Source organism: Cherax quadricarinatus, chromosome 83, assembly GCF_038502225.1.
Source record: "Cherax quadricarinatus isolate ZL_2023a chromosome 83, ASM3850222v1, whole genome shotgun sequence".
Taxonomy (NCBI): Eukaryota; Metazoa; Arthropoda; class Malacostraca; order Decapoda; family Parastacidae; genus Cherax; species Cherax quadricarinatus.
The window spans coordinates 11595920-11668008 of record NC_091374.1 but is presented as its reverse complement, the minus strand read 5'-3'; the positions used below and the strand labels follow the sequence as shown (position 1 = coordinate 11668008).

Genomic DNA, 72089 nt, shown 5'->3' with positions numbered 1-72089 from the left:
AGTTCTTACAAACTATAACTTCAAATATGCCATTTACCTATTAAGATAAATTATTACAAATTGCACCTTTTTCCTCTGCTATCTGGATCAGTATCATTGTTATTTTCTAAGTGGTGCATTTCGTCCATTACTATTCACCCCATCACTCACAATGCCTTTCCAATCCCTCATCCTTCTTTCACTATTCCTGTATCCAACCATTTCTCGTTTATTTTTAAACTTTCTTTCTCTCTCTCTCTCTCCTCCTCTCTTCCCCCCGGACCCATATCACTCCTGGCTTCACCTTCATCTCCATCCCATCCCTCGCTGGGCATCAATTTTCCATCCCTTTTTCGCTGTGTCGCTGTGAACGAAGGGTCTAGCATGTGGGACAATGAGGCGTGTTATGAGATGTGGTAGGCTAGGCCGGGCGGCCAGGGCTCCCTCACCTCCACCAAACAACTTTTACTGCAGCCACGTCCAACATCTGACTAGAATTTCCTCTGTCGTTTGTGGTGAACGACCCATGCTATTTAATACTCTTCGTATTAAATAGCATGGGAATAAGAAGTAACCAATTTTGATCCATGAAACAGGGGAAGTTATCTCAATTCCTCGAACCAAGAGTCCATCACAAGCATCAAAGTACAATTTTACTCTTCACTTTTTTAGACACTCAGCAACGCTATTACATTCATGGGGAAACGCTAATTCTGTATGTGTCACAACTCCTGGGGGAATGAAAGACAATCAGACTCGATCCAAGGAAGGGCAGGTCAAATTAAAATCCATGGATCAAGAGCCCCTCACCGGCGGCACCACAATAGGCCCTTGTGGCATTCTTCGTTTACGACATTTCAAACAAGATTTTTTTTTGGGGGGAGGGGGGGGTAAAATTATGAACAATTATTTGTCAGTTCCTGGCCAGCCGGGCTGTGGTTGGTACGTTGAGCTACGTGCGGCCAGCGGTAACAGCCTGGTTGATGAGGCCCTCATCCACCGGAGGGCACACCCCTCTATTTTCCTAGGGGGGAGGGTGACCCCTGAACTCATGGTCAGGGAAACTTCTCTTGATGGTCAAAGGGTCACTTCCTCGTGTCAATATCACGGTTATCACAAACAACTTGCAAACATAAATTATCAATTCTGAAGATGATACAAGTCAAACATAAACAAACCTTAAATTTTACCTTAACTCTAATTTGTAAGTTTTTACCGCTTAAAATTACAGGTACATTTCCCTACTAATGAGCAAAAAACTATCTGGAGAGATGTGTTGTATTAATTTCCACGTCTAACAACACTGAAGGGTGAGAAAACTATCTGGAGAGGTCAACCAAATCATTCAGTGGGCTGCAGAAAACAATACGAAGTTCAACGATGAGAAATTTCAATTACTCCGATATGGTAAACATGTGGAAATTAAAACTTCATCAGAGTACAAAACAAATTCCGGCCACAAAATAGAGCGAAAAACCAACGTCAAAGACCTGGGAGTGATCATGTCAGAGGATCTCACCTTCAAGGACCATAACATTGTATCAATCGCATCTGCTAGAAAAATGACAGGATGGATAATGAGAACCTTCAAAACTAGGGATGCCAAGCCCATGATGACACTCTTCAAGTCGCTTGTTCTATAGGCTGGAATATTGCTGCACACTAACAGCACCTTTCAAGCCAGGTGAAATTGTTGACCTAGAAAATGTACAGAGAACCTTCACGGCGCGCATAACGGAGATAAAACACCTCAATTACTGAGAGCGCTTGAAGTTCCTGAACCTGTATTCCCTGGAACGCAGGCGGGAGTAATACATGATTATATACACCTGGAAAATCCTAGAGGGATTAGTACCGAACTTGCACACGGAAATCACTCACAACGAAAGCAAAAGACTCGGCAGACGATGCAACATCCCCCCAATGAAAAGCAGGTGTGTCACTAGCACGTTAAGAGACAATACAATAAGGGGCCCGAGACTGTTCAACTGCCTCCCAGCATATATAAGGGGGATTACCAATAGACCCCTGGCTGTCTTCAAGCAGGCACTGGACAAGCACCTGAAGTCGGTACCTGACCAGCCGGGCTGTGGCTCGTACGTTGGATTGTGTGCAGCCAGCAGTAACAGCCTGGTTAATCAGGCTCTGATCCACCAGGAGGCCTGGTCACAGACCGGGCCGCGGGGGCGTTGACCCCGGGAACTCTCTCCAGGTAGTACATTAGCATTTTCATAGATTTCCATTTAGGATTTTCCTTTACTGGTTACAAAATAATTGCATAGTCCGTAGCTTTCACTCACGCCCATTTATCTCCTACCTGGACAGCTAATAAAACAAAGAATAAAGTACCTGTCTGAGAGAGGTAGGGGAGGGAAGATGAGGTGGGGAGTATAATTTGGGGAGTGGGGATAGAGTATGAGGCGTGGGGGGACAGGCAGCGCTAATGGAAGACAAATTGGTGCGATGGCACTAATGACCTGACCACTAGTCGCTGATTATGTAATTACAGCTAACACTAGACCGCTTCGTTCAGAGGGATGTAGTGCCAGCGCTTGGGTAGGGAGAGCCAGGGTGTGATGGAGTTTGATGCCAAGAACCAAGGGGGAAAATTTAGACGGAGTAATGTAACTAAGAACTGCAAAAAGATTTACTAACAGTATATGATCCTAAGAGAGTTCTTTGTTGTGGAAAAAACCGAAGGTCAATGAAGTATGTGAGAAAGTGATATTATATTTAATTATATTCTGGTGGGATGTTGAAGATTTTAGAAAGTCGATTATGTAAAGCTTAATATTGTCATCAATTCCGTGCCAAGAGAATACGATGCGAGTGTGCTATAACGCAAAGAGCATATTTTAAGTGGGAGCGGAGGCGACAACACGAATGGCGGAGGAAGAAGACACTTCAAGGAAATAGCCCAGAGAAATACAAGACATCATATTGTTCCGGTGCTCATTAGTGGCTCCGGCTTTATCCTAGATGTTTGTAGACGTATTGTGGGAGGCATGCCTTCCTTTGCGCCACAGGCAAGTTGGACAATCTAAGCCAACGCAAAAACACCAGATTTCTGAGAGCAGCGCTCATTATATCATACTCTACCGTAGTTTGTCATTCACTCACTCGCGCATATACATGCATACATAGACATACACAATATTCCCCTCAAATACAACGACATACTCATCTCTGTTCCCTTGTCAACACATACTCCGTACCGTAATGCGACATCCTGATCGTTGTTATTGAAAGAGACACCATCATTTTGTGCCTAGTATAACGAGAGGTTGTGAGGGGGCCGTAGACTCCAATTAACGACCTCATGACAGTGCTTGGTAGTCATGTCACGCATGGCTGCACCACATTTCCTCAAACATCTCCCTAATTTACACGTTTTTTTTTTCTGTATCTTCCATGTCACTGAATTTTATTCGGGGATACACACACACACACACACACACACACACACACACACGTGTGTTCTGTGTGTGTGTGTGTTCTGTGTGTGTGTGTTCTGTGTGTGTGTGTTCTGTGTGTGTGTGTTGTGTGTGTGTGTGTGTGTGTGTGTGTGTGTGTGTGTGTGTGTGTGTGTGTGTGTTCTATGTGTGTGTGTGTGTGTGTGTGTTCTATGTGTGTGTGTGTGTGTGTGTGTTCTGTGTGTGTGTGTGTGTGTGTTCTGTGTGTGTGTGTGTGTGTGTTCTGTGTGTGTGTTTTGTGTGTGTGTGTGTGTGTGTGTGTGTGTGTGTGTGTGTGTGTGTGTGTGTGTGTTGTGTGTGTGTTGTGTGTGTGTGTGTGTTCTGTGTGTGTGTGTGTGTGTGTGTTCTGTGTGTGTGTGTGTTCTGTGTGTGTGTGTGTGTGTGTTTTGTGTGTGTGTGTTCTGTGTGTGTGGTGCCAAATAGTAAAACGTGCGATTTTGGCTTAAATAGCAACCCCCCTTGCTGAAAGAGGCAAGCGAAAATTTGAGTATGCAATAATTTCGCAACAATTATTCTGAACCTAACGAAAAAAATATATTTCATCGAGTTTGTTTATTAAATTACTGTAAACTTATATAAAATATATTTAGTGGGATTAGGCTAAATTAAATTGCGCTTGTTATAATAAGGTTTGGTAAGTTTTGTAAGGTTATTTTGGTAAAAAAATTATTAATTTTTACATTAACAAAAATGAATAAAATAATACATCTTTAAACATATATGAGAAAATTTTAGAAAAGACTTAATTTTAAACGAGTTCTTGGTAACTGACTAGTTTTACCTATTCAGCACATTATATAACACTGCGACTAACCGGGGACTCGAACCCGTGTTGTTTTAGCCCGCCTCATGGTGAGCGAAAATTCACGACGCTCTAACCCACAGGACCATCCAATCCAATGTAGGATTGGATGGCGGGCTAAAACAACACGGGTTCGATCCCCCGGCTAGTCGCAGTGTTATTATATACCTTTCGTTCGTGGTTACAATGCTAATATATATATATTACATATATATATATATATATATATATATATATATATATATATATATATATATATATATATATGTCGTGCCGAATATGTAAAACTGGTCAATTAGCAAGAACTCATTTAAAATTAAGTCCTTTCTAACAAAATTTTCTTATACGTTTAAAGATATATTTTTTTCATTAATGTTTATGTAAAAATTTATAATTTTGCACCAAAAGAATCTTAGAAAACTTACCTAACCTTATTATAACAAGAACAATTTATTTTAGCCTAACCCAACTAAATATGTTTTAGATTTGTTTACAATAATTTAATACAAAACGAACACTGAAATATATTTTTTTTCGTTAGCTTCAGAATGATTTTGGCGAAATTATTGCATACACAAATTTTCACTTGTCCTATATGGCAAGATGAACGTTGCTATTTAAGCCAAGATCGCAAGTTCTGCCTATTCGGCACGACATTATATATATATATATATATATATATATATATATATATATATATATATATATATATATATATATATATATATATATATATATATATGTATGTACGAGTTTGAATATATTTGTCAGCGCGCATCCATGCATGTCCGAATTCGTGTACACTCACTGCAACAGCGTTAAATCAAAGAAATGTTTGCAAAGCAAAAATTTTAAGGAGCACCTCCTACCACCAGTTCAAAAAAAAAAATGGCGGGGTCGCTGAGCGCTTTCGTACCACACTTATGCATTTGTATGATTATCGTATACTTTGCGATTTGTTTTTATTTTACAGTAATTTATATTCATCCATTATATTTTATATTCATTATGTCCATTATATTTTATATTCATTCATTACTGTACTCTTATGCATGTGACCGTAAGCTTAAGTGCGTCTTCATTAGTATCCCTTAAACCGCACGACTCTAACCTTGTGGATTTTATCATTCAGTATTAATATTTTAAGCCTTGTACCGAATCTGTTTCCATTACAGCCTTTCCTAATGTCACGTACCTACAACACTCACCCTGAGGAAATTCTTTATTATATGCCCCTAGATTCTATGAGATTTTAGTTCCTTTTGTTCTCTTCCTGCCCCTGTCCAGTAGTTTTTCTTTGTCCTTATGTCCAACACATATTGTGTGTTCTGAGTACGTGCCACCTTAATACACGCTTCTTAAACGATAAGTCAGACTGAGATTATTTTGTTTATATGCAAACTAAGTTTAGTATAGTGCTCACTCCTCCGTACTCACACCAAGGTAAACTTGTATCTTACCTTAACATCTGTAAAATGCCTCTGAAAATGCTCGAGTCAGAGGAAAAAAGCGCTCGCGTAAAAAAAAAAAAAACCCTCTCATATCAATATTCAAAGGCTAAAGTAATTCCTCTACAAATAATAACTAATCACAGTAACATGCACTAAAGATGAATAAAATACTATCACACGATGTTTAAATAATAAGGAGTGAAAATGAGAAAAAACGCGCAAGTAACAAGTATATAGTGAATTAGGAGCAGCTCCACGTATTTTTCCTATTGCTCCAGGAGGACGAGGATACCACAGAATTACTTCAAAAATCACTGATAGGTGCCTAGGTTGCCCAATAACAATACTAATCTTATTTCAGAAGGTTAAGTTAAGTAATTCCTTTATGGTCGAAGCCTTCATTAAATAATCCACAAAGCTTTAGCGCTTCACATCACAATAATAGTAACAAACCCGAAGTGAAAGACGAACATAAAAATCACAAAATATAATGAAAAAAAGTAACATGGGGAAATATAAGTAATACGTTGGAGAAGGGAGAAAGAATTTAAATATTTGGCGGGATTTGCTGCTGAAATTAGTTAAAAATGTGAAGCTACTATGGTGTATATTCATATATCGTGAAAATGAACAGATATACATTATTGGGAAACTAGGAGAAATGAAAGCAAAGGGAAGGTACCTTGAAATATTCAGCGAATTGAATACTATACAACAGACAACTGGTTGAGAACAGAATTTAACGGACCATCATTATATTCACAAAGAAGGGCTAGGCCCGTAAAAGTTTATCCATCGCCTTGGGAATAAAATTTACTAGGTTTGATCCTGTGAAGGGAAGTTTAGTTCAAATTCCTTGTAGCAAGAACCCTTCATCAGTATCAAGGCACCCTTTGAAGGAAATATATGGTAAAGTCAGAATATAAGAAATGCAGAACATAAAACGTCAGAGATAGCATGGAGTCAAAACCAAGGTGGACAGATATCACTCTTGGAAAAGAGTGAATGTACACTTTGAACTCATTTAAATATATGGGATGCGTACTGATAAAAAAAGAATTTGTCCAGGTGGAGAGTATTTAAAAGAAGCGATTACTTCATTCTCCTAACCGGGTTTGGAGACTAGGCTATAAAACACTGCGTACCTGCCATTTTCCTTTATTTATGATTCACGAGGGCTATATTCGTACGGAAAGCGTTCTGCCTCGTGGCTTATCAGTGCTTTGCAGACATACTATCTCAATAGTGCTTCGGGCCTGCATAAACCCGTCAGCTTTTGTGAAGTAATTTTCAGAATATCTTGTTTTGTCACACGCCATCACTGAAAATACAGTTGCTGATTTTTCCCCTCAGTTAAAAAATGTTTCATTTGTTTTCACCGACAAAATAGACTATCATGGCTTATAAACCTCGGGACAGAGCGAAACTTTGTTAAAATGAAGCTTTGTTCAGGAACGTGTGTTTATAATAATTAAAATTTTGGCCAGTGTACTGCAATTTTGTATTCATTTTGTTGTTGCCCTAATTCCTTTTCTGTTTTATTCATTTTGTTAGGAGAAATTTATACAATTATACAAAGATGTAGAAAGAGTACATATACTACTGTGAACATCAGTTTTCAATTTAATAAAAAAAATTGTATACGAAAAAATTATTGCTTACCAAAGCATACTAATAATAATATATTATTATTATAAATACGTAGTAATGTATGTTTGAACGGTATAGTTAAAAAAAAGTAAGTCAGTTTTAGAAACAAGAAAAAATGGAAAGGTTAAAATATGCAATACAGGTTCTTGAATTCTAATGCCATGTTAAAAAATTAACAAGAATCTTGCATTATGTCACTCCCAAATAAGCTAGTGACGCTAGTCTTGCACGTTTTTATATTTATATTCTTTAAAATTCAACTTGTGTGACCCATTAACCTTAGATTTTGTGTCTAGGTGGCTCAAGATGTTAAACCATTCTGCTTTACGTCGTCATTGCATTCACAATTAAATTTTACATTTAGATATATACAATATGCATTTGCACAAAACTGATGAGAGTATGATGCTTTTAATACTAGTTAACATTTTTTATTGAAATTAATGGGTTACCCGCTTTCAGGGGAGGGGGGTCACGGCTACCGCAGACCGGTCCTAAACCAGGCCTAGTTGCTAGCCTGATCGATCAGGCCGATTGCAGTACAACGTATGCACGACAGCCCGGCTTATCACGAACTGACTTTATGAACTTTATGGACCCTTTGGACCTTTAACACTTATTGACTTCTCTGTGTACTCGTAGCGTGTTTGGCTGGATATAAACTGCAATGTCTGCCAAGCGTATTTGGCTGGATATATCTTGCGATGTCTGCCTTCATATGGAGAGATGTCGTTGTGCAGATCTCGGATCAATCCCTCTTAATTACGAGTACAGTTCGAGGGGCTTCAATCGCTGCCAGTAATTTAGGTGCTTGAATACGGTTATACGAGGTGTGACGGTTCTGTAATTTCTCCTGCCCTGAAGGGAGCCATCAGTATTTAGCAATTTTCCAGCCGTGAAAGAAGTTACATGAAGAGTATCAAAGGCTATCCCAATTATTTTCCTCACTGTTGCGATAACATCGTTGTGCTCCTTGAACGGGAGATCCTCTGACATTATTATATTTGAAGCTTCACATTAGAATACCAGGGTAGTTATAAAAGTATTTCTTGTAATCAGATCTGCTTAATAATCGTGTGCCATTCCAGGAATAGTTTCAATTAAATTAGATACAAGATAGCCCATATTGCAACTTGACCGATTAGGATACCACACAACCTCAAAATATATCAACTTACCTTCAATAATATATCAAATTTGCGGGGCCATGAAGATAATGACTGCTGTATTATATGGTACGTTACGCAGGTCTGTTTTATTATTACACAGACCAATACAGAATATCAGATCTATAAATGTCGTAAATGAATTTAATGAGAAGTAGGGAAATGCTGCTTCAATTCCTTGGAGCAAGAACAATCTTGCACCTTGAATGATTATTGTGGTATAGATCAATGGAGAACGCTGTCTCACGGATAAAGGTGTCTTAGATGAGAGGGAGGAAGACGCGAAGGGTTGGGAGGTATCTTTGGAGAGTTGTTTTGCGTCTACGAGAGGAATACCAAGGCGGCCATGAACAACAAACTAAATTTTTAACTGAAGTACTGATTTTCTTGGGAACATCGTACTTTTTTCTCTCTCCCTCATAAAATATTAAAAAATAAAGAGCAGCAGATCAAGGAAAACTATGTATGCAGTACTGAAAATGAAATTTATCAAGAGAAAAAATATGGTTTCTTTTGCACGAATAAGGAGGCTATAAAACTAAAAGCTGTCCTCCTGACGACCCCATTCTTCCTCGCCCCCGGCAGTATTTCCATGGTCGGGCGAGGATTGATGCTTCTCATTCGTTTAAAGTCACCCTGGAGGCCCAGCAAATTCTTGTGTAACATTGCTTTCAGTTTTCCAGCTGACACTTTATGCAATACTTAACCTCTATCGTAACCGTTGCCTTCACTAGTTCCCGAACTAGGTGTGATTTGTGTTTTGATATCAATGTTCGTAATACACCTGTTAATGCTGCCTTTATTGAGGTCATATAATCAAGACTATTCATCAGAGGCTCAAATATAGTTATCCCTCAGAAATTTCTTCTAATGCACAGACTGCCTCTCTCAATATTAATGAGTGTCATTTACTACCCTTGGCTCGTCTCCCAACATATTCCTTTGCTTCACTGTTTTCTATTTTGAAGATTTACTCTATCAAGTTCATAAGGGAGCCATCAACCAGTATGTACCATACAGGTTGATCCAAGAAAATGTAAAGCAGCTCCAATTCTTTAGATCAAGAGCCCTTCACCTTCAAGGCTTTTTGAAGTTGTCAATCTCCTAACAGTAATTCTTTGCAGCCTTAGACATTGGGCAGCAGACACTAGTCTCTAAAATAAATGTACAGATTTTGTGTACCCAACTAGTTCGTCTGATTCAATCACGGACTTTTTTACCTGTGAAGTAACCTGAATAATACAGTGTACATCTGGAAACCAGCTGCGTATCAGTAGCTAAAGCATAGCATTAAGTGATCCTGTGCAACTAAGTAGAACCCAACGTGCAAGTTAATCCTTATGTCAATAGTGCCTAAATGCTAATGGTAAATTAGTGAAAATTGGAATCAAAAGTTACTGGCAGGTAATTTCCCTGCTTGTTGACGGTTGTGTATCAGCTAATGTTTGTAAATAAGTATTTAACAATTTTTTTTTTAAATTCACTAATTCTAAATCTTCATGAGATTTTATATGATATATTATGAATATGTAAATGAACATTATTTCCAAGGATTCATATAATTATTCAAACTTATTCAGTCATTTAAATATTTGCATTTATTTATTGTGAAACTGCATAGGACTGTAAATATATACTGGACTTTATGAAGCCAAACGAAAATTTAAATGCCCTATGTAATAACAAGGATTTCAAACTCAATCTGGTGAAGGTTCTCTGTAAATCCCTCTGAAGTTGTTTTCTGGACTGTAGTAGTGGTTAGTGGAATGTTGTGTCGTCTCTGTTGTTATATGTTATTGTCGTTGTTTTGTACAATATTGCTATTTTCGTTAGTGGTACAAAGTTATTAACGATGTCTATTAATACATTTATGAGAAGAACGCTAAATTCTTAAGCCATACAGAGCCTTGGGGGAATCATGTTCGAAGGGAGTACAGGTTCAATTCATTGGATCAAGAACTCCTTACGGGAAACAAAGCACCTACCTAGAGGGTTGGTATTTTATTATTATTGCCATACGATTATGTTGTTAGTGTCACTGGTTTTATGATAATATTGTTAGTGCAGTTAATGTTGGCTCTATAACTGTTACAGTTGGTTATATAACGTTGTCGTTCCGATTTTTATTGTTGATGATATAATTGCTATTTTCGTTATCACTGTCGTAGTTTCTTATAGTCGTTGTTGTTATACTTTTAATATTGTTGGTGGTATTTTGCTTTCATTAGTATTATGGTTGTTATTGCCGTTGTTAGCATGATTACACTAACAGGTGGTATAATTGTTACTGTCGGTGGTACGATTATGATATTCCTGTCATTGTTGTTGGCGATATGCTTAACCTGCTCATGCTGTTTAGATGGTGGTGGTGACTTTAGTAAAGTGGATGTTTATAGCGGGTTATGGTAGTGTGGGTTAATAGTAGTAATGGTGGTGTGGGCGGTGGCAAGTTCATTTCGACTGTAAATGAGGGGCTGAAAGCACAAGACAAAGTTCATATAGGAGCTGTCTGCTGTGGACAATATCATGATGATGGGTTAACTACTATTTTCTCAACTCACGAAATCGTATCTCACAGAAGTCGTTTTAAGACACTCGCCATGGGTTTAAACTCCAACCGTTCCTTTTTTTTTTAATATTATCTAGATATCTGTTTGAGAAGAGCATAGTAAAGAGGTATCAGTTCGTCACAACCATTGAGAAGTGAGGACGTGCGCTGCTCATTTACCAACATGGCGCTGCAGAGCTACAGGCGCGTCAACACTGTTTGCGTTGAGTTGACCCGTGGGGCTGTCACCGGAGCCACGATGGACTTGTTACTACCGGCGATTATCCGTGATACATACGGTATCGCAAATGAAGAGATATGTGGTGTAGCACTTAATGGGACGACACGGATCTTCGTTAAAATGACGTCAGCAAATGTTTATGAAGCGGTGGTGGATAAGTATCAAGAGACCATTATAGCCGTCAATTCAGCTGTATCAGTACGTCTTAATGATGTATCACGACACTACACATGGGTTAAAATAAGGAATGTGCCTTTTGAGGCGAATGAATTTGTTATAAAAGATGAACTACGTAATTATGGTACGGTTCATATGGCCTCTGCAGGTCGGTGGGCCGCTGGACCTTATGCTGGAAGTTTGGAGGGAACATATTCAGTCAAAATGACCTTACGCCATCCCATACCGTCCTATATTATGTTGCAAGCATTTCGAACTCAAGTATATGTAACATATGCGGGGCAACGTCGTACGTGTCGGCTGTGTGGATCGTATGACCACATAGCGGCACAGTGTGGTAAGCGTCGTGGGAATCTCCAAATATCGCAACAGCAACAACCGGAAGAGGTCGAGGAAGTTGAGGGACGAGAACAGTCTTATGCTCACCCGTCTCGACAACGGACATCTTGGAGTGAAGAGGTAGAAAAAGCGCAGGAGAATGCTTTGGAGGATGCAAAACAGCGAGAAGAATCACCATCACTGGATATAAATAAAGTATTTGAAGAGACTCTGCCCACTATGGGGGACGAGGATGTTGCGGCGTCTTTAGTGAAGGCACTGGATGTATTGTTAGACGAGTCGATCGTCAACCGTGTGGAGGATCCAGGTGCAAATTTGGGATCGGTTGAGCATCATGGTGAGGCGACGGATGAAAGCATTGAGTCTGGGGTGTCGCATGGTATGATGGTGAATATAGCAGAAGTGGAGGTGCATCATGATAGTACTAAAGAAATCCCAATGCAGGTGGAGGGTAGGACGCGAAAGCGAACTGCGACCCCACCAGACTCAGACGACGTGCTTACTCCTGCCCAAAGGCCAGGGAAAAAGTCTTGGGCGGATGTACAGAGGAAAGGGAACAGTGAATCCACGAAACAAGAGTTTATCAAGGTGATTCCCAAAAAAGGGGAGAGGGATAGAGGTGTAAAATGTATAAGTGAAAAGTCTATACCTAGAACCAAAGGAAAATCCCATTAATTGACTAAGGTTTTGACAATAAATATTAACGGTTTGAGATCTGAGCGGAAGCGAAAGTGGTTTAATGAATTTTTGGTGCGTCTAGATGTGGATGTGGTATTTATCCAAGAACACAATTACAGAATTGGATATGAGTTAGAAATAGATGGTTACGATGTGTATATGGAATATGCGACGAGGTTAAAAGGAGGCGTCGCCATTCTGGTAAAGGAAAATAGCCCGTTTGTAGTACGCCATAGTGAAAGGGAGGAGGGGAGAGTGATTACGGTGGATGGTTTATGGGGTAGAGTACATATAAGTTTTGTAGGTGTATATGGGCCGGCCGAGGGAGATGTACGACTTAAAACTCATTTTGTACAAGATGTATTAGTATATCATCTACGTAGTTTACCAAATGTAGCGATAATAGGGGGAGACTGGAATTGTGTAATACGACGACAAGATGTGGAGCCTCGAGGAGCGGGTTGTTGCTTGGGGTTCCTGGGAGATTTATTGACGAGTGTGGGTTTAATGGATGTGTGTGGGGGGGGGTGGCAATGTGGAGCATACTTTCATTAGACGAAATTATGCGGCGAGATTGGATAAAATGTACGTGTCTAGTGCGGTTACAGTGCGGAGAGTGAGTGTGATAAATGTGGTTTTTTCGGATCATAGAGGAGTTGTAATGGATGTAGATATTGAGGGTGTGCCTAGAAGGGGTCCGTCATTTTGGAAATTAAATGTAAAGTTATTGAAGAGAGAGGAAAGTCGTTTGTCTTTTGGGCATATGTGGGAACGCCTTGTGGTTGAAGCACCTGGAGATGTGGCTTTGGTTAATTGGTGGGAAATGATAGCCAAAAAGCGAATTAAGGAATTTTATATTAGTCAGGGAGTGAGATATAATCAGTTACAGTATGGTTTCCAACGATATTTAGAGGGGCAGTTGCGCGACTGCTATGTACAAGCGAATGCTAATTATCCTGTTACAGAAATTGAACGAATTAAGGAGCAACTACGAAATTTACAAAACGAAAGGTTTGATGGGGAAAGGCTTAAGGGTGGAATCGAAGAGGTTTTGTGGGGAGATCGGCCGTCGGCGTGTGTGTTGAGGAATCAACACAGACGTCGCAAAGCAATGGAGTTAATGGGGTTGAATGTCCAGGTAGGTATGCAGGGGTATAGAGTGAATCAGGTGTTGACGACGACGGAGGGTATGAGTGGGTATATTGATGCTTGGGTTAAATTGAAAACGCAAAGTGTTGGAATAAGTGAAATTGCATTGCAGTCAATCGGTAGGTTTGTGCGTTGTGAGCTGGAGGAGCATGATCGTTTGATGTTGGGAGGGCCGATAACGGAGTGTGAGACTTGGGAGGCTTTATCTGGGGCGCAATTGGGTAAGGCGCCAGGAATAGATGGGCTGCCCAGCGACTTTTATCTTCAAAATTGGAACGTTTTAAAGGGGTTTTTGGTACGTTTATTCAATATCATGAAGCGGGATGGGGTTTTAGGGGAACAACAAAGGTTGGCTGTGGTCGTCCTAGTTCCTAAAGGCGAGCCATTAACGGTTAAAGATTATCGTGCAATCTCGTTATTATGTGGGGACTATAAAATTTTTGGAAGGATCTTGGCCAACAGAATAAAAAAAGTCCTGGGCAAAGTGATTGACAAGGGACAATATGGGGTGCCGGGCAGGTCTATGTATGAAGGTCACGGTATGATTAGAAGTTTTATTGAAGAAAGAGTAAGAATGGGAGGGGGGGGTATTGGCTATAGATTGGGAGGCGGCATATGATAGTGTGGAACGGGAGACGTTATGGAAGATAATGAGATGGCAGGGGTTTGGGGCGGAAATTATATCATGGGCCAAATTAATGTATCAAGAGGCATCTTTGCGTGTGCAGGTGAATGGGAGGTTGGGAGATCGGATTCAGATGGGAAGGGGTTTGCGTCAAGGTTGTCCCCTTTCACAAATTTTTTTTGCTTGTTTTCAAGATCCCTTTTATAGAGGGATAAGGGTTTTATTGGAAGCAAATGGGATGGGTAATGTAAGGGGTGGGGGAGCGGGCATTGTTGGATATGTCGACGACACGACGATTTTGGTGAGAGAAAACACGGATTTGATTCGGGTAGAAAAGTTAGTGAAAGTTTTTGAAAAGGCTACTGGCATGACGATCAACATGGGGAAAACAAAGTATATGAATCTTGGAAAAGGGTCGCGTGAGGAAGGAATGGTAGCTGAAAGGTGGGAAAGGGTGGACCAAATAAAGATATGTGGGATCGTTTATGTAAATGATATCAAGTCAGCACAACAAATAAATTCCGTGCGTATCGTTGATAAGTGTTCTGAAGCGTCTTAGTGGGTTAAGAGCTGCTAATTTAAGTTTGCAACAAAGGGTGATAATAACGAATGTGCTATTATATAGTAAACTATGGCATGTTACGGTAATATTTCCGATACTTCGTTGTGAATTAAAAAGGTTACAAAAAAGTGTTTTTAGATTCATTTGGGGAACAGGGAGCGAATGGTTAAGTAGAGCGGTTGTCACACTCCCGGTTGGCCGTGGAGGGCTGGGTCTTATAGATGTCGAAAAGAGGATAATAAGTATGTATTTAAAACATAGTTATAGGCGGGAGGGGGGGGGCGAAAGAAGACGGTCTTCATAGGATACATCAGGATATGCGACGGTGGTGGGGGGGTCGGGAGTTCATGATAGGTGAGGCAATGTTACGGGTCTTCATAAACGTGAGGGATCACTCACAAATTAAATTGAGAAATCTTGATAGGGCAGATGGTAAGGCTCTGGTAGCGGCGGTAGGAGGAGTTTATCCGATGTATGATTGGCATAATATTTGGGGGCGTTTAAATAAATTGCGTTTAAAACCTAAAGTCACAGAAGTTATGTATAGATTTTTACATGGAATCTTGCCGTCGGGAATGGTTTTATTCTATAAGAGAATACGAGAGGATGGGGAATGCAAGGATTGTGGAGGATTGGCGACTATTTATCATACGGTATATTTTTGCGATTGTATTGAACTTATAAGGGTTTGGATGGGTAAGGTTTTAAGGTTAGTGGGGGGAGGGGGTTTGCAGGTTTTGAGGGTTTTAAGTTTAGATATAACTGGGGTGAATAAAAGGGTTGAGAATGCGATTGGGTATATGATTACGGATTATATATACATGATGTGGGCTATGAGGGAGGCGGACGTGCGTGCAAGAATAAATGCATTGGCAGCAACTTTTTATAGGACACAGTGTAGAAATAAAGGGGTGTATGGAGGGAGATGGGAGAAAGATTTTAGTGAGGGTTATCGAAATTTCACATTAAGGGATTTATGGGATTTGCAAAATGGGTAAGGGGATACGACGGGCTATTTTCCTAGACTTGGGTTTGAGCATGGAGAGCTGTTTATATGGATGTATAATTGAGTTTTGATATCTAGAGGCAATAGGGTTATTACCCCGAGGGTTTCAGGAACTACACAGTTATTTAGAAAGGTGTAGCACTACGATTGCATATTTTTATCATGTATAAATCATTTCAAGGACTTTATGATGGAAATTTTCAATGAGACAAATATGTTATGGATGTCTTTACTGTTTTTGATTCAATTGTAAGTGGTAAAAAGTGTTTCCTAGCATAAGCAATTGGTGTTTATTTTATGTTATATTTATGCTGTGTTACAGTGTGCTTTTCAGTAATAATATATTACATGTAACTAGTTTGCATTATTTTTCTTTGTTTTGCTGAGATGTAAAATATCACATCGTAGTTTTGTTTTGTTATATTGGATGTTTTTATAGTGACTTTTAGTATTATCCCGTTTCCTTCTTTGAATACTAAATACCTATGTATGTTAAGATCTCGTGATAATCGCCAATATTAATGTTTTGAGTATCGTGGTGCTCTGCTAAGCACCTGAGATCTTAGAATTAGTCTTGCATACGTGTTTGACAGGCAGACACCTCACCTAGTATGTGCCTGATGTAGTCTCATGTAGTGTAATGTGTGTGCTTGTGTGTGTCATTGTGCGTGTTTGTTTTGTTTATCTCTGTTTTATTGTACAATCTTCATAATTTCCAGTGTTTGATGTTTGGTAATATGTTACCTTGTTAGAGATGTTCTTTAACAAATAAAACAATACCACTGTAATGTATAGTGTTGTGAGTGTATTACCACTGTAATATACGGTGTGTTGTGTGTGAGTGTATATTCACTGTAATATACGGTGTGTTGTGTGTGAGTGTATTACCACTGTAATATACGGTGTGTTGTGTGTGAGTGTATATTCACTAATATACGGTGTGTTGTGTGTGAGTGTAATACCAATGTAACATACGGTGTGGTGTGTGTGTGTGTGTGTATTACCACTGTAATATACATACGGTGTGGTGTGTGTGTGAGTAATATACGGTGTGTTGTGTGTGAGTGTAATACCAATGTAACATACGGTGTGGTGTGTGTGTGTGTGTATTACCATTGTAATATACGGTGTGTTGTGTGTGAGTGTAATACCAATGTAACATACGGTGTGGTGTGTGTGTGTGTGTATTACCATTGTAATATACGGTGTGTTGTGTGTGAGTGTAATACCAATGTAACATACGGTGTGGTGTGTGTGTGTGTGTATTACCATTGTAATATACGGTGTGTTGTGTGTGAGTGTAATACCAATGTAACATACGGTGTGGTGTGTGTGTGTGTGTATTACCATTGTAATATACGGTGTGTTGTGTGTGAGTGTAATACCAATGTAACATACGGTGTGGTGTGTGTATTACCACTGTACTGTATGGTGTCGTTATTAGGTCTCGGGTTAAGTGCGATTCTAGTGCAGTAATCTGTTGTCGTGTATCCTTTTAATATATTTGTCATTTGTATCGCCCTGTTTTAAATAAAATAAAAAAAAAAAAAAAAAAAATAAAGAGGTATTGCTATGCTGCTTATATTATCGCTGACTTTACGTCCTGAGAGAAAGGTAATTAAAGACATTTATGCTGCAGGCTTTGTGTACATGTATGAAACAACCCGATGCCCTTCTAACCTGGGAAAACTCCAGCGCTACGAAAGGTCCCCGAGGAAGGAAATATTTACGGTATTATCCAGTCACTTGGTAGCTAGCATTATTTCCATAAAATCCCCGCTTCCACAGATTAACAAAGAACGGGTCACACTGAAAATTACTTCCTTTGCCATTGACAACATTTGCTGTGGAGATTCTGCGAACAAAATTCAGACAGGTGGTGTAAAGGATTCAAGAACATAAGAAAGAAGGAACACTACAGCAGGCCTGTTGGCCCATTCTAGGCAGGTCCTTCACAAACCATCCCACTAACAGAATATTTGGTATCGCAGCTGGTGTAAATGGCTTTGGTTTCGCCAACTATGGGGGATTTTGTGTTATTTACGACTGGGAATATTAAAAATTAATTATATATTTAATGTATAAATCAGTGCTGCTAAAATCTTGTATCTGAAATAGTAATCAGTGTGTATACAGGGTTAAGTAGGTTGGAAAATACTGTCATGTCACACACGCAACAAAAAACTGGCATTTATAAAAGTAATTCGTGTCCTAAAACTTTCACTTTATATAAAATTCGCTAATTTTTAAACAAGCGCCGCCTCATTAAAACTAATTTAAAACTATTAGTTATTTCTCTGGCAGCCCCGTCTAAAAAAAATACAAGACTCGATTAACATCACTGAAAATAGAGTTTTCTGATAGGACAGAGTACGGACCTTGTCACTAGACATGACCCGTGACAAAAGAACATTGATAATACAAAGAATTACACAAACCTTTTAAAAAAGTAGTTTCGCTCTCCTTCAGTTAAATATAGTATGAATAAAGGTTGGTTATGATTATATTCTTTGTAATGCGAATGTATGATGACAGTCTGCCCTCCAAAGACACGGGGTACTAAACAAATCAAGGGTGTAAGCCACCAGCGAAGACAGACCACAACTCGTGGTTTCAGTGATACCACATCTTCAATACTTACATACCGTACCTATTTATGGCCCAGCTACCAGCATATGGGTCAGCATTTAGTAAGTTAATTTTTACATATTTTAAGCTTAGATATTTTCGAGCAGGAATATTAAAATATTGACGGATCTGTACTTAATTATTAGCCTTAAAAACTGCGACTGAAATTTTTTTACGTGGCTTTTCTTAAATAACAAATTTTAAAATATACACAAGGCTATAAATCCTTTTATATGACGTTTTCACCACACAATTAATTCTCTGTTTTTAATAAAAATCACAGTATATCCCTAGCTTAAATGTAAATTCACAGATATTCATTTGTATAGAATATAAAGAAATATGTGCACGAATAAAAAATTATACACCTTTTGAGTTTGCCGTTATTAGCTTTTACATTAGGAACAATGATTTACTCCAGAGATTTATGTCGTTGTAAATAACTGAACATTGGCAGTCGAAACTAGCGGCTAAATGATAAATTTTCAGATAGCTAACAATATTTTACCTAACTGTATACATTATTACTTTCATGATCGACAATGCATACAATATAAATCAAGAAAAGAAACTAGATGTGCCTCGGTCTAAGCACGTATCCCGGTCTCTTATCCAGTAATATGATACAATTATTTTTCTACAAAATAAAATTGATTTCAGTTTCCATGCGATCGGTTTGTCTATTTAATTAAGAGAGATCACATGAAAACCAGATTTTCAATTTTTACCACTGAAATAAAACTGGCTCCTTACAGACCAACAGCAATCGAAAAATGTGATTAAGTTACACGACCGTTTAAGATTTCGAGCTGATCGGAAGAACCATTCTCTAGTTACTGAATAATAAAATTGACAACATGCTCTTCTCTAAAGGAAGGAGTACCATTGTTGAAGGCTCGAAACCTATGAGGTTTTTCTTAATTTACTGTCCTGAATCCAACGATTCCAAGTTTATGAACTATGTTAGGACTGCAAATTTAAACCTACAAAGTCTAAACTTGTTGGGTAATATTCTGTCTGTGATGTGTTAACCTTAAAAGACTAAGCCGGTCAGAAGAACCGTACACAATCTATTTAGAAGAGAATACGAACAGAAAGAGTACATCATTTTGAAGTATGACATCCATACACTCCAATAACAATCTCAACCTTATCTTAAATACGATACATCAGCGTTAAAAAATTTCAGCATTATTAAACTGTCACACACAAACATAATTCAGGCATGATCTACATAAAAATAATTAGGGCTCCTACGAATGCCAATATTTCCATGATTTTTCTCATCGTTATAATACAACTGAGCTGAAAATCGGATCGGATAAGTTTCTCGGTTATAAAAGAAAAATGCAGTGGAAAAAAATCAGGCCCCACCGAGGACATGTAACTAAAACCTCCTTCCTGGCCTTCCTCAACTTTCCTTCTCCCTCACCTCAATCTTCTTCTCCACAAAGCATCCCTTCCATTTCCTGTCTGCTTCCATAACCCCCCCCCGCCCCCTCTATCTCTTAGTCATCCTACTTCCGTAAAAACTCTTCCTTCTGCAACTTACATTAGATGTACTTAAGAGAATTTGCGCTTGGATTTTTTTTAAATCTTTTATATTACAAGATAACCGTTCTAGAAGAATAATATAATAATATAATAATATAATTATATATATATTATATATATATTATATATATATATATATATATATATATAATTATATATTATATATATATATATATATATATATATATATATATATATATATATTATATAAGTAGTCATTTTTTCCACTGGGGCCCCTTCAAAGGATGCCGCCTTTTCACACCTATGTGCTAATGACCTTGACCCTATGATAATGACCCTTCCGGGCACGTGTCGCCTTTTCACACCTAGGTGTTACTTCCGGTTTGACCTTGACCTCGTGACTACCTCATCCCTTGACCCCGCCCAATACCCCCGCCCACGACCCCCCTTCACGACCCCCCGTCGCGCCGCGCGCCCGCCCGCGCCCTTCGCGACCCCCGCCCGCGCCTTCTGCTGCGCCTTCTGCAGCGTCGTCCGGATCGCCCCCGCGCCTCGAATTTTTTTCCGATTTTTTCGAATTTTTTTTGAATTTCATTTTCTTGTGCTCTCCATCTCCTCGGATCAAATTTTTAAGGTTCCCCCTATGGGGGTTTCGAAATTCTTATGATCTCCTCGGATCAAGGTTGTTTTCGATTTTCCGACTTTTTTTCTCGATATACAAGTTTTGGATTCCCCCCTATGGGGTTTTCGAAATTCTCAATCTCCTTGGATCAAGGTTTTTTGGATTCCCCCCCCCCCCTCTGGGGGTAAGCATGCTTACTACAGGTCTAAACAAGTCAAATGAACTAAGGGTGTTTACTCGGCGGTCAGTGACGTCACATATACAAGCTGAATCTTGTCGACCCTCTTAGTTCATTAAAGTTAATAAGGGGACACTTGCCTTCTGTCAGTGACGTCACACATACAAGCTGAATCTTGTCGAGTTTACCCCACATGCACATATACAACACCAATTTTTCATCATCAGAAAGACATTTCAGGATAACACTAATACACAATATTTTTTTTTTTCATTATTTATTATACAGCCATTACATTTCTGGTAATACAAACAAATACAATTTCATTGAAAAAAGCTACAATTCATTGACTAAAATCAACGTAGAGTAATTTTTCTTCTCTTGTAGAATTTCTGTGCATTTTGTTCATCATCTTCCTCATCTGTTATACACTAAACTTCTGGGGGGGAAGCTGGTGGATAATAAATGGGGGAATCCTCATCCGGGGAAGCTGGTGGATAATTTATGGGGGAAGCTGACGGATAATTTATGGGGGAATCCTCATCCATACATGAAGTAGGTTGGGAATTTGTCATAAAATATTCCATCTCGCTCCATACGCATTTATCGCAATAACAACTACTAACACATTCTCCACTCATATGAGACTGGGGAGAAGGTGCGATCTCAGCGTGGGTAGGAGTTACAATATCCTGGATAAAATCATTAACATCAACCCCATGGGTAGGAGGGGCAGCAGCATCACCATATGGATGGGTAGGAGGCTGGGCGGATCTCGCTCCTAACAATCCCATCAACTCGCAAATCATTTGCTCCTGTCGGATTTGATTTGCGCGAATAAGTTCCAACAACCGCATTATATTCGCATCTGGCAAAGAAAAAAAATTTCTCGATTAGAAGAATAAGGCATATCTTTAAATGCGTTAAAAAGTTTTATTGGTTAATACATTACACTTCTAAAATCATTTATGTGTAAAAAAGATTTTTTTTCAATATTCACTTACCATTTACCGCAGGTGGATTATTCCAACATACACAGGGATGCAGTCTTCTCTCCTCCTCGCAGACACCTCCAACGGAGTACTGAATTGGATTCATCCTTGACCCTACTTGAATGACAGTAGATGCAAAGAGTGACCCAGCACGGGCATTTATAGCAGCGTTATGACCTTTCGCCCCGCCTCTAAACGCCTCTACCCCACCGTACGATAATTCCAATATTTTACACAGATTTTCATAATTCCAGGTTGAATTATTAGCAAATACACTTGAACATGAAGGTATATTGAAATGCTCATATGCATATTTCAATATAAATTGATCATTCTTTAATTTATTTCTACCAAAATCTTTAAACAAATATGGTATAATTTTCTTTACGCTATAATTTGTTAACTTATACACAAAATATATAGCATATAAGACGCACACCAATGATTTTTCATGTTGAATCCTCTGATTAATACCGTACATGAAATTTCTCTTTTACATAATTTTATCATATATATTTGTATAATGTTTTAAATCCACCCCGAAACTATCTAAATATAATAATATGTGTTTGTTCACATATATAGTAATCCAATGACCAATATTTTCATCTTGATCGTTCAATATATTAATGATGAAAATTACCGGCTTATCTTTTATCCTCATAATAACTTCATTTATATTATTTGCGGCAAAACATCCCAAATACGAGGCGTATCTTCCCGTATGATGTTTCAAGGCAATATTTATCTCTTCACAATTCATGATCTATACTCGTGTATGTAATATCACTGTTCTATTTTCATTTATATTTAAAATCGCATTAGTTTCACCAAACATCAGACAAATTCTATTCTCATCTTTCGGTTTACCAAATGTCATATCTATTCTCAAATTACCATTCTTCTCGACAGATATAGCATTCTTAACCTGTTCACTTCTCAGGTCAACACCTAATATAGTTCTGCCTTGGAGAAAACTCTTATATGTAATCAGATGTTCACTCTCCAAACCCACGAATTAAAAGTGGAATCATAACCTTTATAAGATACCAAATAATGCGTAATTCCACCAATTTTTTTTCGTTTCAATACTCTGTCGATAATATATTCTGGAGGTGGTATGACTGGGGTCAATTCTTCGCGATAAAATATTCCTTTAATCTTTTCACCTTTCAAATCTTTCAAATGATATGTTGTTATAGGTTGAGAATTATTAATTCTATATATTTTAAATATTTCCTCTGTATTTTGTGTGTGAAACCCTCGGTTAAACGCGGATGATCTGCTAAGAGACACTTCTTGTGTCTCCAACAGCCAATTTCTTCTTACTGATTCGTTTCTTATTGGATCTTCCATTTTTATAATTTATCCGAAACTGATTCCTTATATCATTCAATGACGTAATACCATGGACTTGCAATGGGGTTTTACCACCAATCCCCGAGTGTGGAGTTGAATTATACGCATCTACTAATTCATTTAACACTTTTGAATAATTAAATGTATTGGCACTTGTCATATACTTGTATAATTTACGTTTCAACGTTTGCAAGCCTCTCTCTGCAATGGAAGCTTTTGTTTCTTTCGAAAATACATGATATAACTTTATATGCTTACTCTGGAGATAATTCTGTACCTGTTTATTTAGAAACTCCCTGCCTTTATCTGTAAATAATCTCGATATATTCTTCGCCTTTTCATTCTCCAATATGTTTTGTAATGCATGTAAAGTGCTCGGTCCGTCTTTCTTTTTCATGAGTACTGCTTGTAAATATCTTGAAAAAACATCGATACACACGAGAATGTATTTATATCCATCATTATATCTGGATAATTTAGACATATCACCCAAATCACAGGTTAATATCACTCTGGGTTTAGGAGCAATTATTTTTCTACGAGGAAACTTCTTAGGTTTAAGAACGTATAAAGTATATGATCTTTCTGAATTTAAGAAATTTCTGACCTCTTTCAAGGTTATGGACGGATCGATCTTTTTTACAGCTGTATATAAACTGTTTACCCCAGAGAATGATCCCGCAGAACCAGGATCTCTATATACCTTTTCAATTAATTTTGCTCGCTCCATTGGTATACAATTTCGTAGGAATCCTGCCGTAACACATTGGTTCGCAACTGTAATGCTTCTGGTGTATTTAATGCAAGGTCTATGAATAAATAACCAAAGGGTGATCGTTTTATAGCAGATTTATATATATTTACAAATTCCTTATTTTTTCCGAACACTTGTCGCCCCAGAATCTCTACTTGTCCAAGATCCCTCATTTTAAATAAAGCAAAATGCGTGGCGTTTAAAGCCATGGTACGACTATATCGTCCTCCGTGAAATATATTTTGAGTAATCAGAATAATGCTTATATTATGATGTCTACCTTTAGTAAAACATTCGAGAATAATTTCACTGTTACCAGCTTTTAAAAATAGATCATCAACAATAATTATTGTATTTTCATCAGGTGATGCAATGACATTCTGCGGGTCGATAATATCTTTACTTAATGTTAATTTATGAGATATCTCTGAATCTTGTTCTAAGGGATGTGATGTCACCCCGCATATTATAATGTTATGAAATTTCTCATGGTATAACTTTATTAATTTTGATGCGAAATAAGATTTGCCACTATTCGAATAACCGGCAATGATAATCCTTGATGGATAACGAAATATATCAACGTCAGCAGATGTGTATGTTGTCAAGTTCAACATCTTCCCCTTATTATTTTAAAAATGAACTAAAAGCTTCCTCTCATTAAGTTGAATGAACTAAAAAGGGTGTTTACCATAGAGAGGTGACTTGTACACTAAGTGTTAATGGGTTTTCAAGATATATAATACTTTTAGTTCAATAAAGTTAATAAGGGGACGCAGTTAATGTGGAGCGGGACTGCCTCATCAAAATTAGTTACTTTAGGGTGGCGACTGACTGACCTGTGTTGACCCAGGTGTGATTTTCTACCTTGGGTGTGAACCGCATTACATGCCGTCTGTCTGACCTGAGTTGACGCAGGTGTGATTTTCTACCTTGGGTGTGAATCGCATTACACAGTGGCGTCGGGGGAAGGGGCGGCCCATATAAGGTCGAGGAGTCACTCAGAGCGAGGATTGTGTTTCCATCCGTCAAGCCTGACTGACCTCATCTTCCCCACAGTATTCCTCTCATTAAGTTAAAGGACCTCATCTTTTCCAACCGCACATCATGGAGAAAGGTAAGTTGTACTTAGAAAATTCTTGATAAGCGGTGAAACAGTTTTTACATGTTTAATTTTTGTTGAAGCATACGAGTGAAATTTGGGTTAATTTTTGTTGAAGCATACGAGTGAATTTTTTACGTTGATAGTGTGTTAATAAGTGAAATTCTTAACAGGGGATAGCATATATTCGAAATACTTGGAAGCATTGGTGAAGAGAAGATTATCGATTAGAAAGCAGCGTTCGTTGGTAATCGAGAAAGGCGGTGTACAACGCAATGAAAGGTTATTGCAATTGGATAATGAGTGGGCACGTGTAGATGCTTTATGGAAGAAGGCTATAGAAACAGGTATGTAACCAATTGTGATCTTTTGTTGTTGTGAAAATGTGCTAGTCACTCGAGAAAAGATTTTTTGTTCTATTCATTGAAATCTTAATATTTTGGGTTATGAATTGGATATGCTTATATATATGTAAAAATTGTGAAGGGTGACCTTCTTACCCCCATTACTGGACGTAATATTACTGTTCATTGAAATCTTAATATTTTTTGGGTTATGAATTGGATATACTTTTTTCCTCTGCAGGAAATACACCTGAGAGTAATGTCGCACAGCTTGGTGGTGAGACGAGGAATGAAGATGAGAGTGCAGGTAGATCTGCTAGTGTTGGTACCTCACAATGCGGAGGTGCGGATACTTCTGCCCCCATTAATGATGAGAGAGCAACTACCTCGCATGACGTGTCTGACAGTAATGATAATAGTGAAGATGAGAGCCCAGAAGTTATTACATATATCCAGAATTTTAGAGGTAGACATACAGTGAGGAAATATAGTGTTCCTTCAACTTATAACAGAGTTAAGAATGTATTTACATGTTTATAGGGATTATTTTATAGAACAGATGCGAGATATGTATGATAGATCGCCTCTAGCAATGTCGCTCAGAATCCACCCAATTATAGTTATAAGGACATTACGTCAAAACATATCGGGTGATGATCAAAATGGACAATTTGTGATAAATTTAGCGTTTGAGTTAGTAAGTGAAGAGGAAATCTCTGAAGTATTTGATCGATGGGTGGGAACAATATTAGAAAGATACGAGTCAGAGTTGCAAGATCAGGAAGGATCTGGCTGAATCATAGATCAAATCGAATCTTTCAGTATTGAATATGTTAAAGTAGAATTCAGAGTGGAAGTGGGATCATATGTGGCATATCCCGAGAAACTGCGAGGGAAGAAATATGTATTTAATCCAGAGATTAATGATGGGTTATGTGTACTGCGTGCTTTTGCTGCCTATCAATGTCATAAAAAGAATATGTCATGGGATCATATTCGCAGAGCAGTTAATACTAAGAATGGATGTCTTAATCATGCAAAAACTTCTATAGATGATTTTCCCATTACACGTGATAAGTTAGGTATATTAGAGAAGGAAAATAAAGTGTCATTATATGTTTATCAATTAAGAAAGGATCAAGATAGGACATTTATGGCTATGTGTCGTAAGGGGAATAAGAAATATAAGGACATTATGTGTGCGTTATTGTTGAGTGAAAGTCATTTGGTTTTAATCAAAGATTTTGACGGGTATGTTAGAACGATAATGACAGAAAAAGGTGTAAAGAAGCACTGTCATAGTTGTTTGATGAAGTTGAATACACAGGAAGAGTTGGATATCCACGAAGATGGATGTAAAATCAATCAGGTTCTCGTATTCCCCCCGGAAGGAACAACAGTACACTTTGAAAATTTTAGTCATAAGCATTCCAACGAATATATCGGTGTATTTGATTTCGAATGTGCATTAGACAACTCTCCCAGCAGGTAAAATTGAGTCTCGTCATAAAGCCATTGCCTATTGTTATATTTGATCGCAAAGGAGAAATAGTGTGTATAAAGAGTTATAAGGGGGAGGATGCTGTTAATCATTTCATTTTAAATGTTAGTGGTGAATGGAATAAAATAAAGTTTAGAAGAAAGTATCATGAAATCCATATGTCAGAGGAGGATAAGATGAGGCATGATTCTCAGAACACTTGTGAATTATGTGGTAACACCTTCAAAAAACCCAAGGACAAACAAACACCATGACCATACTTTAAATTTCAATAATTATATTGGAGCCTATTGTGCACGTTGTAATATGCAGTGTAAAGACAAGAGAAAAATTATTGCTTTTTTGTCATAATATGTCGTATGATTTAGGAATAATTTTAAAGGAATTGAATGTTGATAAATATAACGTTGAAATTTATTCGAAACAAGGATTCAAATTCTTGAAAGTAGACATAGGTAAGGTTAGGTTTCAGGATTCACTGTCTTTATTGAATGGATCTCTTTCCACGTTAGCAGAACAACATATCAAGGCAGGTAAATCCCTGAAATATACAGAGGCTATTCTGAAAGATGTGCCTCGAGATGTCTTACCTTTATTATGTAAAGGAAAACAAATTTTGTGTTATGATTATATTGATAGTTTAAAGAAGCTCGATGAAACAAAATTACCGAGTAAAGATCATTTTTTTAATTCTTTGAGAAATAGCGCTATCAGCCAAGAAGATTATGAACATGCATTGAAAGTGTTTGAGTTGGGTAAATGTAAGACTTTAGGAGATTACTTGATGTTATATCTCAAGACAGATGTTGGTTTGTTAGCCGTGGCGTAAAACACTCAAAGATATTTATAAGCTAGACGTTAGTAATTATATAAGTTTACCATCATTCATTTGGGATGCATTCCTATTGAAAACTAATGCAAGATTAGATATGATATATTCCCATGAATTATATGACTTTATTAAAAGGAATCTCAGAGGAGGGTTCACGTGCGCAATTAATCAGTATTCTAAAGCAGATAATCCCCTAATTAACCCTAATTTTGATGTTGAGAGTGGAATGGGCACTCATATTTTATATCTAGATTTTAATTCTTTGTATGCTAGTGCGATGGTTGAAGCTCTTCCGCAGAATGGTATCAGAAAATTATCGAATGACGAGAAGAATGCTTTCCTCGATGTGGGATTAAGTAATGTTTCCTGTGAAGGTCAAAAGGGATATTGGATAGAATGTGATACCAAGCACATATCCCCCGAGGTAGCTAGGCGCACTGATGAACTTCCTTTAATATTATCACACATGAATATATCAGCAGAGATGTTATCTCCTTATTGTGAATCTATATTGAAAAATGAAGGTAGAAAGATCCCCAAATCTAATGGGAAATTAGTGGGCAGTCATTTATCTTAGAAAAATTATTTGATCAGTCTAGAATTGTTACAGTTATTACTGGAACTTGGGTTAGAGGTGGAAAAGGTTCATACCATATATGAATATACAGACAATTTTTAGAACCTTTCATAACTAATATTGCACAGAGAAAAGCTACAAGATGTCCTATCAAGTCAAAAGCCTTCAAATTAACTAATAACGCCATATATGGGAAATCATTGTTGAATATTACAAAGTATGCCGAGAAATATAGATATATCAATAATGAGAAAGCATTTATTAGAGCGAGTAAGGATCCTTTGTTAAAAAATATCACACATTTAAATCAAGATAGAGTAATTTGCACATTCAATAAAGATATATTAGAAGTTAAGCAACCACTTTATCTCGGTTTTCAAATTCTTGAGATAGCTAAAAAGAAATTGTATCATTTTTGGTATAAAGTTTTAAAACAGCATTATGGTGATGATGTAAGACTTCTTTATACCGATACTGACTCGTATATTTTTAGCTTGAAATGTAAAGATTTGTACACCGAGTTAAAAAGTGAACCATTGTTAGGTTATATGGATTTTTCAAATTTCAGTCCTGAGCATCCCTTATATGATGATAGTAGAAAATGGGAGCTGGGGTTATTGAAATCTAATGTGCGATAACCATATTAGCGAGTTGATAGCCCTGAAAGCTAAAATGTATTCTGTCAAGATTGCTGGAAGATCAACTACTGTCAGCAGAGCCAAGGGTATTCCTTCGCAATTTATGCCATTAACACATGCAAGATATAAGAATGTTTTATCAAATGTAGATAGAGAATTATTCGCGTGTAAGTCTATAAGTAATGTAAAAGGTGAAATATGTACGGTAAGAATTAATAAGAGAGGTTTGTCAGCCTTTGATGATAAAAGATATCATTTGAATACTAATGAATCCTTGGCTTATGGACACCCTGATATTCCACCATCTAAACGTAGGAGAATAGAGTGATGTATTACCAGAAATTGCTGTATAATAAATAATGAAAAAAAAAATATTGTGTATTAGTGTTATCCTGAAATGTGTCTTTCTGATGAAAAAATTGGGGTTAAGAGTGAAAATGTTTTCCCTATGATGTAGGTACTATGTCCCCTTATCAACTTTAATGAACTAAAAGGGTCGACAAGATTCAGCCTATGTGTGTGTGGGGTCATCGCGTGACGTCACTACTATGTCCCCTTATTAACTTTAATGAACTAAAAGGGTCGACAAGATTCAGCCTGTGTGCGCGTGACGTCACGTGATGACCGCGCACACAGGCTGAATCTTGTCGACCCTTTTAGTTCATTAAAGTTAATAAGGGGACAGTAGTGACGTCACTGTCATAGGGGGAAGTCGACAAGTTTCAGCTTGTGTGCACGGTCATCACGTGACGTCACTACTATGTCCCCTTATTAAAATTTAATGAACTAAACGGGTCGACAAGATTCAGCCTGTGTGCGCGTGACGTCACTGACCGCCGAGTAAACGCCCTTCTTAGGTCATTTGACTTGTTTAGACCTGTAGTAAGCATGCCCCCATAGGAGGAGTCTATTTTGAATGCTTATACCCAGAGGGGGGAATCCAAAAAACTTGCATTATCGAGAAAAGCTTGATCCAAGGAGATGGAGACTTTGATTTCGACAAATTTTGGGGGGTTGGGGGGGGTGAAAGTGGGGAGGGGGAATTTCGAAAACCCCATAGGGGGGAATCCAAAAAACTTGGTAATATTGATAAATTTTGGGGATTGGGGGGTGAAAGTGGGGCGGGGGAATTTCGAAAACCCCCATAGGGGGGAATCCAAAAACTTGATCCAAGGAAAGCATAAGAAAAAATATCGAAAAAAAAATCGGGGCGCGGGGGCGATCCGGATGACGCTGCAGAAGGCGCAGGCGGGCGCGAGGGCGCGGGCGGGGGTCGTGGGCGGGGTCAAGGGTGAGGTAGTCTCGAGGACGAGGTCAAGGTCAAACCGGAAGTAACACCTAGGTGTGAAAAGGCGACACGTGCCCGGAAGGGTCATTATCATAGGGTCAAGGTCATTAGCACATAGGTGTGAAAAGGCAGCATCCTTTGAAGGGGCCCCCAGTGGAAAAAATGACAATAATATATATATATATATATATATATATATATATATATATATATATATATATATATATATATATATAAATATATATATAATATATATATAATATATAAAAAATATATATATATATATTATATATATAATATATATATATATATATATATATATATATATATATATATATATATATATATATATATAAAACCCTCACAAGATAAGATCATGCATCATGCATTAAAGGCTTTGATGGGATATCTCACACCTTGCGCAGCATAGTGTTTTGGTTCTCAGATCTCCGTGAAGGTAAGGGGCCTAGATGCTTTCTACAGCTAAGGAAGTGCGAGTGGAAAATGGAGTTGAATTATTTTGTGCTGTACATGAGGAACAGGGGGAAAAAAGAGACTGGCTTCATAGAATGAAGAGACTGAATTCGAAGGCGTCCTTGAGCAGAAAGTAAAAGCAAAACACACTGTCCACAAACTAGCAAAATTTAAGTGGGATTACAGCCTACTATGGGTTAGACAAATAGTTGGACATCGATACCCATCACGAGTCATGTCACGCAATACTAAACAGGTTTTTGACGTCATGACACGTGAATGTCAAGACCTAATTCTCAGTAACACTTGAGGCATTAAATATAAACGTAATCTCACTTAGGAAAGCCAGTGAAAAATGAAGATCAATGGAACTGCATAATCGTTACGTACCTGACAGGCAGTGTGTATATGTCCCTCGATGAGCTGTTAAACACACTTACCTGTAATGATGATGATTATTATGAAAACTTTATTTAAGTAGCACTTCAATATACGACTGTATTATTATTATCATCAAAGAAAGTCCTAAACAGACAAGGGCCATATACGAAAGTATTAAATTCACAAAAACGTCAAACTTATTTTTCAATAAACTCCAAAGTTTTACATCATAACTGGCAGTTATCTACCCAAAAAATGGCAGTTGCTGCTCACCTTGTGACGGTGGATGAGGATACCTGGGTGTCTGGCCAAGTCTGGGCTAACCGGGGCACCTGGAACTGGCAACACCATTCCTGCAATATATTACTTTTACTTCAGTATCAAAATGTTTATCACACTAATCATTTTTCTTCTAATATGGGTTTACAACTAACAGCTAGGTTTGCCGACAAGTAAATAAAAAAAATTTATACCCCAATTTTAGAAGACTTAAATCTTACATGAAATTTCATAGCTTAATCTAGTTCAATGAGTGATAGTTACAACAATTAATGAAAACTCAACTGCACTACATTTACCGTCCTACTTCAAATTTAGTTATATTAGTAAATGGAGTCTTAGATTGTAATTGTACAGAACTCCCGGAAGGATTCGTGAGGATTCCTATTAAGACAAATACAGTGCAGTCATTACACAAGACCGCTAGTTTTAAGACTGGCTTGCCATGGGTGGGTGGAAAGCTCAGACATCAAAAAACTGGAGGGGGTAACGAAAGGAATGGCTAGGAATGTCCTTCAGAATAAAGTAAAAATTAATTAAATCGTCTCAACACATCCACCAATCCATTCAGTACATTATCACTCTTTCATGGGGAGAAGGAGAGGAATCGCTAAACCAGTAAGGATTTAGTGCCCGGTGAAAGTGGAAGGCATTCAGTCTCTTTTCAAGGACAAGTCCAATTCCTCATATTAAGAGCCCCTCACCAGCATCAAGGAACTTCACCTGAGGGATAAACAGTCCAGACTTCCTTGGGAAGCACTCGCCTAATGTACCCTCTACTCCACTGTCATGATTTCTACACAATTAAATAAATTAGGCTCAGTAACACGAGCTATTTATGGCTAAGGTATGTCCTGTGGAAACTTAACCGGTAGTCGAAGAGAGTAAACCATTAAGAATTATGGAACTATTACACCAACGCCTTAACTGAATTTACCGCCAACATTTAATTTCGAATTTTTCCAATAAAATTATCCAAACACCTATAGGAGATGAGACATGTATCAAAGCATTTATTGACTGGATCGTAGAGATATTCAAGTAAGGATTCCTTTTTATTCCTTTAGTAGTAAATTTAAACGAAAAATATCCTAGTAGTTTAATAATAAAATCCTGGGTACATATTACAATCATAACTAAGCGCTAAACCAACAAGGGTCATACAGCGAGCGCTGCAAGGCAGGATGTGCTGAAGACGAAATATCGAAGATCTGAAACTAGCAATGGTTAGGAGTATGCAAAAAGCTGTCGAGTCAGTAAGGAAAGTGGGCAGTGGTGTAACGAAGTCGCCAAGAAAAAGTCGAAGAGGGAGTCTGTGTCAAAGGAGGGGTAGTCCTGGTTTCATAAGCAGGCTGTTATGGGAAAGTATGTGATCCTTCCCCAGAGTTATTATATTATTCACAAATAAAGCGCTAAACCCGTATAAACAATGATGCTAAATTTTCAGGGTGTAGACAAACCAACCTATCAAGTAGATTGATCAAGGAGTACAAGGGAAAGAATGGGGATAGTTAAAACAAGAAAATACACGACTAGTGTGCAAGTAGAAAATAGGCATAGAGTACAAAACTCGAAACAATAATTCAGACTTAAAAGGGTATACGAAACTATTGGCTTGACAACTTATTTTAGTGAAAAACTGCCAATGAAAAAATACTTTCGGTAACTAAACAGAACAAAGTTAAAGATTAAATAAAAGCAATTAGTGTCAGTGAACTTTACTAAATATTATCTTCACCGATAAACTACTGACCCGTAAGGGTTCAGCTCTGAAGAATGGATGGTAGGTAGAAATGAGATTTCACACTTTGCAGTGTTGCTCTAATTCTCTGAATCAAAAGCCCTTAATTATCAAGCTTCCCTCCCCCTGCCTCTCTTCAAGGGAAAATAATTAACACCACCTTCACCCACTGCAGCCTTCAAAGGGGTCCAAGATGCCAATGAAGGGATCTTAATCCAGCGAAATGGAGCAACGCCCTCCCTTTACTTTAATTAAACCTGATTACTTACCATGTCCCAGGCGGAATATCATTTTCACACACTTGCACAAGACTGATCAGTTTGAAAATAATGTCAACAAGAGCATCAGACAAATTAAATCAAGCAACATTATAACCATAACTAAGCTCTAAACCGGCATGGGTTATACAGCATTAAGTAATAAAGATACTTTAAAAACCATAACTTAGGTAACTAATATGTCAAGCATCCAAAATTTTTTACCCCAAAATATCATTCACTCAGTGTATTGGGTAATAATGTCAACTTTGAACTGCTTGGTATGACATTTAGGGGAAAGCGCTAAACCCTTAAGAGGTTATACAGCGCCTGAGACTGAAGGAATCTTTGATTCACGGGAGGGCTGGTTCAATTCCTTGCATCATCGGCATCTTGGGGGAACCTTCCCCTCAAGGGAGGTTCCTTGACGTTGGTGAGGGGCTCTTGATCTAGGGAATTGGATGTGTGCTCCGGTTCCCTGAATTGAACCTGAATACCTTCCATCCCCCCACATGCGCTGTATAATCTTACGGGTTTAGCGCTCCCCATGATTATAATAATAATTGGGGGAACCTTCCATGAAGGGAATTTGTCTTTTAAAAGACTAAATAAGGCCGCCATAGTGTAACACCTACAGGAACTCCTAGTTCAATCCCAGTAATACCATAATTCTAACTTTTTTATATACATCTTACAGCTTTCCTTCACCACAGAGTTGACTTTCAACAAGTTACATAACACTTACCTCTTGTTTCTGCCACAAATATCAGTAATAAGCGCTACGACACCGTTGTGTTAATGTGAGCGGCTTGACTGTCCGCTCATACCATTCTCCCGCCTAAATCACCATGTCCAGATACTCGTACGTGGCTTTACTTACATTTTAGGCTATTTTCCTTACTGGCATGATAAGTAGTATTGCGTATTTTATTCATTATTTTTTTCAATATTTTAAAATTTAATACAATACTTTACGTTTAAAATGATGAAATGTGTTAGTATGGCAAATGTCATCAAGAAACAGGACGTTAATCCTGACGCAGGTCTTATTCATATGATAAACCCGCAGCTGGAGCTTTTTGTCATTTGACCGAGGTCTTCCACTGGCTTATTGTCGATAATTATAATTTATAAATGTAGTTCTTTCAGAGGTAAATCATATGTTTATGTTTCAGCTATCGAACGAGCTTCATATATACTTCAATTACTTAATCAATTCCTCAACTTTTAATTACTCTAAGAAGGAATAAACTATTATAAAAAGTTGTAAAATAAAATTATTAAAATGTTTCTTGGCTGAATTATTATTATAATCAAGGGGGAAGCGCTAAACCTGGAGGATTATACAGCGCCTGTGGGGGGGGGATGTGGAAGGCATTCAGGCTTAATTCGGGGAACTGGAGCACAGATCCAATTCCCTAAATCAAGAGCCCCTCACCAACATCAAGGAACCTTCCTTGAGGGGTTCTTGGCTGAAAAGAATGATAAACTTTCGTCGTTTAAGTCGTTGCCAATGAACACTTTCGAACACAAATGGCATACTATATTCATGGGGAAGCGCTCAACCCGTATGGGTTTACAGCGCCTGGGTAACAAGAGGCCAACAGGCTAGATCCGGAAAAGGGAAGGACAGCTCCAATTCCTTGGATTAATAACCCTTGATCAGCTCACCCCCCCCCTAAACCACACGTTAAGTATACTGCAGTCCTTATTTTGAGGTTAATTAAGCATCATTATTATTTATATCCAGATGGATTATAGCCTTAATAATAATAATAAATAATAATATTTATTATTATTATTATTATTATTATTATTATTATTATTATGAAGTGTTTAACCTGTAATTATCTTTTAACATGTGAAGAATAGGAAGCAATTAGGCTTGATAAAATTAACAATTAAGTCAGCCATTCCGCAATCCTACATAACGCCCACAAGTATTCTATATGAAATACCTTCTGAAACAACTACGCTCTAGCCGGAAGAATGTAGTGCATAAACACTCGCATGACAATGCGTTCCCTGGAAGGGATGCGCAACCAGACGAACCCTCCCCATCCTCCATGCCCAATTGCACCTCCAATCTTACCAGGTACGACACCATTGGAGCACTTATCCCGGCTCCGCCACCTACATCACCCTCAACCGCAAAATGTCTCAGACCTATTCCCCTGAAAGTATTATTTAACACTATATACTCTATCCAATCCCTACAGTTAATCCCCTTCCCAAGACCCAAGATTTAAGGTTCAGCAACATTCACGATCATACCTGATGCCTTCCCAATCATCCCTGTCACCGCTTTAAGGGGGGGGGGTTACCCTGATGCTAATAACAGGCTCTTAGTCCTGAAAACTGGCTCTACCTCCCACATCTTATGATTAAACCTGATTGTCTCGTAATCCGTAAGCACTATATGACCCTACGGGTTTGGTGGTTCCACATGGAAAATCAGAAAAGTAATGGCCTATCGACATGACTCAAGAAATCGTAATGACACGATTGCAAATAAACCATACCCCCGGCCGGGATTGAACCCGCGGTCATAGAGTCTCAAACCCCCAGCCCGTCGCTGGAGTTTTGAGACTATGACCGCGGGTTCAATCCCGGCCGCGGGTATGGTTTAATGGCCTATCATCAGTATTGACAGTCCAAAGTCAGTGTTATAAGACGTTAACCTCGCACAACTGAATATAAAATTAGAATAAACAGTGTAAAGAGAAAAGGTAGCTTCGCTATTTTTGCAGGTGTATGTGACACTGTTGTAACCTTTGTGAGGAGTTTCCTTCCCCGTGAAGGAGTACAGCAATATGATGAGGTGAGCCTGTACGTTCACCTCAGGTTAACTCCTTCACTCTTTAGGGCTTCAATTATTTCCACTCATTTCTTTGGCCTACTCAACTGAGGAGAGTGGATCTGAGCAGTCATCTATGAATGTACGAATAAGAAACCAACTAATAAACCCCACCAAGAATGTGAGAATAAATGAAATTCTAAACACCAGGTGACCCAACTTCATGAGTTAAGTTAACCACAGGGAGAGGTTTTAACCCCAGTTTCATGTATATGAATCCCTGTATCTCATCCCTGAATCACATCAAGTGTTCCCCGCGAATCCTAGTAAGTCTCAGCACACACCAACACCATAGAATAACAAAAATTACAAACTTTGAACTGGGATTCGTTGAAAGTACCACCACTTACTACAAAATAGGGATGAACCCTTCAAAAGAAACCTTTCATGCTGGTGACGAGCTGTTGATCTAAGGAATTTAAACCTGATAAACTGTCATATCACAGGGGTTGCACGACAGTTTTTGGCTTTTTCATGAATATACTAATACATCTACTACTAATAATATAACTGCAAACAGGCTATAATAAAGCATTTATTTATTAAAATTGCACATATTAGTAAAACAAGTTTTCAGAATGAGGCTGCTATACAGCCTTACATGGACGATCTATTACAATGATTTAAAAAGACAAGAGAACAAACAGGAAGACATTTATTAGAAAACGTTACGGTCCTGGGACTTTCATCAAGGTCCCAGGACCGAAACGTTTTCTAATATATCCTAGTGTTTGTACGTGTCTTTTTAAACACATTTATCGGTATAATTTACCAAGATTAATACCATCTATTATACCATTATTATTAATAGTAGTGTAGCATTATTAGCAGTAGTATAATTCTGTGAATCGCTCATAATTATATTTACGAGATGCTAAACCCGTTGGGGTCTTAAGAGTGCCTGGGGAATGGGAAGCAATCAGATTTGATCCAAGGAAGGGGAGGATAAGTCCAATTCTTTGTATCAAAAGCCCCTCACCAGCATCAAGGAATCACCCTGGAGTAGGTAAAGTGATCAAGCCGTGCAAATTGAGCTCAAGTAGTGGTGGATCTCGATTCTCCATCCACAAAGCGCAAGACCGCCGCCACCACCACAAACTAATGAAAAAAAAATGGTTATAACTATGGCCATAATTTTTAAAGGGGTGGACCAGTAAGCCAGAGGAAGGCCTCGGTCAGATGACCAGAAGCTCCAAAGGCGGGTCATCATATGACTGACCCGCGACAGGAAATACTTGTCATGTTTCCTGACGAACCTTACCTAACCTAACGACCGCCAATTACGATGTACAAGAGCCTCTCTCGTTAATCATATCCACAAACACGTCAGTGGAGTAAGCCAACACTATTACCAAGATTTTTACTGAACAATTTTTTTTTTTTCAAGGGAGCTGCCTAAATTTTGAAGGCTCTTGATCGAAGCAAAATAGAACACTTCATTTCCCAACTACCTTCATTTACCTGGTATGGGTACCAAAATCTTAGGATAAGCTACTGTTTAGTGATTTTTATTAAATTGAGCGTATAGCCTAGCTGGGATAAACAGCGATATACACTTATGTATGTACTTAACAACTGATTAGGTCATTTATCTAGTTAAGGCCCGTGCCAGGAGACGCTGTCCTGTTTTCTGACGAATTTTTTTTTTTTTTATATTTTATTAATAAAATCCATACAACAATATAAATCAAAATGAGAAAGCGTTACCAGGACTGCTATCCAATAAACAATATTACATACACACATCAGTATTCTGTGTAAAAGCAAAACCCCTTCCCAATTCCTAGGATACAGACCAAGACTTATAATATCAACAAAACATAATGGAGCTACCCTGCAAAACAAAGCTATACCGTGGTTACACAAAAAAATATCCACGATATGTAAAAATCTGTGTCTGCATAATACACTGGAAATAATCTTACTGCTTACAATAATGCATGGCATAAACAATAGAATTACAACTGACGTAATACACAAACTTTTACTATGGTTATCCTAAAGCAGTCGTCCATCAACCCCACCCCCCTCCCCGGCAGGATCCCACTTCACCCCACCAATTTATTCCCTACTACCAAATGTGCTTTCTACCTATCCATACCTTGTAACAAAAGTGGAATAGTCAATATCATCAGTAAGATATCGAGAGGCATGTAATATACAGTACTTGGCACAATAATGGACCACTCAAGAAGACCGCATCATATAAATTATAGCACAACATAGGAAAAGTGTTTTTTGAAACAAACATGTTAAGACTATTACCCACTTAAAACTTCTACCAATAATTAAAACGCAAATCTTCCAGCACACTGTACGACTCGCAGGTCGCATTACATACATTGCTGTGACTCTTACGTACTTAGTAAAACCAGTACTAACAGGTGCACACAGAATACATCTCAAAAAAACAATTGCATTACAAAACTCCAAACAATTCACACTATATGCAACTAACACCAACCTGGGAAATTAGAAAATTTTGTAAAACAAACATTAAACACGGCATAGCCTCTGTGGTTCAGCATGACTCAGCATAAGAAAACCATACCGTGGTTCTGAGTACCACTCCCCCCCCTTTCTCAGACTATGATACTCAATCACGCCAGCAAGACACTATACCCCAGACCACACAAGGTTCCCTTCCTTCACCCTACATTACACCCAGATTCACCATACACACCAAATAAAACATACAGTCCAGACGCCAAAAAGACTAACTCTTCTCTTCCCCCCCCCCGGGAGACCAACCCCTAGGCTCCACCAAGGGATTATACCTACCCCCACCTCATTACTCCCGTAACGTTTCCATCGTTAGATTCCTATACCCCAACGAAAAAGCTCCCTCCCAGCATTGCCCATATACCTCTATTCCTACATTACGTCCTATAAACATGACACATCAGCGCCTCGACACGCATCGCACCCCTAAGCCCCCGCATACCCCATGACAAATAGTCAAGTACCAAATATGACACAGAACGTCGTACAGCATCCGAGCAATCTCCCATTTCAAGACTCAAAACTAAGCATCGACAACCCCCCCCCCCCTTCCACTCGTCGGAGAACACCCTTGAACCAATCTCTAACCTTATGTAAACTGTCACAAAAGTATGACATGAAACGCCGTTTCCAGCCACCCACACCACGCACAGGTCTGATCCTGGGTCATTCCCATAATGTACAATTGTGCCTTGGACGCCAAAATCCCGTGGAGGAATCGGTAACCAGTTTCCCTAACCCGTGGTTGTAAGCGCAATTTCTTGAACCCCTGCCATATAGTCTTCCAATGATATCCTGGGAAAACCTCAGCACCGATAACTTCTGCCGATGTTATACCTATATTATCTAGTTTACCTGCCTTAACTGTCACAGGGTTTTGCACCATCAATAAGTGCCGTAACATTGCTTCGCACCTTGTGAGGTCCTTCCCCACCCACCATCGTCGAACCTCCCTCATCACTGCATCAACTCTCGCTCCCCTGACCCCACCTCTTGTTAGGAATTCCTGTCGTACATATATGCCCATTAGACGACTGTGTAGTGGTATTAGCCCCAAACCTCCCGAGTTACGTGCGTCATAACTGTCTTTCCCTAACCAATGCCTACGGTAACCCCATATGAAATCCAAAGCCTTCCTCTGTAACCGCAACACATAGTCCGTCATCAATGGATAGACCGCTGAAACAAACCATAATTTACTATACACCAGTACATTGACAACTATTACTCTTTGGTGTAATGTTACATCACCTGGTCTCCATCCTGCCATCCTACGAATTGCAGCTGTAACTACAATGGATGAATTAAATGCACGCGCCGCCTGTTCGTCATTGCAAAAATGCACACCACAGATCTTTATCCGCTCAACGGTTCTCCACCCATACTCCGTACCTAACGTCCCGCCCACCCAGGACGCCACCTCCAAAAGTTTGGATTTTTCTCTATTAATGCGCATGGAAGACGCATCGCTAAAAAAACCTTATAACCTTATTTATGAACGCTAAACCATTCCTACTATGCACCAAGATGGTGGTATCGTCCACATAACCTAAAATTCCTACTGCTTCTTCCTGTGCACAATCCTCCCCCCCTACCCCACCCATTACCAATCTATAAAAGGGGTCCTGCAAACAGGCAAACAAAAGCTGCGAGAGGGGACACCCCTGCCGCAGCCCCCACCCCATGCCTATCGCGGACCCCACCCTCCCATTGACCTGGACTCGTACCTGTGCCTCCGTATATAACATACGTACCCACGCTACTATTTCTTCCCCGAAACCCTGCTTCAATAATATAGCTAATAATGTTTCCCTATCCACATTCTCAAAAGCCTTTTCCCAGTCCAATCCTACGACTCCGCCTCCACTACAATCTTTCATGAAACTTTTGAGGCGTCGATGACCATCTCTCATAGATCGGCCAGGAATCCCGTATTGCCCTTCCCATATTACCTTGTCCAAAACTAGTTTCATCCGGTTTGCCAAAATACGCGCAAAAATCTTATAATCCGCCCCCATCAATATGATGGGCCTATATGCCTCCAAAGATTCGCAGACCTCGGCCTTTGGTACCAATACTACAACACCCAACCCCGCTTCACCGCCCATGCTACCTCTAGTTTTCATTGAATTGTAAAGTCGAACCAACATGTGTTTTAACAGTTCCCAATGAACTACATAAAAATCACCTGGTATCCCATCCCAACCAGGTGATTTCCTCAGTGCCTGTCCCTGAACAGCCTTGGAAACCTCCGATATACAACTCTCCATGTCCTCTCGATCCACGTCTCTCAAATTTGCCACTATGCCACGCAGTAAAGCTTCCCTCGCCTCTCGATTCCCGTCTCTACCCTTCCATTTTCTCTCAAACCATTGGTCTGCATAGGTCCCTATGCTCTCAGTATTAACTAGCCTTTATCCTTTATGATACCCACCCAAGTCATCACCGACCACTACTGACAAAACTGTCGTCGCCATACGTCTCATTCTGAAACTACGCAGAACCCCAACAGAGGGTTTATCCCCCCAAAGCACCTCCTCAATCCCAGCTCGCACCCTCAAAGCCTGAAATTTATCATTCTGAATTTCCCGTAATTGACTATGTAGGCACTATTTCCGCTAGGTCATACCTCCCGCCTGTACCATAACATTCCCGCAGCTGTCCCTCTAAATACTTTTGCTTCCCATATCTTTAACACTCCTCCTTCCCTAACCATCTATAAAAACCCTGTATTGCATGTTTCGCCTTTGAATGCCACCACTCTACAACATCCTCTATCCCATTCCCGTTATTCCAGAAGTCAACCCACCATAACCTGAAAGCTTCCACAGCATCGACTCCTTGCAACAAGCTGACATTTAATTTCCAATAACTAGTAAATACACGGATAGCGCCCTCCCACTCGAGTGTTACCAGAACGCCACGGTGATCTGAGAAACCCAGATCAACACAATCGACCCTGCCACTACGGATTAAGTTGGCGATATAAACCCTGTCCAACCGCGCAGCGTAACCCCTTCTACAAAACGTATGTTCCACATTCCACCCGTCGCTACCCACAACATCCACTACACCAATCGCCTGCAATACCTCACGTAAAACCCTTAAATTACACCCCCCACCACGCGGTTCGACGTCTTTTTCCCGGATCACACAATTCCAATCACCTGCCACGACAGAAACTAAGGGTAGACTTCTGAGAAAATAAACCAAAACATCGCGTACAAAATCCTCTTACTCGTCGATTTGTTGTCGCTGGCATATATACTCCCACGAAACCTACCTGAATGTTCCCCCACGAACCCACCACACGCACAACCCGGCCCCCTCCGCCCCACTCCCATGCTACAAGCTTAAAAGGGCTGGTCTCTTATGCCTATCACATCCCCACCCTTGAGATTATCCGAATTTCCCGCATAGCACTTATACCCTTGCACACGTAATTCACTACCACACCGAAAATTGTGTTCCTGTATAAAAAAAAACGTCATTCATACGTCTGAGCGATACCTCTACCCAACGTCTCTTGACCTCTGCTCTGAGGCCATTGACATTCATTGTTATACACTTGAACTCTCTAGTTAGGTTTTCTCATTTCGTTTTCCCATCACCTTTATACCTGACTTGGACTTGCCACTGCTGCACCTGCCCGTTTTCCCCACACTCCCACTTAACTTCTCTAAGGGGGGTCCCTTAACTCCCTTGGCTACGTCAGCCCACACCATTTTACCAGACCTTTGACCCGGTGTTAAGACATCATCCTCCACATGTGTACTGGGCCTCTTACGTGACACTCCCTCATAGTCCATAAGCCCATCGCTGTCTGTTCTATGTACCTCGACATCCGTCACCACCACAGACGTAAAAGTCGTGCGCCTTTCCTCACCGCCCACACGTCCCGCTAGACCATGGTCGACCACAGGCGACACCGCTAATGTAGGCGGTAAACCCTCTGTCGCCGGGCTATCGAGGATCCTCTGTAAGTCTTCAAAACTGGGCAATATCAATGGCGTTTGTGCCTCCTCTTCCACCGGAGGTGACGCACTGTCCACGCACCCAATCACCTCGATCTCCGACGCTGGTGGTAGCGTCGAAACGATCACCTCTGCAGCATCCACTGCTTCACTCCACTTTACATCCGCTGGTAAAACCTGCAGCACGTCGTCCACCATTGTGGGCTTCTGATGGGCCAGCTCATCCTCCTCCATCGTATCTTTGGATGCAGTGTCTGTCAGGTCCGACCGTTGTTTCCCTCGTCGGTGCTCACAAGACGCCGCCATATGACCCGTTGCACCACACAGTCGGCACGTCCGAACCTGGCCTGGGTAGGTTACGTAGACCTGCGTCTGAAAATCCTCCAACGCCCAATTTGGACAGCTTGTACGGTGCCATAGCGCCCAAAAGTCCGACGGATGTCCACCTCGTCTGCCTCGAACGGGATATTACGTAGACGAACCCACGTATAACTTGCCGATATATCACGCAGGCGCACCTCCAGACTAGCGTTGATGACAATCCGTTTTTCTTGAAAGGCATCCACAACACTCACATACGCAGCAGACACAAATTTCACAAAAATTCTCGCGTTGCCGTTCAAAGAAATCCCATATAAATCCTCACGTGGGATTCCATACGTATCTCTTATCACAAGAGGCAGAACGACGTCAGCGGTGTCCTGGTATATTGCACCTTTCAACAATTCCACACAGACAGTGTTGACTTTCTGCGCTCCGCCATCTTGAGAAAACAAAACTTCTCAATACAGACACCAGAGGGCACCAGCCGCACGCTCTGCGTCCACCCTCACCAACAGCTGGGTGAGAACTGATCTGACGAATTAAACATCACAGAATCTTGTAGAGGTAAAAAAAAAAACTGGTCTTTCTGCGTTGACATACAACATGCTTCAGAATCTTAACGAGTTGAACCAGAATTTAATCCTCATGATACTGAGTAAATCAAGTTCTCAAGAGTATATAAAACCAGAGAAAAATATACACCAAGAGGTGCATCTATTTTTCTGAGAATTTGCTCTAATTACTGAGAATTTACTTTAATTACTATGAGAGATTAAGAGAGATAACTTATTAAACTCAGTCAGATAAAATAGAGGGTAAGCTCGTGGTATCTTAATTAAGTTGTACAAGGTTATGTTCCATCCTTCAGTTGTAACTGGTCGTGTATGCGTGTGCTTTTCATGTATCCTATGATATAATTGCATGTTGAATTAATCTGTGGGTTGCCATTGCATTTTTTTTTATAGTGAATGATTGGCAGTAGTCATGTAATAATGAAATATTTGTTTTAAAACTTAAGGATTTTCCCTTTTATTTAGGAAAAAAAAAAGTGCTGTAGATTTTTGTGGACTTTTCTCCCTGGTTTCGATATTTCAATGATTTTCATTGATTTAGGTACATTAGCGAGCGATATATTGGCGAATATTGCATTTTGTTCATTTTCCATTGACTGGCAGGAATTTTATTTGGATGTCTTATTGTTGTGATGATCGGGCTTTATGTTAGTTAGGTTAGGTAAGGTTTGTCAGGAAACAGGACAAGTGTTTTCTGACGCGGGTCTGTCTCATGATGTCCCGCCACTGGAGCTTTTGGTCATCTGACCAAGGCCTTCCGCTGGCTCAGGGTTCCACCCCCCTATAAAAATTAATGGTTGTTTTGCTAATCTTTTTTGACCTTTCATTTGGGCTTTATGCTTTTCCTCATTATACCTTCTGTTTCCTGAACAGTGAAGGGTGGACAAGCCTATTATTATTATTACATTAATGAGAAGCCGTACAACTTGAAGTTGTCATACAGCTCCTTGGGAACGGGAGAAAATCAGGTTCGAGTACCTCTCATACTTGCCTAGCACTAGTAGGCTTTCGGCATCTACCAGTATTTCGATATACTCACCTTCGGCATTCTTATGCTTCAGCTTCATATTGTTCCAAACTATGGAGCTGAACACTCCAGGCTGAGGGACTGAACACCTCAAAAACTTTCTCCAAGGTTGATGGACTGATTACATCTTCACCCGCTACTACGCCTGTCTTACTTTTCACCATTTTTATAAATATATAATATTTTATTTGCAAAAAATCGCTAACAAGCGATGCAAGATATTACGACAAATGTGCCATGTGTTCGAGTGTTTCTCAAAAAAAAAAAAAAAAAATAGTATTTATGTTCCGAAAGACGGTCATAATTTTTTATATAATCTGTAAAAAATAATTTTATGGAATACTTAAGTCATAATTTAAATCTTATAACATAGACGAATTGCGGTAAAGTTGCAAATAAGAGCAAAATAACAGTAGAAGGAATTAGTAAAGTCACGGAAGAGTATCCGGACGCGGTGATTTTTGGCGGGAGGATTCCTAGCAAACACTCGGTGACGCCATTACGTACACGACAGTGTGGTGGAATTTGCTCACCGTTTACGCTTTTTTGGGGCGAAGAAACAAGAGGTAGGTGTTATGTAACTTGTAAAAATTGAACTCTATGGTGAAGAGAAGCTGTAAATTACACAAGCTAGAATACATAGTCTGTATGTGGAGTGCTTTAGGAGTTCATGCAATGTTTAGAAAAAAATGACTAGGACAGCAGACTGCTTTTAGTATTTTATAAACCTAGGGAAGTTCCTTGATGTTGCTGATTGGGAGTTTGATCCGAGGAATTGGCTCTACCCTTCCTTTAGATCGAACCTTATTGACTCATCCCTCACGACGCTGTATGAGCCTTACGGGTTAAGCGCTTCTCCCATGAATAGAATAGTTATATACAACTGATGTAATAAAATAACCTATTATTTGGAAAAAGTACATTTTGGTAAAGTTAACTACTAGCACGTAACTGAATATTTGCAGAATATAATAGTATTTTATTTATGTCTGAGTCATGTCTTAAATGTAGGCTGATAAGACATACATTTAGCAACGGAGAGAAGGGGTGGGAGGTGTTAATACTGGTAAGGGGCGCCTGATTCAATTAATTAGAATACCCTTCCCTTCGTATCAAATTTGATTGCTTTCCCTATCCCAGGTGTGGTATGATCCCTTCGGATTTAGAGCTTCCCATAACTAATTGGCTTCTATTGGTTAATTAGCGCTGTATAGCCCTTGTGGTTTAGCGCTTCTTTCGATTATAATAATATTGGTTAATTCCAACTGGAAAAAAGCATGCAAGAAGTCAAATATTTACTAGGGAAGGGCAGCTCAAAATATTTGTCAAGATCCTTTCAGCATCAAGTTACCTCACTTGAAGTGTAGAGATTAAACATCCATCATAAAGAACGCTAATGCTATTAAAATATATCTGCTCCAGGAGCACTAGGTTCCTCTGGCTCCCGGCATCATCTCTGGTCTGCACCTGCAAAAATTCCTGCGCACCGAGATTTAGGTGTCTTCCCTTCCCTTCCTGCCCTTGCATCCCCCCCCCCACACACAACAAATTGCTGACTGCTCAATTACTTCCACTGCATTTTACTGCAGCTTTTGTTTTCGATTGGCTATCATGTGCTTCACGAAACGCATTTAATCGGTCAGGCTTACCTCCTGCACTGGTTTCTTCCCTGCAGACTGATCCTAGCTTTTTGCCTTATAGCTATGACTGTTATAATCATTCCGTCGAAGACAGACTGGTGCTCTTATGCAGGCGAGGGACGGAGGCTCTTGCCCACAGTTAGTATAGTAACGGTTTTAGCTTATTGAACGAGAACAGATATAAAGTAGGTTGTAGCAAATTTACGTACTATTCGCAGGACATTAATCCCCATCACTCGGCAACTAAAGTCACCAATTTTATAGTTTACAATGCATAGCAACAAATATTTCATATCACTGTTTCACTCTACTTAAACTATTAGTTAATGCGTCAACCTTACCCATGTAACTGTAATCACGTCTGTTACTGTCAAGTCTTTAGTTTTGACTGATCAGCACTGCTTAACGTTCTGTGCCTTATTACTACATTGTACAGTATTAACACTTATTTACAGATAACTAAGTGGCGCTGTATTTATCACCTGCGTAACACTTAATGTAGGTGAATTATCCATAAAGGGTGATTAATAATAATTCCACGCAATAAGGAAATAACATGAAAAAATATTAAAGCCTAAAGGCATACGTTTTAAGTGGCTATTTCTGGTATTTGCTGAACAATTGAACCAAACATGTTCAGTGGTTTTATGAATGTAACTAGTGAAGTTGAAAGATGGCTCCCTCCTTCCTCAAAGGAGGAGGGAGAGAGAGGCTCTTGATGAAAAATTGAACCTGCCCCCCCCCCCCCACACGTAATGTGTACAAATATAATGTTCATAAGAATTCCTTCTGAAGTGTTAAATAAATTTTATTTTGTAATATGTTCACATCAACCTGCCTTGAATCATAAGTTGACTTAGTATTTTCAGCAAATTTCTTTATTTACATTATTCAGGGTAGGTTTCATTTGGTGTGGAATGTTTAAAAAGTATCCAATTATAATACCGTAACAGTAGGGGATAACGCCTGAATTAAAAAAAACGTGGAAACCACAGTGCAGACAGTACAGTCTTAATAAATATGGTTAAGTTAGTATTTAGGTTTAATACACAAGCATTTTTTTTTTTTGCATTTACCTTGTATAGTAGCTTATGTATAAGGGCCCCTAGGTCCTAGGATAACCTAATAAAGTTAAACACTGATAAATGGTTTTGAAAACCGACAAGTTGAAGATTGAGACACATGCAACGTATGGGAATCTTTACTGAAGAAACGTTTCGCCACACAGTGGCTTCATCAGTCCAGTACAAAGCAAAAAGGTGCGAGGAGAGTAGTAGTTTGAGGTACTCAGACCCTTAGTCTGGAGTTTGTGTTCAGTCCATCAATCTCGTAGATAGTACAGCATATGGCCTGAGAAGTGGCTTATATACTGTAGTCAGTCGAGTCAAAGGAGGCGGCGGGATCACAGTGGAACCATCCACTAGTTTAAGTAGGTCTTCGTCCAAATGTTGGACAAATATTGAAGAATTCCTTGTATCAAGATCCCATGGTGTTGCAGTGTCTGAGATATGTGATAAAGAGATCAGAGATCATAGTGATAGTGAATCTTTGTCGAGACCCGCTAGGATGAAAGTTTCCAATAATTTTTGCCCGTTGTGGAATGCTGAAGAAAAATACCCTCCCCTTTCTCACTTCAAACAAACTTGATGACTTACGGTACCCCAGGAGCATTATAATCCTTACGGGTTTAGTGCATCCCCATGAATATGTAGTTAAAAGATAATACTCAGATTTTGCCACCAAGTTCTGTGCCATATTAATTATAGGACTCCTACAGTTTGATAAATTTCATTTTCTGAATAACATAGGTTACAAATGTTCAGCCATTTTGGTTAGTTAGTAGTTACTGTGGCAAGAAAGTTGTGAAATGTTCCTCGGAATAAGAGGTAATATATAAATTAGGAATCTGCACAAAAAAAATTTGAACTGAAAATAAAGACTAGGAAATTAGCTGCAATTGTAAAAAAAACTGTTAGAGATCAACTTGCAAGCAGAAATATTAATGGTGTTTTAAATTGATTTATAATTGCCTTAAGGCTTCATTTAAGATATTTTTTGACTCCGATTTGAAAAAAATAAGTGGTGATAGTAAATTAAAAATAATATACAGGAATGGTGTTGCCAGTCCCAGGTCCCCCGGCTGGACCAGACGAGGCGAGACCCAAGTGTCCTCATCCTTCGTCACAAGGTGAGTAACAACTGTGCATATTTATGGAATATAACAGACAATTATGTCGTGAAACCGAGAGTTTATTTAAAAGTGTGACAGGTTGCTGTTTTATATACTGTATATATAAAATTTTAGCTTTTTTTTTGTCTAGTCTCGTTAATTTCTTAAAATTACAGGTAAGTGTGAGTCACAGCTCATCGAGGGACATATACACACCACCTTCCAGGTACGTCAGAATTATATTAAATTTATTGTTAACTATTTTCATATATCTGTCCCACTAAAGTGGTATTATTCAGTTCCTGACAGTTCTAGCTTAACGGTAAGTAATACTAGAAGGCAAACAGTGGTAAACAACAGGAGTACACCACAACGTACATGGTTATAAATGACCATAATTTTTGAAGGGGTGGACCGGTAAGCCAGCGGAAGGCCTCGGTCAGATGACCAAAGCTCCAAAGGCGGGTCATCATCTGACCAAGACCCGCGCCAGGAAACATTTGTCCTGTTTCCTGACGAACCTTGCCTATCCTAACCTAGTGGTAAACACATTCTTGTTAGAAATTCTTAAGCGAGTTGTGCTGATCTTGCCTTTTATGACTGGGACAGAAAGAATAGGATATCTTATTAGGTGCTGTATTGACGGATTTTTGTGGACAGGACGAGTGGTATCTCGACTTGGAGTATGAGTTATTACATAATTTTTCAGTGTTGGAGGTAACGGTGAGTAAAGGTGTTGAAATTATCAGTGAAAGGGGTGGAACACTTGTAAAATGTGACATTCTGCTTAAGATGTGGGTGGGAAGCGAATGGCTAGCCATTGTTGGAATTAATTGCCGGCTTGGTAATGAGACGTCTGAAATAAAGTTCATTTATAGCAGGATATATATATATATATATATATATATATATATATATATATATATATATATATATATATATATATATATATATATATATATATATATATATGTGTATGTATGTGTGATTTTGAAATAGATGGAGTAAATATTTCAAATTGAATATCAAGATTTGGCTGGTTATGAGGAGTGGGCACTTAGTGTAGGTATTAAAGCATTATGTTACAGAACCAACTAGAGAAAAAAAAACCTGCTCGACTATTCTGGTCTAATAAATTTAGTCACAAGAAGAGCTTGGCGCAAACTATCTCAAACCTTTTTTAATATTTTTTTTTATATTTTATTTATAACCAATACAGTATACATAAAAATAAAAGGAAACAGTATGGATCTCAATCCTGAAGGTTCGGCCATTGACATAAGAAACCCAACACAATAACTAACCAATGGATTGCACCTATATACTTGCAAGATATAGCTGTATAACATACAACAATAACTTCCGGCAAGAACATAGCTACAAATAACCACAGTAACAGGGTCATGAACTAAAACATTCAATGACTCGAAACCTAACTTACATATAAATTTTACATAACCTGACATATGACAGACTCATTACAATTGAAAATAATATATACAAGAAAATGTAACAATTACTTCCAGCCTTCTCATTAATCAATAAACCAAAACCTAACATCATAATCCTACTAGAACATCTACATACTTATCCCTAACTTTACAGCTTGACATATGCCAAAATACAAATAAACGTACAAAAAAAAAACAGCTTAGATCTCAAAACCGACTCATTACAGTTACAATAAACCCGTACACAAAAATCTCAGTCACAAAAGGAATGCGTCTATAAACTGGCTAGATGTATCTGTATACCATACAGCCAAAACTTACGTCAAGAACATAGCCATGAAAAACCAATATCAGGGTGCTGACAGCCTATAAGTACATCTCAACATACAAAAACCTAGAACATAACCTAAAAAAAAAAAAAAACCCACTTCATATGGCAAAGAACAATACCGTTGTATAATACTATACAAAGTACATTGAAATGACAATTAAAACAAAGTATCGAAAAGGGAACATACAACAAGCATGTTGAATACCTATAAACCTACACATCACATACACCACAGTATTATCTTTGTATAACACATTTGAGGACAAAGAAAAAACAAATACTTAGATCATGCCTTGTGTCACCTCAAACCTTCAAACACACAAATACTGTGAGATGTACCCTCTCACACACAATGTATTGCAACAACACTACTTACATATTATATTCAAAACCTTCTTAAAATCAATGTGAAAAACATATCTTACACAACTACCCAGACCAAACTCATCACTAAAGTTTTTTTTATTATATTACCAAACATACCACACACGCTAACATCTACACACATTACCATACTCAAGAAAACTAGCCCGCCGCAACCCCTTACTTTACACTTAAATCTCTTAAATCCTTCAACCTAAATCTACGATAACCTTCAGTAAATGCTGTCTCCCATCTTCCCCCATAAAGATCCCTATTGCGGCACTTTGTTCTATACATCGTGGCCCCTAACACTCCTATCCTTTCCCCGACTCCCACCTCCCTCATTGCCCAAGATATATAAATAAAATCAGTGACCACATACGCAACCGCATTCACCACCTGCTGACTCCACCCACCTATATCTAAACTTAACACCCGCAACACCTGTAACCCTTCCCCACCCACTAACCTAACTACCCTACTTAGCCAGACCCTCACATCTTTTAAACAAGTACAAAAGTACACAGCGTGAAATATGGTTTCCGGACATCCACACGCTTTGCACTCCCCACCCTCCCTTAATCTCCTATTAAATAACCCCAGACGGCAAGATCCCATGTAAAAACCTAAACATAACCTCCCTGACACTTGGTTTTACACGTAGTTGTTGAAGACATTTCCATACAGAACCCCATGCATACATAGGGTATGCCCCCTCAACTGCCGCCACCACAGACCCCCCCCCCTCTCAAGAACCTTCAATTTAAGCTGTTTCGGATCCCTTACCTTCAGTAAAACTCGCAACATAGCCTCCCCAAACATTAAATCCCTACCCCTCCACCGTTGCATATCCATGCGCAGTCTTTCAAGGCCCCCCCCGCTCACCCCCCCCCCTCACAAACCTCCTTTTCAGAAACACTCAACATACGCTTCTCAAGAGGTATAAGCCCCAGCCCCCCCTGGCTAACGGGAAGCGACACCACCCCTCTACTTAGCCAGTCACAACCCGATCCCCATATAAATCTGAATACCCGCAGTTGCAACCGTTGCACCTCACACCGTCGTAACGGATATATTGCCACCACGTGCCATAACTTGCTATACAACAGGACATTCGTGACTAACCCTTTGATGCAACGTTAATTGCTCTGCCCTCAAACCTCCCAATCTTTTCAAAACTCCATCCACGGTGCGCCTCGAATTTGCCTCTTGTGCATCCCTATCATTCCGCATGTACACTATCCCACATAACTGATCCACCACACGCCACCCACCCTCAACAGTCTCACCATTATGTACACTATCCCCTAGATCCAAATACTTGGACTTTACTACATTAATTTTCATCCCCGTAGCCTCACCAAAAACGTCTATCACCCTTCCTACCTTATGTAAATCCCTCACATCCCTCACCAAGACAGTCGTATCATCCACGTAACCCACTATACCCGCTTCCGCTTCTCGTGCAAAACCAACCCTCGCTCTCGCTATACTCCACCTAACTGCCCTATAAAAGGGTTCCTGAAGACATGCAAACAAAATTTGCGACAGAGGGCATCCCTGTCGCAAACCCCTTCCCATCTGTATGCTATCACCTAGTCGTCCATTAACCTGAATTCTCATAACTGCACCCAGATACAAAGTTTTTGCCCAAGAAACAATTTCCCTCCCGAAACCCAACCAACGCATAAAACTCCATAATGCATCCCTTTCTACGCTATCATAAGCAGCTCTCCAATCCAGAGCCAAAACACCCCCTCCCCCCTATGCTCTATAAAGCTCCTAATAACTCCATGCCCTTCATTCACTGATCTACCCGGTATGCCATATTGTCCTCTATCAATTACTTTACCTAAAACCTGTTTGATTCTGTTCCCTAACAACCTTGAAAATAACTTATAATCACCGCACATAAGCGGTATTGCATGGTAATCTACCGTGGTCTGTCCACCCTTCGGCACTAATACGACAACAGCAGTCCTTTGCTGCTCACCCATTGCCCCATCTTCCTTCATTACATTGAACAATCTGACTAAAAATCTCCTCAATACTTCCCAATTCTTAACATAAAAATCATTAGGCAACCCGTCTACACCCGGTGCCTTACCTAAACTTGCCCCTGCTATAGCTTGCCAAATTTCCCCTTCCGTAATCTGTCCTTCCAAAGTCTCCCTATCTCTACCATCAAGCTCGCATTGCACATAACCACCCATTTCCCTTAAAGCATCATCTCGTATACCCACATGTTGTGCATATGACCTAAACCATACATCAAGATATCCACTCATACCTTCAGTCGACATCAATACCTGCCCTTCCCTATACCCTCCCATCCCCACATGAACAGTTAATCCCATCATCTCCGTCGCCGCTCTCCTCTTACGCTGTCCTCTCAATACACACGCCGATGGCCTATCACCCCATAACACCTCCAACCCCGCCAAAACGCGTGCACCATCAAATCTTTCATTTTGCAATTCCCTAATGCTCTCTTTAAATCCCTCAATATCTCCCACCGGGTAACTAACCCTCCCACGTTCGTAGCAAGCCCTCAACTGCCCCTCAAGATAAGATTGAAACCCATACTTTAACCTATTATATTCCCTCCCATTACGTACATAAAAATCCTTAATACCTGATTTCGCCACCGAGTCCCACCATCTAACCAGATCACCATTCCCAGGCGCTTCTGCCTCCAACCCCTCCAAAAACTGTTTAAATGACTGTCTATATTCTTCATGCAGCAACTTTACATTTAACTTCCAATACCCCCTACCCCTTCGTGGCAACCCCTCCCAACCCAAATCCACCATAACACCCCTATGATCAGAAAATACCACATCCAACACCCTCACCCTATGTATTACTACCCTTCTGGGGACGTACAAACGATCGAGCCTAGCAGCATACCCACGCCTAATAAATGTATGTTCTACCTCCCCCCCCCCCACAGATATCGATCAAACCCACCCCTGATAACAATTCTCCCAATATTCCCATACAATGCCCCGCCCCCCTCGGTTCCACATCCTTACGCCTTATCACACAGTTCCAATCACCTATCACGGCTACCCCTGGCAATCCACGCAAGTAGTAAACCAACACGTCCCTCACAAATTTATTCTTAACGCGTACGTCTCCATCTGCCGGTCCATACACACACCAACGTCATCTTTACCTGACCCCATAATCCATCCACACGTATCACCCTCCCCTCCCCCTTTTCACAATGCCTGACAACCAACGGGCTAGTTTCCTTTACCAATATAGCCACACCACCTTTCAATCTGACCGCATGTTCAATATACACCTTATATCCCTCCACCTTCAACTCATAACCATGTCTAATTATGCTCCTGCAAGAACACAACGTCAACACCATGACGCTCCAAAAACTCCCTAAACCACTCACACTTTCTCTGCGACCTCAAACCATTGATGTTCATTGTCAAGCACTTAAAACCGACAAAAGGATATTCCCATAACATCCTATTAAAAAAAAAACAGACTGATAATAAATCAGTTTCAGTTAAAAAGTCGAGGCCTCAAATTTCCACTTAGCAGATTACAATAGATTTAATGAACACATGGCATATTGGTAAAATAAATGCTACGTTTCACCCACTTTGGGCGAAGTGTAATAAAGGATTGCATTATACTGCATTTCTGCTTTTTCCATCGTTTCGGTATTTTATACCTTTTATCTCCAACATGGCTTGTGTTTTGTGTATGTACTAGAAAAGGAAGACAAGAGGCAATATAGTTCTAAAATGTCAACATGTTACTTCAAAACTTTATTCCTAATTAAGCTTTTTGCGTCCTTGTTTCTGTTCCTACTAAATTCCATTTTTTATTGCCTTCGCTACCTTACCCTCTGTTTACTACCTTCTTTCACATCCCCTTTTCATTTTTGTTATTCTCTCGCCTTTCTTGTCTATTCATGTCTTATTTATTCCCTATTTTATTCTTCACTCGTCTTGTCGGAAGCCGTTCCCATTTCCTTCTCCATTCTGTACTCTCGTATATATTTATTTCCTTTCTTTTCAGCACTCTCCTTGCTCACACACTTTGTAACAAAATATGGAGCCTTATTAATCTTCACTTGACTCGCCAAATGAGACAAGAGATGAGAAGGAAAATCGGGAAACAGAGCATCTAGACCTAGCAAAAAATAAAGGGTGAATGGGAGGAAATGGAAGAAAGTAGTGGAAGGAGATTAGGGAAAGAGGTGTGAAGGGGAGGTAGAGAAGAGAAAGGTGATGGAGAGAGGGACTAGGGAAGAGTCTTGTGGGAGGTGTGGCTGAGGGCAATTTTTCGTCTGACTTAAGTTTGTATTTAGTGGATTTTTGGGCGAGATGAGAGCGAAACTCCTTCCGACCTCCGAGCCTCTATCCCCATCCCCCTCTACCACACCACCAGCCCTCCCGCATCAACCATTGTTATGGGAGGGGGGGGGGTCGGAAGCGAGGATATTTTAAGTACGTAATAAATTCGATCGCCTTAAAATAGCTTGAGATTTCCTTGGCCCCCATTATCCCCGCGAACCTCGAGAGGAGAATTTGTGAACATTAGTCCTATAGTGAATTTTCCTCCATTTTCAACGAATAATACAAACAATACAATGTGGAACATTTTGTATGTAACACTACAAAAATAGTCGATTAGCTAGTTTCTAAGTGCGACGTAAATGTTTGGAATAAATTAATACCTATGTATTGACAATAATTGATAAACGATATATACAAGGACATGTATTTTTCTTGCTGTATATATACTGAGGCCAGCAGGATATATACACAGAAAATGCACCGAGAGGTAGTTTATGTCTCGGTGTGTGTATACAGTTAGCTGTAATTTAGTCACTGTTCCAAAGATTAAGGAATGGTTGGTGTGTTAGTAGAATACAACCTTCAAAATACTTCATGCAGTTCATGGCCACTAAAGCAAACAAACCAAATAAAATTATTGCCAATTATACCACACGTATTTCCTGATGTCACGTAATATGATGGATAATCATAGTTGTCACCAAAACAATGTCGCTTCCACCTCGCCAAATACCACCACCAGTACAATACCATCACAACTACAGTCCACAATTCCACCACCATCCACTACCCTCTGATACTTCACGTCAGCGACTCGTCATATATTCTTCTCACTCCGCATGCTTCTTTGAGCTCAAATTTTATAACAGTATTTCTTAAACTCATTTACCGTGATCATATTTCCTGGCTTTCTTAATCCACCCGTTCCTCTGTTCGTTGGGCTGCTGGGAGAGAACGAGGAAGGGAGGAGGAGAGAGATAAAATGCGTTAAGTTCATTCTAAAACATGACTAGAGGAAGTACGTTAGTTTTCAATAATTGGCATCACATATAAGAAAAAATGCCAGTGGTGAAAATAGATAAGAGATAAACATATGCATTTTCGTGCGTTTTCACAACCAGGCTTACATATTTCTTATATAAACCCTATACTACACGAGTACGAAAGTATCTTGAGGCAGATATTTACAAAAGTACTCACCCTAACTAGAAGACGGATTTCACTTCCAATCAGACTAGGAGTTACTAGGGTCCGCAAGGCATCACAGATTGCACTTCCTGCTTTTTTGTTTTCATGTGTGGCATCCACTAAACTTGTAGCAGGGATCCTCCCTGAACATCTTTGGAACAATGTTGAAGTTCGTGACCAAAAGTTCATTGACGGAGCCAGTCTCTGGGATAATCTAACTGGCTCTGAAATCACACCTGCTCCCCTCCAGCAACTATAGTCACACTGGGATGGCCTGGTAGATTCGAGTATAGCCCAATGCTTCAGATTGTGTCGGGGATTGTTACGCCCCTGGTTGACAAACCCCAACAAGTGCGATAGAATATGGTTATATTTGGCTTTTTCTCTTAATGTTATATTATATGTATCTTCAATAATAGCTAAAATGAAGATATTCTACTTTATAACATGATCTGACCACGAATTAATTAGCGATGTTAATAGGTAGGAAATATTTTGTGCAATTAAACTACTGGTACAACCATGTTAAGTACCAGGAGGCAGTTTGAGTCACCCAACCTCTCCCTCACTCCAAGGTGATGTCTGTCAGGGAAGCCTTACCTGGTCGAGAAAGTATCTCGTATATTGGAGCTTGAATTTAGCCTCTGCTTGAGGTTTCAGAGAGGACCCAGGAACTTTAGACGCCCCCCTTGAATTGAGAGGCCGTTGAAGAATTTTTTTTTTATTTTATTTAAAACAATGCGATACAAGGTGACAGAAATAATTAAAAAGATACACGAATAATTAATTAATGCACAAGAATCCCAGTAACCCTGACACATAATAACGACACTATATAGTACAATGGTAATACACTCTCACACACAACACACCGTATATTACAGTGGTATTACACACACACACAACACACTATCCATTACAGTGATATTTTTCTTTTTATTTAAGAACACCACGAACAAGGTTATATATAATAAAAACACAACATTACAAGGGTATGAACAAGAGTGTCCAAAAAAAAAATCAGACACTGGAAATTATAAAGATTGTACAATAAAACATTGCGATAAATACAAACACACACAACTACGCACATACACAAGCAATCACGTATACACAACATGACACAACATCTGGCACATTACTAGGTATGGCTTCCGCCTGTCAACACACGTATTCAAGACTTCATCTAAGATCTCAGGTGCCCAACAGAGCACCACGATACTCAAACATTAATTTAGGCGATTATCACGGGGTCTTAACATAGACATAGGTATTTACAATTCAAAGAAGGAAAACAAGTCACAAAAATAAAAACATCCAATATAACAAAACTAATCTACGATGTGATATTTTACATCTCAAATGAAACAATGAAAAATAATAATGCAATCGGTTTCATGTAATATAAAATAATATTACTGAAAAGCACACTATAACTACGGCATAAAACAAACAATAAGAACCGATCACTTTTGCTAGGAAGCACATTATACAAATATACACCAACGACTTGTATCGAGAAATAAATGACGGAAGACCTTATAACTTCTGTACATACAAAGTCTTAACAGATATAGCGACGTCACCATAACATAGGAGACATATACACACGGAGACAACAAAACATTCACATAACTATTATACACAATTAGTCACAGATGACCAGCCCGTTAGAGTACCAACTGAACGCTCACAAACTATGTCAACTCTCTTAACTCCAAGGCTTTATATTCAGACGGGAAGTCTTTCTCCCATCTCCCCTCATATACCAACTTATTTCGACACTTTGTCCTATAAATCGTTCCCGCTAAAACCCGAATTCTATTACCTTCAAGGTGCCTCAGCCCATGACACAAATATAATCGGCCACAACGTACGACACCGCACGTTGTACACGCATGTCAACACCACCTTCATCAAAACTCAACGCTCGGAGCGCCGACAAACATCCCCCCCATCAAGCCCAAAGCCCTACTAATTTACCACTCACGTACCATGCCTAAAGTCTCAGAAATACACAACGTGAAAAGCAGATTCCTCCACCCCGCACGCCGGTCCTCCCCCAAACGCCTATTATACAACACCACCCCGAACGGCAAGATTCCATGCAAAAATTTAAATGACTTCCCGTACTTGAGCAAGAAGACGCAACTGTTGAACCCGCCTCCATATATCACTCCACGTGTACATGGGGTACATTCCTTTAACTCGCACCACGACTCTCTCCATACCCGCCCTTTCCAAGGTACATAATTTAACACGCCGCACGTCCCTCATGCGCATAACACGCGGAGCATCGACTCGCACCTAATTAAATCCCTCCCTCCCCACCACCTGCGAAGGTCGCGATACATTTCAGTTAACCCTCCATGCATCCCACCCAGTCGGAGAAAACGACGCTTCACATAACACTAACACGCTATGACACAAGCCTCTCTAGAGGAATGAGACCTAACCCTCCAGGATGCATTGGTGTCTCTACCACCGCTCTCGTGAGCCAATCGCAACCGGAGCCCCACAAAAATCTGTAAACTCTATGCAGAAGACGTTTGACATCCCCCTGCAACAGAGGATACAGTGCAGCAGCATGCCATACTTTGCTATAAAGCAGAACGTTAATGACCACCGCCCTGTGGTGCAGGGTTAAATGTCGCGGCCGTAGACTATTAAGCGCCTCAAGACAGTGTGTACCACCCTCCCCGAATTACATGCCCTCGTCTGATCAACCTCTCGCATATACTGAATACCACATATAGTGATACGATCAACCACCGTCCACCTCTCTGGACCTACCCCATCCCCCACCCACTCTCCCAACCTCATAATCTTCGACTTTTCTCTATTAACACATCCCTGTAACCTTACCAAATACATCAACAAGTCTCCCAACAAAACCCAATTGCTCCCTCGTACGTAATAGCACAGTAATATCATCTACATAACCTACAAGGGCCGGTCGACCACTACTCGAACCCCACGACGAATCTACTCCCAGCCCACAAACAGCCCAGTAAAAGGGTCCTGCATGCATGCAAAAAGCATTTGAGACGTGGGTCATCCCTGTCGAATGCCCCTGTTCAAGCGGACAAAGACGCCTAACTTCCCATTAATTTATACTTTAAAACCAGCACCATTGTACAACGAACGGGCCCACATGACGACCTCATTTCCAAAACCCTGCCATCTCATGAACTTCCATAGCACCTCCTTTTTCACACCATCGAAAGCAGCTTGCCAGTCTAAAGCCAAAACACCACCCCCACCCCTCGTTCGGCATTCCTCGACAAACTCCCTGATATTCTCATGTCCATCATACATCGACCTATCCGGCACGCCAAACTGACCTTTATGGATTACCTTATCAAACACTTTCTTAATCCTATTCATTTTTTTTGCATATAGTTTATAGTCACTACACATTAATGATATGGGTCGATAGTCCTTAATCTCTACGGTACGTCACATTTTCTAACACCAAAACCGCCGTACGCTGAGACAAACCTAACACCCCCCCCCCACCTCCATCGCATTGAGTAAACGAACCATAAAAGTCCATATTACCTCCCAATGTTGGATACAAAATTCACACGGGATGCCGTCAATGCCTGGCGCCTTACCCTTGCTCATTCCCAGTAACGCCTCCCACACCTCCGCCTCAGTTATAGGCCCGCCCATGAGAAGGCGATCATGATCATTGAACTCGCATCGTACATCCCGCCCGAATTCCTGTATCGCATACTCACTCACTTCTTTACTTTGCGTTTGGAACTTACACCATGTATCGACATAAAAACTTATTCCTTCAGTTGTTAAGACCTGTCCCTCACTATACCCGTCAACTCCATCCTGCACCACTAAACTCACAATTTCAGTCGCCTTTCACCTTTGTGCCTGACTACGTAAGACACAAGTAGACGGCTTATCACCCCACAAAGCCTCCTCCACCCCACTCGAAATTACGCGCCCCCATCAAAAACCTTATTTTTCAGTACCTGGATTTATTCCTTAAGATCGTCAGTCTCGTCCACTGGGTAAATTCCAGTCGCTTCTCCCTGCACATAACAATGCCGTAAAGAACCCTTCAGGTACCTCAGAAAACCATACCCCAAGCGAGAGGCCTCCTTACCCCGATGCACATAAAAATCCTTAATTCGAGGCTTCACAACCTCATCCCATTGTCGCAATAAATCCCACCCTTCCCAGGAGTCTACTCCCATAGACGCCCATAAGTCCGTGAATAGTATCCTATCATCTGCACTCTGTAGCAGCCGCGTATTTAACTTTCAGTATCCCTGAAAACGGTTCGGGAGACCCCTTCCCCAGTCAGGCTCCACAAGAACTCCGCGATGGTCGGTGAAATAGACGTTTAACATGCACACATTGATTACGACTACCCGCCAAGACACATACACCCTATCTAAGCGCGCCGCATAGCCCCTACGCACGAAAGTATGCTCAATCCCCAAGTCACGTCTTCCACTTACATCCACCAACCCCAGCCCAGACAACAAATCACCCAAAATAAGCGAACAAAAACCCGCCCCCCTCGGCTCAACGTCTTTACGGCGCACCACACAGTTCCAATCACCACCGACCACTTTAATATCCGGCAGGGACCTCAAATAGTACACTAGGACATCTCTAACAAAAGTATTTTTAATATTAACATCATGTTCGGCCGGCCCATATACTCCTACGAAACCAACCCTTCTATTACCCCAATCTCCCATGACTCGCACCACCCGACCCTCTCCCCCTTCCTCCCAATGTTTCATCACAAATGGGCTGGTCGCTTTTATCAACACAGCCACTCCACCTTTCAGACGTCTCGAGCGAGTCATATAAACATCATAACCATCTGTCTCAAACAAACTCCCTACTTTATGGTTATGTTCTTGCAAAAAAACACACATCCACTGCAAAGCGATTCAACCACTCACGTACCTGCACACACTTTCTGAGAGTTTTCAAACCATTAACATTAATAGTTACACACTTAACTTTGCCAAAGGTGGCTTTCCTCTAGGGGCCACCACACCTTTTTTCTCTTTGCGTCGGCAAGCACCTAAGGCACGCCCGTACCTTTGGCATTCTCTGTGGTATTTCCTGCTGTCCTGGACCCGCGCGACCCCCCACCCATGATTTCCAACCACGTCTTCTTACCTGAACGTTGTCCAGGGGTCAAGACGTCGTCGGAGTCGGACGGGGTAGCCGCACGCTTCCTAGAAACAGCATCCTCAGCAATGTCAGTACCTGAGGTGTTCTTGTGAATGTCAGCCTCAACAGTATAAACTCTCGGACCCTCCAAATCTCGCACGTTAACTAACTGATCAACATCATCTAAACGTATTCTCTCCTCACCTGAGCACTTCAACAAAGGCACACACGGCACAGAATCATACTCTTGCGACGCTAAAAGGTTGCTCAATGTAGATACAATATTGGCCTCCATGTCATCTTCCTCTCTTGCTAGAGGGATCTCACTTCTCACGTGTTCCACCTCATCATGGAAGACAGTCCCAGGTAGAGTCACACAAGATGACTATTAGCATGGCCCGATCAACCTCAGCACTCCACGATGTCAGGTGCGGCAAGTCCTCGACGACTTTGTCTTCCGGAGTCTGACGGGGAACCTCGCCGTCCGGACGACGACCACGTCCCGAGGGCGGCTGGCGCTGAACATATTGTGCCGCGATGTGATCCAAAGCGCCGCAGAGGCGGCAAGTTCGTCTCTGTCCAGGATACGTAACATACACCTGGGAACGAAAATCCTCCAGGTGTACGTACGAAGCAATTGGCTGGCGTAGGGACATTTTCAAAGTGAAGGACCCCTCTTGAAGACCAGCATGGAGGCCGTCAGACCACTGACCCGTAGTAACCTGGTGGATCTTCCCATAACGTTCAAAAGTGTCACGCATGTCGATTTCATTGGCCTCAAAAGGCACGTTTCGCACACGTACCCACGTATAGTATCGTGAAACGTCGTGCAACTGAACAGTGACTGCTGGGGTGACTTGCTTGCTTACATCCTGGTACTGGTTGACAATCTGCTCAGAGGTCTGAGTATCACAAAACTTGACGAACTTCCGGGAAAGTCCATTCAAGGCGACGCCACACAGGGATTCACGCTGGATGCCATATGTATCACGAATGATCGCTGGCACTAACACATTAATCGATGCGCTGGTGATTGTGCCCCGTATTAGTTCAATAAAAACAGTATTAACTCTCTGGCGAAAATCAGTCGCCATTGTTGTTGATGTATCAAAAGCTCCTCCACCAGGTGTCGAGACTTGAGCAGAAGCAGCTGACAAACGCTCAGCACAACGTCTGAGCAGAGAATGACGACGTTGAAGAATTAGTTGTATTTGAAAATGCGCTGAAAATACTGAATGGGCGTGTCCATTAAGTGCTTAATTGTAATTAACGAGAAAGTGAATAGATTTCCCAAAGAGTGCTTTTATATGTTTTAAAGTTGTATTAAAGCTAAATCAGTTTATGTTAAAAAGAGCGGAGTGGAAACTCTCCTATCATATTAAGCTCTTAAGGGCTAACGGATTTGAAATAACCTCCCTAGGCTAATTGTTGCTGAGTCTAGAAAGTGTTAACATTGGTTGAGCCCAATGTAATTATTTAACTTGAACTAACCGGTTTCCTGATTGATTATCAAGCAAGAATGATAACAGTTTTCAGTCATATTAGATACTAAATGAGTTCCTTGTTTTAATGATTAATATATTAAAGAAATAATGGAAACATGTGGTTGTTAAGAAACTTAATAAAGACCAAAGAGAAGTGGTAAAGATTCAGTGTTCCTAAGAAATTTGGAAAACAAATTAATTTCATTTAGAGAAGACTTGTTCCTTGTTGCTTGTTACAGAAAGGGCCATAACAGGTGTAGACGTAACAGGGAAGGACAGAGCCCGCCTCCTAGCAGATGAGTGCTCTTCATGCGGGGATTTCGTGTTCGCTGTCCCTAACTCCTCTCATGGCACACGCCTCGACCCAGACCATCCACATTTGTATTGACCTCCTTGCTGCCCCTTTCCTCGCGAGCACAGGTGTATCTGCGGCAGTGATTCGGCAGACAGATTCGAGTATCATGGTCTTGTATGCCGTAGATCCCATTGAAAGATTGCAAGGCATGAAGCGGTTAATAACAATCAAGAGGAACCTTGTAAAAACTCTGCAGATCTGATGGTAGCCAAAAGCGTCAAGATTTAATTGCCCTGAAAGCCCTGACAAACGGCAAGCAGATGTTGTGGGACTACGCCTGTGCATTCCCAACGGCTGATACCTGTCTTCAATACAGCAGGGAGAAAGTAGGAGTAGATGCCAGCTTCAGGGAGTTAAAAAAGTCTAGAAAATTTGGTGAATTTGCCCATGATATGTAGAGATCCTCCCCCCAAGGAAGGTTCCTTGACGCTGGTGAGGGGCTCTTGATCTAGGGAATTGGATCTGTGCTCCAGTTCCCTGAAGCCTGAATACCTTCCTTTTCCCCCCACAGCCGCTGTATAGTCCTACGCGTTTAACGCTTCTCCCTTGGTTATAATAATGTGAAGAACCTTGGCCCATGGGTGAGAGCGCATCTAAATTCGTTAAGTAGCTAGGCAAAAGACTCACCAAGGCACTAGGGATCCCAAGGCGGCTAGTTTTCTGTTCTAGCGATTCAGTGTTGCAGTTCAGAGAAGTAATGCCTGTTGTATCCTAGGTATGCACCCCAGCTCTGAGGAGCTGGATCAGATTTCTGTGGTATAATTTTTTGACAAACAGAAGCAGTATATACTTGAAATGTATCCTTCGATCCTCATGTATTATATATGCCATCTCTGAAGGTGGTTTTAGAAGTCCGAAAGCACTCAGGTTTTCTTCACTCAAAATTCTTTGTACACGTAATGGAACATTTTATATTAATTTCTTCCCAATGACATTATATAGTGGTAATTTAATCGAAAAATTTCTGAATGTTATCAGCAGCGTTGTATACATCTCAAAGAAGACTTTTGTCGTGTCCCGTAAATATGAGTAGCGTAGTATCACTTCAGAAACTAATCAATGACTAAATGGCTAGGGTAATTACGTAGTGACTATGCACTGTTATCAAGTTTCAAAGAGAATATTAATTAAGAGATGACAAAAATCTGCTTTGGTCAGTGCAGTAATTAATGTTCCTGTTACTAAATGAACCGTTTCAATAAATTTGCATATCTTCATTTTTGATATTCAAGGCACCTTTGATAGAGCAGATCATAGATTAACAACGACTTTACTTAATTATAGCCATGTGTGTGTGTGCGTGCATTGTATAATATATATATATATATATATATATATATATATATATATATATATAGATATATATATATATATATATATATATATATATATATATATATGTCGTGCCGAATATGTAAAACTGGTCAATTAGCAAGAACTCATTTAAAATTAAGTCCTTTCTAAAATTTTCTCTTGTACGTTTTAAGATATATTTTTTTCATTAATGTTGATGTAAAAATTATAATTTTGCACGAAAAGCAACTTAGAAAACTTACCTAACCTTATTATAACAAGAAAAATTTATTTTAGCCTAACCCAACTAAATATATTTTAGATTTGTTTACAATAATTTAATACTAAACAAACACAGTGAAATATATTTTTTTCGTTAGGTCCAGAATGATTTTGGCGAAATTATTGCATACATAAATTTTCACTTGTCCTATATGGCAAGATGAGCGTTGCTATTAAGCCAAGATGGCAAGTTCTGCCTATTCGGCACGACATATATATATATATATATATATATATGTGTGTGTGTGTATAGGGAGGTACCACCTCTGTAACTGTGCTGGGGACCCTCATCCTCAGAGAAAAGAATAAACTTACTTCAGGGAAAACTCGAGGTTTTCCCTGGAGCTGTTTGAATATTTTCCTCTACCACCCCTATATTCTGTATTCTACGTGGGTTTTATTTAAAGACAAAATTCATTGACAAAAATATAATGGAGAATAGAACAATATATATAATAACTCAGAGCCTACATCCAGCTCCCCGGCGGTGGGCCGCGTGCCCAGAATGCTGCATTTTCCCTCTGGATCGCAACACTGAGTCTCTGAAAGGTCTCTGAGAGGAAGCTGGCCGCTCTGTGATCCATAGTTTCAGTGACGAGCTTTTCACCCAGCTCTTTGAGAAACTTTAGAGCACACTTGCCCCATGCTCCAAGGGTCTCTGCTCTGAATGACCCTTACAGGTTTAGCTCTTTTTTTATTATAATAATCCAAGGGACTCTGACCCTACTGGGATGATGTTATAGCAAGGGGGCAGACCCTACTGGGATGATGTTATAGCAAGGGGGCAGACCTTCATATTTGTGGATCTTCTGGGTCTCCCTGCAGCTGGCGGCTTCACCCCTTTCAGCTTCAGAGTATGGCAAGTAGGTGTCCGCCCAAGTGGCGGCACTCTATTTAACATCCAGGGTAGAATAATGATACCATCAGGACGCGTTTGACTTCCGTCAGACCTCTGTACTTTGGGTTCCCGTTCACCTGGGCAGTGGGCTGTGGCGAGACTTTTCTTATGATGTCGTTCACCTCCTCATGTCTAGGATTCTTCCCTTCTGATACATGACACACAAGACCATGAAGTCCGAATTGATCAGCCAACACCCTGCCGCAAATGCACCTATGTTCCGTGAGTATGGGGGGCAGCTAGGCGAAGAGCAACACATCCGAATGACCTGTGGGTCGGGTCGAATGCCCGGGGAGGAATTGTGAACAGCTAAAAGGAAATCTGAATGTGGTGCCTTCACCGCTAGGAGTCGAGCTTTGTCCTTTCCTGAAGCGTTGGTGAGCATTGTGTTGGCATTTTTTTCCATTATCGGTTTGTCCCAGTTGGACTGTTTGTGCTCTTTGGGAGGAACTGGTCTGCTTGAGGGGTCTACAAGGGTGTCCCACAGCATGGCTGCTTCAATGAACCTTGGGTCTTGAACTCCTACCGCACCTCTCAAGCGTTCGGGGACAATCTCCTTGACTAGTCCACTGGGAGCCAAACACGAGGAGAGAAATGTAGGTATAAAGCTACCTGCGTTGCCTTGCGCACCGCTATACCTTCAGTCACTAAGCTATAGATGCCTCAACTGTGGGTAGCCATATTTCTTCTAAAGCCGCGCGCACTAGTGAGCTTTAAGCATGTTCTGAGATCTTTCATTGTTGTCCTGTATATACTGGCCTAACAAGCGGTAGTACATTCATTGTACTTCGCGGAAACAAGCGAAAGTATATCCAAAGAAATATCGCAACGAGCATGATTCAAACCCAGGGCACCAGCTCTCCACGGGTGTAGATAGCTGACAGACGCCGAATCCCCCCTTAACACCATTTAGATAGATTCCTCGCTACTGTGAATTTACTCAGCTTGATCGTTTCTTTGTAAGTAGAGATGGCAGGTTCTGCCTGAAAAGCACTTAGAAATGCTGTCATTTGCTTTTCTAGTTCAAAGCTATTGAATACGAGAGATAATTTATGTACCCATAAGAGCGTTCAACGGGACTCTTATTTAGTCATGACTTCGTTTGGTTTTCATCGCAATTATTTATCTATGTGGTTATCAGTACTTGCTGCACCAGCACTTTCTTCTATTATATTACTGGTAATAATATCACCATCTTTCTGTGGTGTGAGAATATTTTTTAATGATACGTTTACTTAACCATTAATGTTCATATGCTTTTAATTTTATTGTCAACAGCACTGCGTGATCTAACATGTTAATACGCTCTTCAAATCTCAAACTCTATGCCATCACCATTTGTTTTTTCATAACGATATTGCTGACCTCACCATCATAAGTGAATTGTCACCATTGCTTGCAAGGCTTTCCTGGGTGGTGTTTTGGCAAACTAGTTGGCTAGTGGCATTGAACACTAGCTAAGTTGCCCATTTACGCTTCAAGACTGACAATTGCTAGGAGGCATGGTACCTATAAAAAAACATAAAATTTTAAACCGCTGGTTTAACAGTGGGGCAAGAATGCAGTTATAGTTCATAAAATAAATTATTTACTAATGATAATAGAAACAATGGCTGTAATCTCCGTTGCTCCCACAAACTGTTTTGAGATGAATGTAATTGTTTCAAGATGCAGATATTACCACTGGTGATATACACGAATATTATTTTTCTAGATAATTGCGCTGCAACTTTTTAGTTACTAATTTTATGTTACATATTTCTTTTGTATATACAATATTTATACCACACTTTTTACAGTGAAACGACACAGACAAACACCGTGTTGTTTTACTTGTAACTCAAGCACTATCATAATTTTCCTCTAGATTGCCTGTATGCAATCAAAATCTGTCGATCGGAAAATGCCTCTGGCAAAGCATGTTTTCACTCCTGTGCGAGAACTGAGCTTATTCAGGTGAGTTTAACACAAGCTGACACAAGGAGATTTAATAGAATAGAAACATAGTGCTAATACACTTGTGAAAGCATTTACTGATAGAGAACAGACCGGAGCTAATCCCACACCAGATCACAGCTTAAGTCAGTAATTGCCTGGGAACGTCGATGTAGTCTCCTACTCTGGCGTCCGAGTGATTATTCATGGGTATTATACACCGTTGGTGAGAGCAGAGATAATGTATCGGTACCTTGGCGCCACTAGAGCATTTCTGAACCTGTGCTACCAGCGTGGCAATATATGGTTACCAACCAAAGCAGGAATAGATAGGTAATGGAAGAAGCTGGAAAAATATCGGAATCTGTCACCTAACACATTTGCTAAATCAGCATATTGATCAGTACATCTGCATTAAAAGAGTTAAAATATGAACTACTGTTGTATGATTTTGAGATCTTACTGCTGCCTCCTTTCACTTTTTAGGGTTCCTACTGTCAGTTCTGGAAGAACTGTCATGTAACCCTATGTTACTCTCATTACAAACTCTTACTGAATTCATTGGATTGTGACAGGCCGCAAGCATAACCACTTAATTTCGTTTTTGCTTAACGTACACGATGTCATGAGATTGCGTTGTATCTCCGTACATACGTTTCTTTACAACCTTAAAAAATGTATTGTCCTTACTAATTTTAATTCTTTAGATCCGACTCAGGTTGAGGCCTTACAGCTTCACCTCATAAGACATGTCACAACACATCACTGTAAGGGTATCATTCCATGAGGTTACTCCATGCCATTACACGTCACAGCGTCATTACACATCATCTTCCAGTATTAATACATGACCATGACGGTATACCACATTACGTCATGGCAAGTCACCACCATACCCATTACACCACCGCTTCACCACCAGACGTCGTTCCATAAATGGCCTGCAATAGCCTTTATGGAGGGGCTAGTTACTGGCAGGCAGTTTACGATGTGGCAAGCTTCCCCAAAGGCCGCTACATCATTTCCCCGGCTCGTTTATAGCGCAAAAGTTATTTATGTATTGCAGCGGAGCGAGCGGCTTACCTCTTGCAACACTAGCTGTGTGTTTCATAAAGTGGCTCCAGCACCACCGAAAACACGGAAATATTGTATAACGGACGAAGTCAGTTTATAAGTCCTTACCCCTTCACCCCTTTCATCCCTGCCGTCTCATTTTTTTACGCCCCCCCCCCTTTCCTCACTTCATCTCGCTGCTGGTCTCCTTCTCTCCGTCTCTTTTCTCTCCTTACCACCCTTCTTTCCCTTCCATCCTCCCTTCTCTGCCACCCTCCCTTCCCTGTTCTTTCCTCTTTCATCCCCTCTTCTCATCTATTTCATTTCCTCTCCTCTCTCCTCTCTTCCCTCAGAGTAAACATACAGGTGAAAGGAAGTACAGATTGTGGAATATTTGGACATAAACAGAAGTCCAGGCAGGACCGCGTTGCCAGCCACTGTTCGCTAAGACGACTTTTATATGCATTGGAAAACCATTATGGAAATTTTTGGCAGCAGGGAAATGGTGCTAAGATTGAGGAAAAGAGAGAGAGAGAGAGAGAGAGAGAGAGAAGCGGAAAGGGAAGGGAAGGGGTAGAGGGAAAAGAGGGAGGGATGGAGAAGAGTATATGATTGATTCCAGCACAAAAGCTTGTCAAAAGATTCATCATTTAAACCGAAGGCAACCCGGCATTAATATATCAAATTAACGCTATTAATACTACTGGAGCAGTGACATCATGTGTATTAGCTTCCTGCTGCATCTAACAATCATCTGACAACCACTTTACCCTCCGTACTGCTACCAGGTAATCAGTTTTGATCCAAAGAAAGAGAGAGTTCTAATTTTTTGGATTAAAAGTACTTCATCAAAAAGGTGCTTCATTAGATACCACTCCAGAGCACCACTAGATAAGTTTATCTCACTAAGCTCAACACCAGACTAATCACCAAGGACAGCAGCAAAGCCAAATTATATCATGGCTCTGGAATCAGCAGAAAGGTACTGGAGGTAGGATACCTAGGACCCCTCCTCAAGAGGAAAGGCAGTGCTTCATCTTGAATCGGAATTCCTACATTGCTGATAACGGCTTGCTAGATAATACACAACCAGTATTTGGATTTGGTTAGTACGCTCATGTATTCCCTGCCTGGCTACCACTTAGTTCTCGTTGTATTTTTGTGACCTGCGCCAGGAAACAGGGATTAATACCAGTATTCTGCCATTTATAAGGGCAGCCAATAATTGCTAATGCCTATTGACGGTTCAAAAATAGAAGTTGTTCCAATAGCAGTGTTTACTACCATAAGAAACATGAACCCCAAGGATGGTGAGCATGGCCTCGTGCAGTTGCGGAAGTATGTCTGTCTGACATGGTTGTATTTGAATGGTTTACAAAGGACATTAAGAACTTTACCAACAGTGCTAGCTGCACATTGTGGATGTAATGAGATAGAAAAGGCTGTTAAAGCTCTTCAATATTGCTCATTATATATATTCCCCCCCTTAATATTGGTATTGTGAATCATATCTTCTTGAACTTAGTGTTATTGTGTTTTTGTGTAGTTATTTTGACTGGTTGTGTAACACAGCTTTGGTCATCGAGTGCTAGTGTGTATGATCATAATTAACTTACGTCATCAAAAGCGTTGAATAACCTTGTAGGTTAAAATATTTGACAAAACAGTATCCTTCATAATGCCATGAACATTTGTTTTTCAGTCTGAATAATCTCTGGCATCTCTTTACTAAAACAGGAACTTCCGTGATAGCTTGCAAACTTAAGTTGTCTTCTGGATGGACTTCACCCTCCCTCTCACTGTCGCGTGAGTCAACATTATAATGGTTAATCAGAGTCAGTACTCTATACAGAAGAGGAAAATTGATGTGTTAATTTCAGTTTTCAACTTGAAAAACGTAAATTTTATCACCTCTTCCAGTACCTCTTCTCTCTACCCACTAGTGACTGACCTGCATAAAGACATTGTTACACGCAGACAACTTGCATATAATGGGTCATCATATCCCAGGTCCTCACCGCACTGAAAATCACCGCAACTTGCGATAGGATTTCAAAGATAAAATATATAATTATATGATAAAATTTTCAAAAGATATAGGATTTTAATGGTTTATTAGTAAAAAAAATGATTAAGCAGTGTATCACCCTTGATTTTGAAGGACCGGCAAATGAAAATGGTAAACATGGTTCCCGATATTTAAAGTAAGGTGATGGGAAAAGACCTTAAAAATCTATTAGTACCACCACGACACTCAGCAGCTCAGGCACCACCACACCCATCATCTAAGGCACCACCACACCCACCACCTCAGGCACCAACACCCATCACCTCAGGCACCACCACACCCAGCATCACCACACCCATCACCTTAAGCACCACCACACCTATCACCTCAGGCACCACCACACCCATCACCTTAAGCACCACCACACCTGTCACCTCAGGCACCACCACACCCATCACCTTAGGCACCACCACACCCATCACCTCAAGCACCACCACACTCATCACCTCAGGCACCACCACACCCATCACCTCAAGCACCACCACACCCATCACCTCAAGCACCACCACACTCATCACCTCAGGCACCACCACACCCATCACCTCAAGCACCACCACACCCATCACCTCAGGCACCACCACACCTATCACCTCAAGCACCACTACACTCGTCACCTCAGGCACCACCACACTCATCACCTCAGGCACCACCTCACCCATCACCTCAGGCACCACCACACTCATCACCTCAGGCACCACCTCACCCATCACCTCAGGCACCACCACACTCATCACCTCAGGCACTACCACACTCATCACCTCAGGCACCACCACACTCATCACCTCAGGCACCACCACACTCATCACCTCAGGCACCACCTCACCCATCACCTCAGGCACCACCACACTCATCACCTCAGGCACCACCACACTCATCACCTCAGGCACCACCACACTCATCACCTCAGGCACCACCTCACCCATCACCTCAGGCACCACCACACTCATCACCTCAGGCACCACCTCACCCATCACCTCAGGCACCACCACACTCATCACCTCAGGCACCACCACACTCATCACCTCAGGCACCACCACACTCATCACCTCAGGCACCACCACACTCATCACCTCAGGCACCACCACACTCATCACCTCAGGCACCACCTCACCCATCACCTCAGGCACCACCACACCCATCACCTCAAGCACCACCACACTCATCACCTCAGGCACCACCACACTCATCACCTCAGGCACCACCACACTCATCACCTCAGGCACCACCTCACCCATCACCTCAGGCACCACCACACTCATCACCTCAGGCACTACCACACTCATCACCTCAGGCACCACCACACTCATCACCTCAGGCACCACCACACTAATCACCTCAGGCACCACCTCACCCATCACCTCAGGCACCACCACACTCATCACCTCAGGCACCACCACACTCATCACCTCAGGCACCACCACACTCATCACCTCAGGCACCACCTCACCCATCACCTCAAGCACCACCACACTCATCACCTCAGGCACCACCACACTCATCACCTCAGGCACCACCACACTCATCACCTC

At 40.4% G+C, this 72089-nt stretch overlaps 1 protein-coding gene across 2 annotated transcripts; it reads right to left on the bottom strand.

Annotated features, from left to right (window-relative positions):
- Positions 1–21188: 21188 nt before the first annotated feature.
- Positions 21189–56588, bottom strand: LOC128702087 (uncharacterized). Of its 2 annotated transcripts, XM_053796094.2 has the most exons (4): positions 56048–56588; positions 55737–55788; positions 31305–31384; positions 21189–21657 (listed from the first exon to the last, which is right to left on the bottom strand). In XM_053796094.2, exons 1-4 carry the CDS (start codon positions 56222–56224, stop codon positions 21646–21648), a joined length of 321 nt encoding a protein of 106 aa, XP_053652069.2. In that variant the 5' UTR covers positions 56225–56588; the 3' UTR covers positions 21189–21645. The 2 variants fall into 2 exon arrangements, 1 of the variants encoding a protein (XP_053652069.2); XR_011394304.1 differs by lacking the exon at positions 55737–55788.
- Positions 56589–72089: the final 15501 nt, after the last annotated feature.

What these genes read in the sequence shown, in the direction of transcription:
- LOC128702087 (XM_053796094.2), bottom strand. Translation starts at nt 56,224, where the DNA reads ATGAACTTTTGGTCACGAACTTCAACATTGTTCCAAAGATGTTCAGGG. An exon ending in AAATCCGTCTTCTAGTTAGG is followed by an intron (nt 55,789 to 56,047) that starts GTGAGTACTTTT and finishes CTCTCCCAGCAG; the next exon opens with CCCAACGAACAGAGGAACGG. An exon ending in AGCCAGGAAATATGATCACG is followed by an intron (nt 31,385 to 55,736) that starts GTAAATGAGTTT and finishes AATATATTGCAG; the next exon opens with GAATGGTGTTGCCAGTTCCA.